Source organism: Glycine max, chromosome 6, assembly GCF_000004515.6.
Source record: "Glycine max cultivar Williams 82 chromosome 6, Glycine_max_v4.0, whole genome shotgun sequence".
NCBI lineage: Eukaryota > Viridiplantae > Streptophyta > Magnoliopsida > Fabales > Fabaceae > Glycine > Glycine max.
The window spans coordinates 46,387,715-46,459,803 of NC_038242.2; the positions used below are offsets into that span (position 1 = coordinate 46,387,715).

A 72,089-nucleotide genomic window follows, 5' to 3' on the forward strand; every position below is an offset into this window, starting at 1 on the left:
GTTGGTTCTTACACAATGGGTTGGTGAGCCTCTTAAAGATACCTCTTGGGAGCCATGGCCGGAGCTCCGTGATACCTACCACCTTGAGGACAAGGTGGTTTTGGGAGGGGAGGGTATTGTTAGCATTGCTCATGAGGGAACCCACAAGGAAGATGACGAACAAGCACAGACGTCGAGACCTAACGCGGGCTAGGGCTAGACCTTCACACTTGCAGGACTACCACGTGGAAGGGCTACCCTATTAGTTCACGTGTAATAACTGTTAGCCCACGTGAAGTAATCCACTTCGTGGAAGTTAGGCGCACATGTTCCTATTTCTGATAAGTAGTTAGGCTCATTCTGTTGAGCAGTTACGATACCAATGATTGGTTATAAGTACCCATCATCTTGTAATAAACGGGATATATGAAAAACCTTGTTCCTCTTAGTTCAGGAGTTTCTCCCTTCCTCGAATAAGGGATAGTCCTTCGCATCACATTCTCGCCCCTCTTATTCCCTGCATCCCTAACAGATAGATAGATAGATAGAGAGAGAGGGGGGGGGGGGAGGAGGGAGGGAGGGAGAGTTTGAACTTATTTTTAAAGAGACTAATGCTATTTGAAGTTATGCATAAAACATGTTTTAAAGAGTGTAATTCTTGTAGAATTGTTCAGCATTATATAATTTTCTTTATTTTGCTAAAAAAAATATTTTTTTTAGTTTTTTGACAAAAATCCCCAAGTTTACAAAATTTTGCGGGTAGTTACATACACGGGTACCCATGGGTTCATGAGATGGACACAAGCAAATATTTTAGCTCATAGAGTTAGGTACTACCTAGCCCGCCCGTGCCGTTGTCATTCCTACCCTAGGCCTCTTCATTAAAAAAAGCAACTTACATAAATCTCCCTTGAGATTTGCTCTATTTACACATGTCTACTCTCCTTTTAAAATCATTACTTTAACACCCCCTACCTGATGAGAATCATGAAACTGGCCAAATACAAGCTAGAGGCCCAAGTGGAGAAGGACGAAGGCCTAAGTGGAGAAGGACAAAGCCCCCGAGTGGAGAAGGATGAAGGCCCAAGTGGAGAAAGATGAAGGCCCAGAGGCAGAGGCACTATCAAGACAATTAATGTTGCTGAAGGCCCAAACTAATTTGAAGGCCCAAGTTAAATATGTTTTTAGTTATAATTTTTATTTATTGTAGTTTTGGCCCAACCTATTTAGAAGGCCCATGTCTATTTTTATCTTTTTGTTCAGATACACTATAAGTATTGGTTTTTATTTTCAATAAAAAAAACTTTTGGCATTTTGATAAAATTTGGTGAGAGTTTCTCTCCGGGTTCCTTGTTGAACCAATTATCAGACTTATCAAGGTAATCCTTGTGGCGTCTAACCAGACTTATCTTCCTTCACTGGAAGTGGCGTCTACCCTGACTTATCTTCCTTCACTGGAAGTGGCGTTTACCCAAACTTATCTTCCTTCATTGGAAGTGGCGTCTACCCTGACTTATCTTCCTTCACCGGAAGTGGCGTCATCTAAACCTTCGTAGCCTGTATCAAACGATCCGCCCCGTAAGGTTCACATATTTACATTAAATTTTAATTCATTTTTAGGAAAATTCGGAATCATTCCTAATGTTTTAAAAATGTTACACATGTACCCCTTGAGGTTGTAAACATGTTCCACACAACCCCCCCCCCCTCTTTTACAAATAATACACGTGTTCTCCTTCTATTATAAAAAAAAATTACACCTAATACCCCTCATTCCTCTCACTCATTGAAATGTAAGAGAAATAGAGTAGAATAGTTAAACATCATAAAAAACGAAGGAAGAAAATACAAATAATAGTGTCTCATCTCATGAACCCCATGAATATTAACCCATGAATATTACACCTAATACCCCATGAATATTAACCCATGAAACACAAACTAGCTTCAGCTTCATCTTATTCAGCAATAATAGTGTCTCATAAAGATTCATTAATGGTATGCCAAAGATAGAAGTTTTAAATGAAGGAAGAAAATACGAATAATTTCAGGATTAAAATTTTAATAAAAATCATGTTTCTATTATGTGATCTAAACAATAAACGAAGTTAACGATAAAAGGGTGTAAGTGTTACAAGACCACATAATCTAAGAGATTTTATGTAGTGTAAAAAAAAGGAAAAACATATGTAAATAGTGTAAATTTCATAGGAGGTTGTTGTAATTTGGTAAAAAAAAAAATAGAGTATGATTTTTTTTGCTGAATTAGTATATTTTTTATAATTGTTTAAAGTAATAGGTTATAACTTTTTTATAATTAGATTACTAATCAAACTAATAAATTATCAGTTAATAATTCACACGGATTAATTAGTTTGACTAGTGATTCAATCATTCAATTCAAATGCCCTTATCGAGTAGTGTGTGACAATGACATTTTCCAGACTATAAAACATAGGAATGATTCGACTCCATAACCATAAGAATCTATTCCTTCCGGTTAGTCTTCAAAGGCTCGGATAAGTATTATTGTCATCCTAACATAGTCATTATCATCCTTATAATTGTGATTATTGCTTTTGCAATTATTTATTTCATATATGTGTTCATTATTATTATATGAGTCGGTCTGACTTACCATCCGTACATATGTTTGTGAATTGTGACACGATCGCAGAACTTACCAGCTATATTGTCATATTCTCAATTTCCAATGTCCAATGTGTATACGGTTAAATTAAAATAAATTTTGTTTGAATTGTTTCTTACTAGAGTGTGAGGATTTTTTTATTTATTTTTAGAAGCGTGTATTGTTTAACTTGCATTATTTTACGTAAAGTTCAACTTACATGTTAAGTTGTAAAAGAAATTGTATAAGCAATTTTATGTTATTTTTATATTGGCATTGGATTTTAAAACACAAAACCCTTTCTTATCATGAAATATACAGACCTTTTTGAATTGTGGCTACAAGTTATTTCAACTTTTCTTTTTCTTGTTCTTTTTTAGGCTGAAGCTCATGTCTTATAGCTTATATACTATTCGCTTTGTGCCTTGGTTTCTTTTCCTCCTCATTACAGTTTGGATTGTAATAAGTTTTTATTATTAAAAGCTGTGATTAATTAAATCCTTATTAGTAGTATATACGTTTTGGACTTTGAAAGTTATTTGACTGAAGTACTCCATCAATCTTGAACCATGAGCTCATATCTTTGAAAGTTATTTTATCTGTAAAGAAAATGAGAGATTGAAAGAATCAAAACAAAATAATTCAAGATATATTTTATTGTATTTTTTGTATTTATTAATTATTTTATTTTATTGTTTATTACATCACATGGTTGTTATTTTATTCTTATATGCAGAACAAATAAAGTAATCACATGATTTTTCATTGCGGTATATTCCCAATCTCAGCTAACCAAATTTAACATAAAGATCATAAATAAAGGAGAAGTTGGAGGAGGCACCGGCATAGCATGAATGCAAAAAATAAAGTGGACCCATATGTTAACTAAGTTCATAACCCTCAATAATTGAACTCGAAAAATAAAAGTGTGGAGGGATTTTTTCTTGTCTTCCATTAGAAAGATATTTTATCAATATATATCCATATTGGTGCCTTGCCCTTTCTCTAAAAGAAAAAAATATATATTTTATCATCGATACAAATTTTACATTTTTTTTGGGCACCTTTCATGGTCATATCATAGCAACCTGGCTTGGCTTTCTCTACCTTCCCCTTCACATGATCCCACATGGCCCCTTAAATAAATGTTCAAAACCTTGCATGAACATTAAAATAGTCACAACTAACGAACACCTTTTTTTTTTTTTTAATTTGTTTCTCGAAGAAGAAAACGCGGGTTCTAGGATGACCCATGACGTATAATTTTTTTTTATCCATACAAAGATAAAAACAAATTTAATCTGTTCTAATAATTACAATATTATTATTATTATTATTATTATTAATCATATTATTATTATACATTTGAGTTTGGAATTTATAATTTTAAAAGTGAATTTCTTACTCTTCATTTTTTCAATTTTAAAGGTGTATTTCACGACTATATCTCTATAATTAACTAAAAAATATTCGTCAATAATCTTAATTTACTTTTTTCTTATATTTAGTTGTATATGTAATTTTTTAAACTATTTATTTTAATTTAAAATAACCTTATATCATAATTCGGATTATCTACTATTATAAATCTAAAGCATAATTTATATATTTAAAAAATATTTATTTATTATAAATTGTAATTATAATATAATTTTAAATTTAAACATAGTCCTAAGGAAGTAATTACATTAAATATGAATAAAATAATATAGTTATATTAAATATTTGGAAAAGAATAACTTTACTTCTTCTATCAACTACTCAATTCGAATAAATATATTTTTCATTAAAAAAATATATTTATGATCTACACTAAAAAGTACACGAAATTAAATATTATTATTAAATAGAAATGGATTTGCATATTTGCACTTGGCAAATTGCAGTTCAGTTTCTGCTTGCGGCCAACCAAGCAGCAATAAACGCAAACTTACAAACTGGTTTATTCTCAAACACTTTCTTTTTCTCTCTCTTCAAGCTCTCTCCCTTCTTCTATACGATACGAAGTTTCCTCTATCTTCTCTTCTCTGAGGGTAGCTTTGATTCATTGAAGGTTTTTCCTTCACCAACTTTCCAGAGGAAGAAAGTGACTTGATTTCTGGGCCTGCTCGTTTTATTACTGAGGTTCTTTTCTTTTTCACACAACCTCTCTCTCTCTATATCTGTGTGTCGGTGTTTTTTTTGTTTGGTAGGTGAAGATGAATGGTACAGTGGGGTTTGTTTGTTAGTTCGGAAAACGTGTAAAAAAAAAATCTTTTTTACGTTATTGTTCTTGTTGAGGGTGTCCTTCATCAAGTTCAAAACTTTCATTGACCCTTTTTCTTGTTTAATAAAGTGACTTTATAAGAAGAAAATAAATAAGCGATTCAACAGACGGTCTTTGCTCTAACTAATCAAAATCTTCCTTTCTCTGGTGAGTGTGTGTTCTTCTTCAAAGTGGTCATGTTTGGTTTGGTTTGGTTTGATTGGGATTTAAGAATTGGGTAGCATGCTGTGCTTTCTAGTCGAAGACTTTCTATTCTTCCATCTTGATCTTGAAGACTTTTTTAGCTATGCAATTTGAATTTTGAAGCACTGTTGACATGTTTTTTTTTTTTATAAAAGAAATTGCATAAGGGTGGGATTTTGTCGTATTTGCCATTTTTGAATGCTTCCTATTGAGCCAAATGGTTTGTTTGACCTCTGTTGAATATTCTTCTTTCAATTTTCAGCTCCATGTAATGCAATTTGCTTAATTTTGTTCCTTCCTTCCTCTCTAATGAGATGGATAAGAGGAATCCGGTTTATGTCAGAATTCATATATATATATATCAATAGATGGTGTGATTCAATGGAAACTTGATTGGAATTATTATGTTTGAAAAGCTTATAACTAAAACTTGTTTCCATCATGTAGAAAGCTAGTGGGATAGCATCCAATCCAATGCTATCATATGACAATTATGATTTATTGGGAAGTACATTGACTTGAACATAAGATATGAAAAACCTCAAAAGCTATATCATGATCGTTTAGACGATGGCTCGTTGATTCGACTTTCAGTCAATGTTCAATCACTGTTGTGTATTCCATAGTCAAATAGAAATTGTGAGCCATGTAGAGTTTATTTTGTGTTCTGTTACGGTATATTTCATATTCGAAGTGCCTTGAGATTATCTCCTTTTGCTAAGTCAACTTCATGTTTCACTTGTAATTTGTAATTAGTAAAGAATTGACAAATGCAAAAATGCCAATTTGTTTTCTTGGTATGTGGTCCTGGATATGAAAATATCAAGTTGAGTTTCAATTTCATTTATTTATTTTGGTGAAGGAGTTTCAACTTGATTTGACTTTGGGGTTTTGCAGAAACCAAATACATGATACTAAAAACTCAAATGGAAGAAAAGCAGTTAGATTTTAATCAGCCTCTTTTATCGGTAAGGCGAATCTCATCAACGGCGGCCTCTGAAAATGACAATAAAAGAAAAGCTGATAAATCAGTGCGGAAACGACCTCCTCTTCCGTTTTACAAATCAGAGTTAAAATCAGGTCCAGTGACTAACCCTGGAACTGTTCCTTTTGTATGGGAGAAGACTCCTGGAAGACCTAAGAATGAAAGCAAACTACAAACAAGGGCTGTCGAACGGCCTTCCGTTGCTCCAAAGCTTCCACCCGGGAGGGTTTTGAAAGTTGAACAGCAATGTTCTGATAAAGTTCCTAAAGGTGCATCAGTTACTCAATCCAGAACAGGAAGCAGTGTTTCAGATTCTCCGCGTACTGCATCTCTAGATAATAAAGTGACAAAACATGAAAGCCCCCAAGAAGTAATTGAGGAAAAGGAAAGTTCTGGTTCAGATGATGAGGATGAGAACTATCTAGATGCTCTTGATACACTTTCTAGAACTGAATCATTCTTCATGAGCTGTAGTGTGAGTGGTTTGAGTGAATGGGATGATCAAGAGGTCCAACTATCAGGAAATTTTTCAACAGATCAACAGGCACGTGATTTCATGATTGGCAGGTTCTTGCCTGCAGCAAAGGCAATGGCTTCTGAAACACCTCAAATTCAGCACAACTCTAGGAAGCCACTTGTTACACAAGAACAACCAAAACAGGCATGGAAGGTAGTTAGTGGAGCGAATTCCCGTCCCCTTAATCCAAAATGGCAAAAGGTTTTGCCGCATTATGCTCAAGATATTGGTAGGGAAGAGAGCGAAGATGAAAGTGATGATAATGATGGATATGAAAACAATGCACCCAAAGTTTGTGGGCTATTTCCTCGGTTCTGCCTTTTGAATCCAGTTCCAGGATTAAGAATGGAGGGTAGGATTCGAAGTTCTACATTTCATGGAGTGCAGAGTAAATCAATTACTTCTCACAGAAGAACTGCAAAAGAGGTATTAATTTGTCCCTACCTAATACATACCTTTATTTTGTTTTTGTTATTATTCCACTTTAGACTTTATTATCATTTTGTTCACCTTTTTCTTTTGCAGCATGGTAGAACTGCTACTAATGGGAAAAAGTCAGTAAACTCCCAGTCTGGTTATACAGAAGAGAGAGATTTTCTGAGTACTGCAGAAAAATCTAAGCATGATATTGATCCACATCGTAGAGCTTGCAGCAAATCATCAGCCTCTGAGAGCACCGAATTTGAATCAAGTTGTGATAGCCCTGTTGTTGAGAAAACTCTATATGTAGATTCTGTACATAAGGTCAAATCTTCAGACACCAATATCAGAGGGGATGATTTTGATACTCTAAGAAAAGACACTGACCTTGATAAAAGCCTTTCTATAGATTCTTCAATTGAGGATAGCAAACCCTTGGGTATTGTGGATGAGAAGGAAGTATCAGAACCTAAAAGTTCAGCTTCTCTTGATTCATCTCTCCCCGTTTGTTCTGATAATTCAAATGACAATATGCAAATGGAAATGAAAAATCATTCCAACAAAATATGCCCAGAAAAGCAAGAGTTGACAAAGCCTGATTACCAAGGAAGTAACTTAGATCGCGATTTGGTTGCAATCTCAAGTCCAGATATGGTTGCATGCAAGAAAATAGAGTCTGAAAGCAAAGATTTTAGCACTAAGGAAAGTTCTAATGGCCTAATTAAGAATCCTGTTTCAATGAGAAACAGGAAATTTGCCAGTGATGTGAAATTTGATTCAAAGTGCCAACAAGCTACCAAAGTGGTTGATCAAGAATGCACTCTTGGATCTAGTGAGGATCCTAGTAATTTGGCTAGCTCAAAGGTGGTGGGTGACACAAAGATCAACTTAGAAAGTCAATTGCGGATGAAGTTGAGCCATGGAAAGACTTCAAATGCAAGCTCTTCAAAGCTTCCTCTTGCCCTTCCTTCACCAAAAGCTCCTTCAGAGTCTTGGCTTAAGCGCACATTACCAACAGTTCCCTCGAAGAGTATATCTTTACGGTCTAATCTTGCTACCTACTTCCATGCACCTGTTAAAACTTCTGAAGTTAATCATGGGCATCTTCAGTTTGCTCAGGTAATTTAGTAAATTGCATCAAATGCCAATCATTTGGTACAGGGCCGTGTACAGACATTTTGGAGTCCAAGACAAAATTAAAGAATTTTTTTTTACAAGAATTTTAAAGAGACTTAATATATTATATAAATAAAGAAAAGTTAATAGGGATTTATTTTTTTGGGATAAATAAAATACTGATATTGGTTAATTTTTAAAAAGAGGATATTGATTGACTAATTTTTAGGAAAGAGAGAGATTTTAAATTATTTTATTTTGATTAGTTAAAATATGGATTTGGGATGAGTTAAAGGAAAGTTATTAGGGATTTACTTTTTTGGGATAAATAAAATACTTTAAATGACATTAATTGTGATATTGGTTAATTTTTAAAAAGATGATATTGATTGACTAATTTTTAGAGAAGAGAGAGATTCTAAATTATTTTATTTTGATCAGTTAAAATTTATTAATAATTAGTAATATAAAAATTTTAGGGACCTAAAAATTTCTTTTTTTGGGGCCTTAAGCTGATGCCTAATTTGTCTTGCATCTTGCAAGGCCGTGATTTGGTATGAACTATAATGTCATAATGTGGTATCTTCATGCTTATATTCCTATAATTTTTTTCAGGAACTACTCCCACCCATTCCAGAAGCATGAATTTTCCGGAGATATCAGGCCATTGGTTATTTGATTTGCTTGGTGAAATGTGCCACGTTTTCTTAGTGTAATTATTTGTTCTTAGGATTCTCATTCTACAGCTTGGTCCCCCTTTTGCTTTTTTATATATATACATGAGACAGTATACTACTCAAAAGTGTAAATCACAGTTGCCCTTTTTGTCTTGTAAATGTAATAAGTTGTTTCAACTAAAATTTATCACTATAAATCACAACAACTTTAAGGTGATTTGTTCATGTAATAATATCAGGGCAAAAGACCTTTTGCTTAAAAAATTGTTGTTTCTGAGATACTGCTAAGAATAAATTTGTAATGATGATAATGGTGGTCCTGCTCTTCAATTGTGGAGTAAACTACTTTTACTATTGATGCGTCATGAAAATCAAATATTATTGACAGTGATCCATGTGATTTGCTGTCAAAGTTATTACTGTGCCAATGATTCTTAAAATTGGATTTGCTTCAGCAATGACTAATCTAACATCAACCTTGTGCACAGTTTTAGAAGTGCTTCATGAGGGAGGACCTGCTCCCTCAAATTTATATGGCAGCAGAATTTTTCTTCGAAAATGTGGCCCAACTAGCTTGGACAGACAAAAGGACAATAAGTATTGCAAATATGATCAAATCCATGTCAACAATTAGGATGACATTTGAATGGCATTAAGATTTGAATGTCAACAATCAGAAAGTTGTTGTTTCGTGCACCTTCAAGTTGCTTTCTGCTTCTCTTTTTTGGTTTCTGGAATGACTATTCTGGAATGTAAATTTATATTCCAAAATTATTACATATGTTGGCTTCTGAAATGGCCAATTCAAAAGGTAAAATATTCCAGAAAGAGTGTAGGAAGCAATATAGAGGTGCTGGAACCAATTAGAATGGCGTTCCTTGGCACACAAAATATAACTAAAATAATGTTGCTGGCATCAACTAGTAAACATTCGCGTGTATTACAAGCGTAATCTAAAGTCCAGACACTAAAAATAAAATAAAAAAGTAGTAAAAAATAAAGTTTAAGTAAAGTTAGCTAAATAATTAAAATTAACTAAGAAAGGAGTTAGAGTAAGTTGGTTTGAATAAAGTTATGTTTGGTTTAAATTCACTTCTGGCATAATTTGTTATAAGATCATGGTATGAGTGAAGCAACAAATGCTTGTTTCAGCCTTTTTTCCAGTGTTATCATGATTTTATGGATTAGAGTCAATTTTTACTTGTTATCCAAACATACTATTTTAATAAGTTTGAGCATTGTGAATTCTTTTATTTACTCAATTGAATATTAATCCATTATTATGATGATTACATATTTGAATAGAATATATGAGGTGATTTGAGAATTGGGTGGCGGTGAGGAACTTGTGGATTCCCTATGATTTGGCCAAGTGAACCATTGATGAAAAAAAATGAATTATTATTAATGATGATGATGATTGTGGAAAATAGAAATGAACTATTGATGAGGTTGTTCTTTTTTTTTTTTTTCTCTCTCTCTCTCTCTGATATACTGTTGATAAGGGTATAATGGAAAGGATCGGAAAAAAAATGAATCTATGCGGATTTTCCGGAGAGATTATGGAACTATAGGATTGTTGTATTGTTCATTTTCACACTTAATAATCTCTATTCCAATGTTCTAAAATATAAATGAAATACACCAGTAAAGTAACAACCACATTTGTTTAATATAAGAATTTCTAACATTCACTCATCCCGATAATAATATTAAATGTGTTTGTTTTCCCGTTCAATATCCTCAAACGGATGTTTAAGGAGAAATATTCCCTAGACTGAAATATAAGAAGAAGAAAAAATGAATTTCACCCATAAATAAAATTAATTAATACCATTTAATTTTAATAAACTTTCTAGAGTACTCTTTACATTAATTACCTAAGAAAAAAATTATTAAAAATAAAAGTCCAATTAAATATAGGATATTTTAGAAATACTACCGTTAAATGAAAAAATAATTAAAGTTTATTTATATTTTACTCCAACATACGTTGAACTTTTTTTTTATTTATACTTTGAAGGGAGTAACAATTTTGTTGCTTTTCATAAAACAGTACTTTGGAACACATGTTCACAAAAAAAAAAAAAATGGTAAAACAAACCTAACGTGAAACTTTGAATCTCTCCTGCATAATTGTACCATATACACGTGTTAATAAGAATTGGCTCAACTTATAAATTGACATCTATAAATAATGGTATGATTTTATATTGATAGATGTATACAGCATTAACTTATTTTTCAAATATTTAATCTACATTTATTATTTTTATTTATCTTTTTCTTCTTATTACATCACCACCTATTATGCTTACACATTTTCTCATTAGGGATCAAGTACTAATATTTTGGATGTCCAAAAATTATTTTTGATACATATATATTTATTACAAGTCTTTACTGAAGCTCGAGATAAATCTTTACTTTTAATGGTGATGTCATCCTCCTTTGTGAAACTTGTTTTTCTTTGGAAAAAAATATATAATATAATACTATCTAAAAAAAAGTTGTTCAACAATAGTACAAAAACGTTTACACGAACACAATGTGAAAGACGTGTTCCTTGATTTTTGACTGATTCTACAATTTTCTCTCATTCCATTATTTCATATACTTGACTTATCTGACCACCTCGTTTGGATTCTTACCAAATTTTTTTGAACCATGTAGCATCACTCGTAAGTAAATTAGCCTACCAAAGAATATGCAAATATGTTAAAAAGAAAATAACCACTATTATTCTTCTTATGGAAGAGTACATCCTTGCTTCTAAAAATTATACAGTGTATGCATATAAGATAGGGATATATATATATCCCCAAAAAAAAAGACATATATATATATATATATATATATATATATATATATATATATATATATATATATATATATATATATATATATATATATATATATAACTCAGTAGTCATTAGCTAGATTTCTTAGGATAAGAAATGGTTCTTTTTTTTCTTCCTTGGAGCAAGTCTAGTTGACAAAATAATATAAATAATGTATTTTCAAAGTTTCTTAAAAATAAAAATATAAAAAAAAATGAGTTGTTTGATATTGTTATCATTGAAACAAAATTGTATACAAGAGTCTTAAATCTAATGTGACATTATAGAAATCACCTAAATTAATTTCTTATGCTTTAAAATATTCAAAGTGGATATTTAAGTTTTTGATCATTAGAGATAGCTAAATAAACTAATTCTCCAAGTGCATGGCAGCTTGATCAAGGATTTGAACCGATCGGAGTCTATTGAGTATTATTGACCTCTATGGTCCACTAAGATCGTACCAACTTGTACCAAATACTATTCATACAAAAGTGTTTGTTTTAGCTTGTGTATGGTTGGCATTTAGTGATTATTTATTTAGATTTTTCTTCTTTTAAGTCCATTATTTTAGTGTTTTTATGGGTAATTCATGAGTTTTTTTTTTTATGTAACATTTCCTTTTATAGTTTTCAAGTTTACCTTGAGATCATTGGGATATATTTTTAAGTTAATAATAGTCAGGAGAGAGGGACATAATTTTTATTTCACATATTTTAATTTTAATTTAAAGTGTAAGCTAATTTTACTTATTTTTCTTACAATATTTTGTGCATGTTATGAGTACCATTAAACTTTTATTAATGTACCTATCTATAAAAATAATTATAAAATTGATAAATAATTTGAGATGCAGTAAAAGTGTATTCCATCATATGAAGTGTTTCATAACATTTTTCATTTAAAAAAATTAGTCAGCAAGAATTTCATATATGGCAATTGATCGTGATTGACTTGTGATTCTTTAATCAATGTATGAGATTTGATGACAAATTTATAACTGAAATTTAGTAAATCTTATTTAAAATATTTTAAATGTTAATAAATTTAAAATAATGGAAAAGTATGTTAGAACATGTTACTAACATTTTTCATAAACGATTGAAATTTAGATAAGCTATATTATATATAAAAAAATATTAATAACATGCTCTTTCTTTATGATTAGATAAAATTTATTAAAAATTATAAAATTATGTATGTCTTATACTTTAAATTCAATGTTATATTTCTAATTTTATAGTTTCTAATATATTTTAATTTATAATAAATAATGTATTGAAAAAGTGTATTTGAGAATTTACTAATTAATACTTTTCTTACACTTTAGGCCAAATCCGATATTAATAGCAATAAAGTTTGGTAGTTAGGTCTTTTAAATACAAATTTGATTATTGATGATAGTGAAATTTAAAAGTCATTTCGATTATTTTTATAGTTAGAATAAAATATTTTCAATCTTCAATTGAGAAATATTTATACAAAAGGTAATAATATTGTAATAATATAACTTCTAATTATATTACTTATGATATACAATTATATTGTGATTGTTAAATAGAGTAACGTTTTATTAATTTAAATTTATACTATTATTATATGATTTTAATTCTTACAACATTTGTTTTTTGACGGGGAGTCATGGATTAACAAATACAACGTGATCTGCCAAATCATGCCATGCTATGTTTGTCATTCCTCGTTTATATGTTATTATTTTTTCTGCAACTTTTATCAATAGTAATTTTTTATTACTATTTCTAATATACGTAATATAATAATAAAAAAACTTAATACTATAATAATATAAAATAAAACTGAATTAGACAATATTAGAAAATATATAGAATAACAATAATAAAGTAGTATATAACAATATAATATATTAAGATTATATGATTTTTGAATAATTTTTTTGTGTGAATTTTTTTATAATTTTTTTTCATTTGAATTACGATTAGATAACAATATATAACAATATATAATTGTATATTCACTTAAAAATGTGTAATTAACCCAAATAATTAACGCGATGGTTTAAGATATCATTATGTTTACATAAAAGAGAATAATTTATATATTTAACAAAAAAACTTATATTCAATTTTTAGTATGTGCAAAATTTTCTTGGGCCAGTGACAATTACTCAACACGAACACGGTTAGTCTCTAAACTAGTGAACTGAGATAAACTTATTATCTTGGACTTAGGACAAAAAAAACTATATAGTTGCATATTATTCATTTAAATATTTAAAACTCTTCCTCATATTAAGTTGAGTTTAATGTCTATGCTGATATTGAAAAATAATTTTATACTGTCATTCAATTCAATTACAAGTTACTATTGAAAGTAATTTTAAGAGTTAATAAACTTAACAGATGAATTGTGATCAGATGATTATGTAAAATTTTTTATGCTTTAAGTGTATAACTTTTTTTTTCTTAATTTACTGTTTCATTTTTTACTCAGAATTTATTGTTTCATTTTGAGTAAATATAAACATTTTTTTAGTTATGTAAAATAATATAAAAAGTAAAAAAAAAGAGAAGAATATAGGGTAATTAAGAAAAGGAGAAGAAGTGAAGAATAGGGAAGAATTGTTGATTTCACGTGGAAGTAAAGACTTACTACAATTTACAAAGACTAGAATAGCAAAGTCTTTTACTAGCTGGTCCCCAAATTCTCTCTCGCTCTCGCTCGCACGTGACCTCTCTCAACTCGTCTCTCTCTCCCAATTCCAAACCCAAGCAAAGGCCCATCGCTTTCTCCTTCCGTCAATCCTAAACCCAAAAAACCATCAAATCCCTCTAATTTCCATCATCGCGCTTCCTTTCTGTCTTTTTCCCCCACACCCCTTATTATTATCATCACTGCCCCCGTGCGTGCCTTGCTATAAAACCCCCCAAACAGATTCATTCACATTTAAATGCTATTGGACGACACGCTGTTTCTGCGCTCAAATGCTCGGATCTCTCGCCGGTACAAAACACCTTCTCTCTCTCTCTCTCTCTCTCTCTCTCTCTTCTTCGTCAACGCGTTCTTCGCTTTTAGTCTTTTCGTCTTGGCGGCAATTTGAATTCCGTTACTGTTTGTTTGTTCATTCGTGATGCTTTCTTTGGTACAATCTAATGTTCGTTTTTCTCTTTCTTCCTTTCTTTCTTTTGCTTGTTGCCGATTTGAATCTTGGAGTGAATGAACTTGAGTCTGCGTGCAATGTAGATGCTATCTTTTTTTCTAGCTCGGTTCTCAATTTTGGAAATTAGATTCGTTGTATGGATTAGCTTTGAAATTGCGATGCGAGGTTTTCCGTTTTCGCCTCTGCTTCTATAGTTGAGACTTGAGAAGACTCTTTTATAGTAGTAGGCGGTTTCTGAATCCTACTGTTGTTTGTTGTCATTGCAGTAATACCGTGATAGATCCTTTTTTTTATTATTTATTGTGCGGATGCGATAATAATTTGAATCTTGTTGTTATTGGCGCCGCTGATTAAGTTATAAAAATGCTTTAATATTAATGAAAGGATTGTAAGATGAGATGATTTAAATTGAAATCTGAACCTCTCTGTTGTTTCTTTATGCGCCTAAAACACGGCAAGTCGGTTGAGGAGAGTATAGTTGAGTTTGGAAAAGAGAAGAGAGTAGTAGTCTTGGAGACTTGAGTAGGGATAGTCGGTTTAGATGGAAATTGGGAAGTTATGGATGAGATTAAATAATAAAAACCAAAATGAAGATGCTTGATTGAAGAGAGAATATTTGGTATACTGATACTGAATAAATGGAATAAATATAAATAGATGTACTTTTGGAGATGTTAGTTTTGTTCCAAGATTTGCCTTTGGATGTGCAACGAAAAAGATATAAGTACTGGTATTGAGTGACGGCTGATACTCATTCAATGTTTATGCCTGAGTGTTTGATACTAAGGTGAAAGGGCCTCTTCTTGCTTTAGTGAACTACCAATTTTGCATCAGAATATGCCTATACCTTGTTATTTGGTTTATGCAGGTTACGTGGCCTCCAGCTTGAAGCAGTTGGAGCTGCAAAAGTATGTGTTTCGATGATTTGTGGTTGTAGAGCTACCTTTAGCTTTGATATGTTTCTTATGGTCTAAGGAGTGTGGCGAAATGGTTTTACATTCTAATTTTATTATTAAAACATGGAAGAGACACGAGAAGATGCCGGGCAACCAGAGCGAAGGCCATCCAACATGTCATGGTGGCCTTCAGATTTTGTTGACAAATTCGAATCTGTTTCTTTGAGCGCTCAAGATGAAACCTTAAATAATAAAGAATCACCTAGACATTCTAACCAGGATGTTATGTCACCTCAGAAGGCGTCACAAATCCTGTGGCGCACTGGAATGCTTTCAGAACCAATACCCAATGGTTTTTATTCAGTCATTCCGGTGAGTATTTGTTTTTGTTTTACTCTGTACTATTTTCTTCTTCCTCTCTTAATAAGTACTTTTTAATAAAAAATGGAAAAGATGACCCCTTTGTAGCAGCATTTTTAGGAAAATCATTGAATATATGTATTATATAAATTGTTGGAAGATCATTTGCAGCTACTTGGGTGTGAGTGGTGTAGTATGTACTGTACTTAAAGTAATTAATGGAACTGAAATAGTAATGTGCATGCCAAGGCTAAAGTTGTCGCCGCTTAATTACTTTGCCTGGTGCAGACTAGAGGCAAGGGATAAGATTGTGTAGTTATCATGTGCGACTGCAAAGTAGTTAGTGTTTATAGCATCATACTTTCATTAGAGGTATAAGTGATTGTTAAAGAGAGGATCATTTAGTTTTGCAGGAAGAGGTAAACTTAGTATACTCTGGAATTTGATGTAGTTATGATACATATTCTATTGAAGTTTCCCTGTTGAAAATAATCATATTTTAGCCCATTTTGTTCAATATATCTCTACATGTATTTTCTTAAGTTCTTATGGTTAATTAGATGTACAAGCAATTTACTCAGCAATATAGTTTTAAATATTTTGTAATGACTAATGACTTTCTGCTCATTTATGGCATTATTGTGTGGTTTTTATGTAGTATCCCTGTTCTTCACATGTAACTAAAATGTGCAGGAGAAAAGACTCAAGAAACTTTTTGATAGTATTCCTACTTTGGATGAGCTTCAAGCTATGGGTGGAGAAGGTTTTAGGGCTGATGTCATTGTTGTGGATGCAGAGAAAGATAGAAGGTTATCTATGTTGAAGCAACTAATTGTGGCATTAGTTAGAGGATTGAATTCAAATCCACCTGCGATGATTAAGAAGATAGCTGGATTAGTATGTACTATTATTGCTTCTTATTTTGTAGCTTGTGTTTACTGTGTACAGATTTTGTAATATATTATTATGGTTCCATTGATCTGATGTGATTTTCTTCCTTCCACAATATATTTTACAATGTAAAATACTTTCCAAACTCGTCCCATTATTAATTTTCAAGAGACTTTTTCATTTTAGTGGACTGACTTATTTATATTTTCTTCTATTTTCTGATTTAGTCATTGTAGTTTTTTTTAAGAGTTATTTCTCTTTAATTATCAATTACAAGTTTGTTGGTGTGTATTAATGTCAATTATCTATTAGCATATTAAAAAGGAGCTCAGCATTTATTTTCACCTCAATTTCTGCACAGGTTTCTGACTTTTATAAGCCCCCAAATGTTGAAAGTCCAGCAAAAGCTGCACTTGAGGAATCATGCAACATGTTTGAGAATCGTGGTGTCCAGATGCTGGGGCAAATCAGGCACGGTTCATGCTGTCCTCGAGCTATCTTATTTAAAGTATTAGCAGATAGTGTAGGTCTTGAAAGTAGGCTTATGATGGTAAGCTCTGATTTCTTTGGTTGTTGCAATTGCAGCTACTCTGCCATACAGTTAACTATTTCTTTGCTAGTTTCAATTTAATATTCTAATGAAAATATTTTTAGCAAAAGAATCAATGATAAATATTCATTTTTGTTTACTATGTATGAAGCACTGATACTTCAATTTGTTTCACGTATCCATATTGGATACATATTCGATACTGATATTCTTTGATACTTCACTGATACACATCCTATATATTTTTAAATAATTGTATTGCCATATCGGATATGTATCGTATCTGATACACGTATTGTATATGTGCATCATAGTTTACTATCATCTCTAATTTGGAAGGATGTCTTGTTTTGCCATTTTCTTTATCAGGGTTTTCCAAATGATGGAGCTGCTGAATGTGTAGACTCTTACAAGCATATGTCAGTGATAGTTGTGTTAAATACTGTGGAACTGCTGGTTGATCTTATGCGTTTTCCTGGCCAATTATTACCACGATCAACCAAGTCAATTCTTATGACACATATTTCTGCAGCAGGAGAGAGTGATTCTGCAGAAAATGATTCCTGTGATTCACCATTAGAACCAAATAGTCCTTTATATGGGGTTTCAGAGAGGTTAGATCCTAAGCGGTTTGGAAAATGGTTACTTTTTGTTTTGACTCAGTTACATTTTTGCCTCCTTTTGCTTCTCTTAAATTTGATTGTACTCTAATTTTAATTGTGTGTTCTCATAGTTTTCTAAATCATGCAATTAAGTCCTTGTTGAAGTGATGCTGTTGATATGGCACTTTGTTTCTTATGTGGCATGTTGCCATCTATCCAAGTCAGCAAAGTCAATTGAACAGTGCCTCATCATCAAATTTTATGCCATGTTGGCAAAATGCCATTGCCTACAGGCTACATAAGCAAAAATGGTGCCATATCAGCATCAAACTGACAGGGTGGCTTTATTTTATCAATTTGAATTTTGAAAACTTCGAGAATAACATTGTTGCAATTGAAATATAGGAGGACCAGCTTTTCCTTTTGCATTTATACTTTTAATCAATAACTCTTACTATTGATTGCCATAATAATCTTTAGGCCATCTGTTATGTTAGTTATAAGTGTTGCCAATTTACCACTATTAATTCTCTTGGCCCCTCTGACAGTGTTGAAAAGGAGGAAAACCTCCAATTCCATAGAAGATTTGAAGTGTCTTCAAATGTATCAGGCCTTCCCCTGCGAAATATGATGTTACGATCAAATACCAGTCTGGACAGGAATTTGAGGTAATACTTCCATTCCATTGCTTATTCTCAAATGACACATATTGGCCTTTTCACATTGTTATTTTTTTTTCTTCTATTAAAGCATTTCTTGTCTAGTTTTTCCCCATCTCACTTTAAAATGCATTTTTTGATTACGATCCTTTTTTTTTTCTTTCTTGTTGATGGTTTTTTCAATTCTCAGTTTTTCTCATAGTGAACCCAACATTGCAACTGCATTTGGTCGGCGTAGTCGGAGAAAGGTCATTGCTGAACAGAGGACTGCTAGTTCAAGGTTATTCATAATTTCCTTGTGTTTTGGATTGATGAGTTTGCATGTTACGTTCAGAACAATTATTGGTTTTGTTCATGATCTTGGTTTGTTATTTTATTGTTAATGAATGGCGCTTCTAAAGTTCTCTTAAATTTAATTTGTATGAAGTCTTTTATTTAACTTGGATGGATGGCATTAAGGGTTTTTTATTGCATCTGACTGTCTCTATCTGGGAAGCCTAGAGTGTTTATGAAAGAATTACTGTTGTTGCCAAGAAAAAAATAATGTTGCAGTATGAGGAATTGTGCAAAGAAATTATTCTGTACCCAGTCTGATAGGATAGATTAGCTGTACTCATTGATGATTACTCTTTCCAAATGTGGGATTTATCTCTGGCAGAATAAAACCCCTAAAATTACTGAAGTCTATGAAATAAGAAAGAACAGTTAAGCTGTAAGGAATAAAAGCCAAGAGAAAATGAAAATAAGTGTGGAACTAATTGCTGAGCCAAAAAGAATTCGCCAAGGACTAACCGCCTGAATTCTTTTTGTGTCTCTCTTCTCCCTTTTCCAAAAGAATGAAGGACTAACCGCCTGAATTCTTTTGTGTCTCCCTTCTCCCTTCTCAAAGAATTCAAAACGACACAGTCAGAGAATTCTTTTGATTCTTCCCATTCCAACTGTACCTAAATGATCTCTGAATTCTACATGCTAAACTATCTTAGAATATTAAATTATGCTGTCTTTTAAGATTCAAATATTTCTGGTTTTGCAGTCCAGAACATCCATCATTGCGAGCTCATGGACGGTCCAAGCTTAGTGGTGACAGGACTGCTTTTAGAGATTTTGCTGATGACCAGTCTACACTAAGGTTTATGCCTCTATGATGCCTTAATACTTGCTCTTACTGTGGTTGGGTGTTGGCTACTTTATTTTTCACTCAAATTTTTTATTCTGGCCCTTATTGACTGAATGAAAACCAATTGCTACATAACTCTTCAATTTCTTTCTATCCAATTTTGGGTTACTGTCACTATTTTACTTATCATTTATATGGAGCAATTTATCAGAACACGCCTTTGACTTTTATGGTTTCTAAGTTAATGGTGTTGCATTTACTTATTGAAACTTTATGGGCTGCTCAAATCTTTAATAATTTCACATTCAGTGTCAGTTCAAGTTCTGATAAAAGCAATGATGTTGGCTAGTTGGATTTCATCTGAAGAGCTGTCAGGTTAAATTGACACAACCTAAAACTAAGTCACCAAGTAAATAATATACTATCCTCACTCTAGTTGGTGCTGTGGAGTGGGTACTTATAGATTATTTCCTTTTCTACTCATAACTTTGATGGTGTGGGCATAGCATATTTTAATTATGGCTATTGTATGTCGTTATGTAACTTTATGAATTTATAAAATAATTTTCTTCATCAAATTTTTTTAAACAGATGAATTTGTTCATTTTTCAGATCCAGCTACAAGTCAGATGGTGCTTCCTCATCAGAAGCTCGTAGGATACGAAGAAGTATCAGCATTACACCAGAGATTGGTGATGATATTGCTAGGTTGGTTGTTACTTGTTGCTCCATTATGCATTTATCCTAAGCATGCTGTCCTTGGTGTAGATAAATGTTAAATTGTTTATTGCATATTTAGTATTGATTACTTTGTGCTAAATAAAAGCCAAAATTTCTAACATTTTGATCATAATCTTTTTTTTTCTGAAGAAAAGATTAACTACTCTGTACTTGCCCTACCATGTACCCTTTACCTGTATTCGTAATTATTCAACTTACTAATTTGATTGATTAATTTGTAGATTGCTGGAGGCTGGACTGTTGTAAATGGTTCCTGCTTTGTGATAAATAACTAATAGCTAATAACTAATTCAAAGAATGCATGATTATATTTGTACTTTGGTCAAGTGAATTAATGATCCTTTATTTAAAATTTTCAGTGCATAATCATCCGCTATTTTAACCTAATAGGTAATGTAGTATGTGTGTCGTTACTAAATAAGTTGTTTTAATACTGTGATAACTCAGGATCTAATCTATGTAGGGCTGTCCGGGCGATGAATGAAACATTAAAGCAAAATCGTCTTCTGAGAGAGCAGGGGGGTGATAGTTCATTGTCTCATTCTCCAATTGATAGAACCAGCAGTGCAGATCTTCAGAAAAATGTATGTCTGCATTGTTTTTGTAACAATAGAGTATGCTATTATTTAAGCCTTCATTCTCTGCTTGTGGCATCTTTCAGCATATTGTGTCACTCAATCTAGAAGAGATCAATATTCTATCATAATTCTTAAGTCTGATATTTTTCTAATGATAAGACAACGTTACAACTACTAAATTTGCTGATAGCTGTAGTATGATTTACTTTTCAATAATTTGTAATAGAATCATAGTTCTATTTTGAGTGTTTTATTCATGACGATTATATTAACATTTAAATTATATATATAAAAATTTGGATTAGCTTCCGTTTTAAGCCGTGTAATTCGCTTCACGTGATTCCTGTGATGTGATATCACAGGTGTCAAATTTCCATCTTGATAATCACCATGAGAGGTCCCCCTTATATTTGCGTGACCCTGTGACGTCTCAAAAGGCAATGTCGTTACCCTCTTCTCCGCATGATTATAGAGGACAAGCTTCTGAGAGAAGCAAGGCGTCAGAATATATATTGAATGATGAACTGGAGTTTACTTGGAATAAAATCCTTGAATCACCAATGTTCAGTAATAGACCTCTGTTACCATATGAAGAATGGAATATTGATTTCACAGAATTGACTGTTGGAACTCGTGTTGGAATTGGTAAGTTTCAGCCTTCACCTTGTAGTTATTGAATTCATATGATATTTGCAGTGCAATTCAGTATCACCTATGATTTAAGCATGACTGAATTTCTGTAATGATTGCAAATCAGTGTCTGGCTGAATCACTTGACTCCAAATATTTCTTGAGGCTTGATTTCTGTATATTTGTTCTTGTTGTGAAAGACCTAGACAGATCTGGGTCAGATCTGTTACAGCCAGCCAGAAATTTTCTTAATTTTTTCGTTCTGGTTTTAAATTTAAGATGGTGCCTTAAAAACCTTCAATAAATTTTACTTTTCCCACTTGAAAATAATTCCTTTTATACCCTCTCTTTACTGGTTTCAACAATTTCAAGGTTAGGGGTTGTTTTGTGTGTGATATCCATGAAAGGAAGAACAAGGAAAAAGAAAAAAAAGGAAGAACTATATGTAATTTTCAGCCAAAGAAATAGTGCCAAGGGAAGGTGGAAAGAAATTGAATAATCAATATATTAGTATAGAAATCTTGCTGAGAATTAGTAATTGAGGAACCCAAAATCAACCATGATAAGGGAAATAACGAACTTTTGGAATTTATAAAGAAATCAGAATTGGAGTCTCAGTATTTGGGAAAAAATAAAATTAGATAACATGCTATTATTATTGAAATTGTGTTTGCTCAGTTTATTAGTAAATTTCTTAATTCATTACTAACTCAATATAATCCCATTGATGATTCAGAAACTATCCATTTAAATTCGTGATTTGAACTGCCCTGAGAAAAACTAGGTTCATATAAATTTATGAAACGTGGTTTCTCTTTTCTTTTCCAGGGTTCTTCGGAGAAGTTTTTCGTGGCATATGGAATGGCACAGATGTTGCAATCAAGGTTTTCCTAGAGCAAGATTTAACTACTGAAAACATGGAAGATTTCTGCAATGAGATATCCATTCTTAGGTATTTTACATTGATTTTCTGTTTGTAAGCAATTTTTTGTTACATCAAACATTTGCTGACTCCCTGTCCCTTTTTTTGTCTTTTTTTCCCCAGTCGGCTTCGACATCCTAATGGTACTCTCTAACATCCTAACTAGTTATTTATATGGGTCTTTTTACTAATTTGATCTTGCACATTTCTTGATATTTTTGACAACTGGAATTATGACCAAATTCTTCTTTGCTTGAAATTTTAAGAATGATATTGTGCATATATAGTCACAGTAGTATCTCATGTAGCATGATTTCTGAGAACATCTGTTATTTATCAAGTGATTACATTTTATGCAGTTATTTTATTTCTTGGTGCCTGCACAAGGCCCCCACGCTTGTCAATGGTGACTGAATACATGGAGATGGGATCTTTGTTTTACTTGATTCATGTGAGCGGTCAAAAGAAGAAGCTTAGCTGGCGGAGAAGACTAAAGATGTTGCAGGATATATGCCGGTAAGTGTGCATGTTTGGTTTAACATCCTGGTTCCGTGTTCCTCTATGTTCACATTATTTTTAACGTATAAAAGTTGCTTTGGGTGACGCACATCCAGCTTGAGTACTGTAGATCCAAACACGCGGATAAACACTTGATTCGGGCTATACATAACTTTCAGAACCTTCTCTTTATTAATGCATATATTACCTATATAAATTATTATCAAGTGTCATATGACCTTTCATTTCAGTCAAAATTTATTCGTTATTAGGATTGCATTTGATCTGTTGACATTCACGATAATACCTTGTTGGTGACTCTAGTGGCCTGATGCACATACATCGTATGAAGATTATTCACCGTGATGTGAAAAGTGCAAATTGCCTTGTGGACAAGCATTGGATAGTGAAAATATGTGATTTTGGACTTTCAAGAATAGTAACAGAATCCCCCACGAGAGATTCCTCGTCAGCTGGAACCCCAGAATGGATGGCTCCTGAACTAATTCGAAATGAACCATTCACTGAAAAGTGTGATATCTTTAGCTTTGGGGTGATAATATGGGAGCTCTGCACCTTGAATAGGCCTTGGGAAGGCGTACCTCCGGAGAGGGTATGTATGTTTGGTAGACAATTTGTTCATCTTCCATTATGTGTTTGTATATCCGATATGCTTTCTTGAAAATTTTGGCTCCTCAAATTGTGATTCTTTATTTATGTTAACACTCTTTTATCTGCTGATTAGGTGGTTTATACCGTTGCTAATGAGGGTGCTCGATTGGATATTCCTGATGGCCCGCTAGGCAGGCTGATTTCAGGTATGCAACTGTCAAAATATTCAAGACTTGATTCGAGGCCTTTTTTAGCTTCTATGATATTTATTATATTCAGATTCCATATAGTATAACTGATTACTTGATTTTTTGTATGCAGAGTGTTGGGCGGAACCACATGAACGGCCAAGTTGTGAGGAGATTCTCTCTCGATTGGTGGACATCGAGTACTCAATGTGTTGATGCCAGTGTTTTTATCTTTTGTACATAGTGAACTTTGGGTAGAGTTGTAACTTTGTGCTTTCGGCTGATGTGTAAACTATGAATTTTTGTTCCTTATCTGAAAACATATATATTTGAAGTCATGCATCGGTGCGTTCCTAACAGTCTCTTGTAGTTCTGGGGCTATGAAAGAAAGTTAATTCATATCCATCACTCACATCTGTGAGATGAAAAAAATAACAACATATTTCTAATCTGTGTAGAGGATGATTTATTCTTGACTAAAACATTGGACACGAGTCTCGTTATTACAGTGTAAACAGAAATAAATAAAAACTAAAAGACAAGTAAAGATGTTAATAATCGACAGAAACTCCAAAACGTAAACTTTTTCTACATCCAAGCAATTTTTCCATTGTCAGGGCTTGTAAGATGTTGTTACATTACATGTCAATCACATATTCGACGCCTATTCAGTGCATCTTCAAAGCGGCTGCACGAACCTACCCTCATCTCTGTACTCATGTCATTTTCAGGAGCTGGATAATAATCTTCTCTCAGCTGTACATCCCTAAGGTTTTGTATCTTAAGAAAAAAGTTCATGAAATGTTCATGTGCTGTTCCGTGAATGAAGAGCTTTCTCAAAGTGTAACATTCTTGTAGCAAGCCAGCAGCTGGAAGTGACACACTCCTCTGGTTCACATCCTCATCTTGTGGTGGCCAGTAATGAAGCTCACTGAGACTCAAACTGCCAATGCCATTCAGAAGAAACCTCTCCCACAGGCTCAAATCCATTTGCCCAGAGGGTGCCGTGAGAGCATAACCTTTAGTATCACCACAGTCCAGCTGCATCTTCAATAGCTGAGGATAACAAGCCAGAATGCTGAGACCAAATTCGCTCTCTGCTGGCTTTGGCTGCCCCCTACAATCTCCTTCAACCTTAATCCGAATCTCTTCCAAGACGGGACAATCTTCCAACCCTGCCACCGGCAATGGAGTCAAGAGATCACCAACTTTTATCCAGAGAGAAAGATACTGCAGCTTGTCCCAGCTCTTGCCATAGAAACCATTGCCATTGCTTTCCAAAAAGGAATCATGAACCCTCATTTGATACTCGCATCTCTGCCTCTTCCTTTTGCTTGTGTTCTCACATTCTCCACCCCCAAAGTAGTAATCCATGAGTTTACCCACATCATCCTGTTCATCCAAACCATTCAAATCAAAACTAAGAAACCCATGTCCCAGGCCATCACTCTCCTTCAACCCATTCCACACACAATCCACATGGAGCCGCTCAATCTGCTCGCGAATTGGCTCCAAAGCCCTGAGAGTCGCAGCTGTGTCAAGGTTTACGCAGCAAGAAACCCTGACATCAATCAGAGTCCTGCCAAGCAAACAAGCCATGGTCCTCAGTCCACGCTCCGTCACAAGCCTGCAACCCTGAAGCTCAAATCTAACCAGTCTCGAACACCCCCTGGCAATCTCAATTAACCCCATGTCATCAAGGTCCGCGCAGTTACCAACAGACAACGATTGAAGCCCGTGGCAAAGGGCAATTCCGTCAAGCCGAGACTCAAAGGCCAAGCAAATCCCTTGAAACTGTCCCAATTTTAGAACCCTCAAATTAGGGCACTTTGAACCCACCACTTCAAAAGCGAAACTACTCTCTCTGACATTTTTACAAACATCTAACACGAGCTCTTCCAAAAGAGGAAGTCCAGAGAACAAAGTCATAAGAGCAGCGCGGCTAATGCTAGCGTCTTCTCCGTCGAAACCCTCGTCCTCCTCTCTGCGACTTGAAAACGACGACGTATCGGCCAAGTGAAGCAACGATAGCTTTGGGCAATTGGAAGCAATAGAAACCAGCGTGTCGTCGCTGACGGACCCTATATATCTCCGATCGAAGTTGCAGACCGCGAGAAAGTGCTCCAGGTTAGGGCACGACGCGGTGATCGATTCGATTTCGTGAGACTTGAATCCTTCTGTTAAGGAGGTTGTTAGGAGGTTGAGGCGGCGGAGAAAGGCGGCGGAGATAGGGTTTGCGGCGAGCACCGTCGGGATGTCCTCCGTCCAGTGGTAGTAGGAGGAGAGGTCGAGGGAGGCGAGCGATCGGCACTTCTTGAAGAGCTCAGCGAAGTCGGCTTCGTTCGCGGAGGTCGGCGGGCGCTGGTGCCACCGGACGAGCTTGACGGCGGAGAGCTCCGGCCATGGGGAGAGGAGGAGGAGGCGGAGAGTGTCCGGGTCACGCGCGTAGACGGCGAGTGAGGTGACGCGCGGGAACGCGGCGCGGAGATGTTGCGCGAGGTGTCGCTGGTGGTCGACGGCGGCGGCGGCGGCGGAGGAGGAGGAGGAGCAGAAGAGCGCGTGGCCCCACGGCGAGAGGAAGGAGAGGTCGAGGTGCGTGACGTGCTTGAAGGAGGTCGGGATGAGGTGGAGGTCACGCGCGTTGCCGCGGAGCGTGAGAGATGTGCGCGTCTTGCGCTCCAACCGGTAGAAGCTCCACGATACCAACGACAACGCGTTCCGCGTGCGGGTGTCGGAAACCGCCGCGAACACGTTCAACAGAATCTCCTCCGGGAGATGGCCCACGATGCTGCCGTCGCCCATTCTCCGGTAAGATATTTCCCAATTCCCACCTCTCTATCTCTTACTATTTTCACCAAAATTATAAAATTAAAAAAAAAAATCTCTATTTTTTTTTATTAAATTTTTGAGCTGAGTGGTATGATACTCTTACTCTAGAGAAAGAGAGGAAAATGGATTGGGTGTATGATGTTAAATTAGGGTAAGGAGAGGGATGGTATTAAATATTAATGGATAGTTTTTGGGAGGGGTTTTTGTTGGGGGCATGCAGACCCACGTGAATACGATATGGAAGGAAAGTTTAGTTTAGAGAGAATGGAAAATTAGGGTGTGTTTGGTTTTTAGTGAAAGATAGCCATGCCAAGGGAATGGGTCTAATGGTGCTTACGAAATCTCTCTGCACGTATGAAGGAAAAGGAAAATTAATACAGACAAACCATACAGGATTGGATGGGTCCATACACATTACATAAACACCCTTCCCTCCTACTTCGCATAATCTATTCAATACTTGTATATTGACTCACTTCAAATTTGTTTTTATTATTATAAGGTTTTAATTAATTTGATACTTCATACTAATATTATTATAGAAAAGTAGTTTAAATATTTTTTAACTCATTGATACATAATATCTCCTCTAAAATTTGATTAATCACTTTTAATCATCACAAAATTCAATATTGAGAATTTATTTATAAAATTTGAGTCTATTTTCACTTGTTAGTTCAGCGACATGCCGACATCAAGCAATAGTTTAATGTTTTAATATATTATTGTGTAGCTTTTACTTTTTATTTAATATTTTTATAATGTTATATATTTCATAAATTTTAATGAATATAAAAAGTATTATAAAAGAAATAGTATTTTGAAGAGTTTTATTTTTTTGGCTTTCCTTTTCTTCTTTAGAATCTTGGGCGGTTTTTTCTATTTGGCTAATGCTTCTATATTTGGCAGGGATTGGGATTTGGAACACACATTAGTGTTGCACGCCTTACTTGGCATCACTAGTTAACGATTTTGTTTACAATTTAATAAAGTTTATAAGTGAAAAATAATAGATAATTTTTGTTAAAGACTATGATAAAAATGTACTACTAACAACGTTGTTTATAATTTTTTTTTTTTAAAAAATTCATTTAGTTTCTATATGTGATCTTTAAACTAATAATTAGACACTGATAATTTAATTCTAGCTGGCCTTTAGAACGTCTGACTTATATTTTGCATTTTCGAACCCATTGTCTATTTTTTATTATTATTATTATTATTATTATTATTATTATTATTACAAAGGTTACCTCTGATGCTAGAACTTACGACATTTAACTTACTACTCAAATTTCCTACAATTAGAAGACCCTTGTGGTTCATTCTTAATTAAACATGACTAAGTTAAACATAATATTGTAAACCTAAAATATATAAATAATTTTTTAATTAAAAATAAAAAATAGTAAAGTAATTTAAAAAAATCTTATTATTGTCATTGAAAAAATAATATCCCAAAAAGTCGAATCCAACGCCACTTAAATATACTTTGAATTAAGAAAAGTATTAATTTATATCAAGTTAAAATTTTCATATTCAATTTTATTGTAAAGATAATCTTTAAAAAATCAAGTAGAATTTACTTTATTTTTAATTAAACTCCACTTTATAAAACGAAATTATTTAAAAGTAAATTTATAAATTCTCGCTTATCCAAATTGTTTAGAAACCTGCACTTAGACCAAAAATTATTTTAAGTTTTACTTATATATATATATATATATATATATATATATATATATATATAAGGTGTTGACAAAAATCCAAACGCATTAGCTGATTTGCACCTTGCACGAGCCTGCTACCGGCAAGAATCAAGATACATTTGATGGATTCAATTGTCCCTGTCTTTACTGTTGGCCTTTTCGTAGAATTTTAAGGGATAAGTATTGCATTCTTTTGAAAAAACTAAAGTATTTTTAGGTACAAATAAAGTACTTTTTTTAAAAATAAAGTATTAATATATTACTCATTTATGTGTTGAACCATTTTTTTTATTTTTATATTAATTTCTTTTGTAAAATTAATGTCTTCAAAACAGGTATATTATAACATTAATTTTTTAAAAGTCATTAAAATATCAACATATTTGCTATCATTAAAACACTAAAACAATAACAAGATAATGGGAAAACCTTTTAAATAACTACTTAAAGCTTAGTTTTTTTTAGATACATAAGTTTTGTTTTTTTTTTAAAATATGATTTGATTTTTTTAACAAATATGTATAGCATAGCTTGGACCTGAACCTGATATAAGTTGGGTCACAAGTGCTTGAGAAATTACCTAATCACGTGGATACGGAAAATGGTGCTTAAAGATGGCTACGTTCACTTCTTTTTCTTTTAAGAAAATAAAATAAAAATAGGCACTCTAGTTTGCACTGGCTAATGCTTGCTTGTTTTCTTCTTTGATAAATATGATTAGGCAACTGCTTGTGTATTTTTTTATTTTTTATGTATTATAACTGAGCTAGTGGATGTTGTATGGAGCGATAGTGACATTGTGTAGATTATAGAGATTGATTAGGCTGGGTTAAAAGCAATGAATGATTTTGGATGTTTTCTCTTCATTTTTTTCCTCTTCAATTTTTGCGTATAATACAACACAATAGAAATTTCAAACATAAAATATAATTTAAATACCCATATAACACAAAAAACGATTTTTGTTTTTCTATTTATAATAAATATTAAATTAATTTATGATATTCTTTGTTTTGTAACTGAGATGCTTAATTTTCTTTTGTATGTTACAAAAAGAGGGCACCAATATCTTAACAAATATCCACAAATTCTCATAAATATCTATTATGAATACCCACTTAACAAAAACTCACCACTTATATAAACGAATAACAAAAGACCACTGGTAGTACTATCCCTACCCGATTCATTGCAATCCCTACTAGTATTAAAAATTAAATTAATTAAGAGGCAGGGTCTATTTTTAAAAGGTCATTTTTCTCAAGTCCTATTCATGAGTCAAGTTTTAAAAACATTAGTTAAGAAATTAATAAATAATAAATATTCGTATGAAATATATTAAAAAATTAATAAACAAAAAATGTTCGTTATAATTTAAAATTAATAGAAATTTAATTTTACATTATTAAATTGCATAAAAAATCATCTATAAAACCGTTATTCAATAAATATAAAAACATATCATATGACATATAATATTTTAAAAATAAAACATTCACACACACACATACAATACAATAAAACATAAAATTAGATCCGTGTTCAGTTAACCACTTAAAAAAGCTACATATATATGGATCAAACCATCTGCATTTCACTAATTTGGTAAATGAAACCCAGTAAGCAAATAAGCCATCTAGGACCCAAACATCATACATTCCAAGTGAGTACATAAAACCAGCAGGTCCAGCACACCATACAAACCCCAAGACAAATGCATCCTGACTTAATTCACTTTGAGCAATATTAATTCATAGCCTATTGAGGACCCCCTACTATGTCCACCAAAAAAAAATTTAAACAAGCTTACAATATTTTCACTAATTCATCCTTTTCAAAGGGACACAGTTGCTTTCTAGTTCTTAATAATGAAGACTTACAGTCAATGATTAAAACTATAATTTATGAAATTAGAAAAAGTGAATATAGTTTCATTTCATGCCATGGTCATTGGAAACTATGAATCTTGGGATTGGTGGTTTGCAGGGGGACCCAACTTCCAAAATTTTACGGACAACTAACTACAGAAACACCTAAAGCAGAATATGGTAGACATGCAAAAACGAAAATGCAAGCCCAGAAATAAATTGAATTAAAGTCTTCATAGTTTCTCAGCTCCTAGAAAATTAAACCAAAATGCCGTTTTTGTTGGCTTCTATACGACTCCATTAAACAATAATAAAAAGAACAAGAAAAAAAGAAATTAACTCGAATGGTTAAAAATATTACAAGGAGCAAGGTAAGTATATATTATACTAACCGTTCATCCAGTTCTTAAGGGGCTGGAAAGGGAATCCAGTTCTTTGATAATCTCCGCTCACCGAAATCGCTTCAATGCCATTGTTGATGATCGACAACACCATGGATTAAAACACCACAGACATGGTGTTTGAGAGAATCATCTGAAAAATAGACACTTATTAAATCAGTAGTACATCACAGTCCAAAGTGTTACCAAGAAAACTCAAACGGTAACAGAAAATAGATAAAGAAAAGCAAGAAGAAAATCATCATCAAGCAAGTAACTAGCTAGAAGGAAGAAACCAGCCTCACTCTTCTCCCCCTTACCTTGACAGAGTGTTCAAACAGCAGCCAAGAGGAAGAGGGAGTGATAGAAATGGTGTATTAATTACGAGTGCCTCTGGTTGGTAGGTTGCTGTTGATACATGACAGCAACTATTTATGTAAAGTTGTGCTTGTTTAATTCGGCCACGTCTCCTTGTGGTTTTAGCAAGTTTGTGTGTTAATAAAATTCATTTAGCTTGTTTCAAGGAAAAGGAAGAATCGTCAATCGGAAGCTTTTTGGAAGCAAAATGGGATTTCCCTGCACTGATACAATTATGGAAAGTGAGAATGTATTTGTCAAAATGGTTTAGGGTTTGGTACTGAGTTCTGCAACAGCCACATAGGTTTCGTTTAGGGTTTGGTACTGAGTTCTGCACATTCCACTTTAATGCAAACCTTCACACCTAGCTTACTAAAAATTAGCATTTGTTGTACCTAGATCAGTGCAAGGCAACATATTATTGTATAATGTGTCTTTTTTTTTATTTTAAATTTATTAATGTACAATTTGTCTTTAGAATAATGTTCATAAATTGCAACAAATTTTTAGAATTACAACTAATTATTTGTCCAAACAATAATAAACACTATAACTTTGCATATAAATTCCATTTTTTGTTTTAATAAGATTCATTGCATATACTGATATGAATTTTCTTTTTAAATTGATTTTTTTTATTGCCCTGCAATGTTATTATAGCTGAACCTGTTGAACCGTAGAAGTTCCTCCTTCCAGCTAGTAATACAGATCAAAGTGGAATCTGCATGTGATATCATATTTTCCAAATATGGAAACTTGAATTAAATGCTTTGCTATGTTCTGTGAGCTCCTTATACTATCTAGTACCTATATGCCTGTTGAGAAAGTCATTTTCACACCAGCATGTACTACTAAAATTACTTGTAGTAGTATTTCCCCCATATTAACTTCAGTTTTACCAATTGAGATCACAATAATATTTTGGTCCCCAGTAACCATTCTCGACTATGCTTCCAGCAAGACAAATGAGAGAAGATTATTTGAAAATATGGTATCGGTGACTGCAGTAATGTTAATTCCTCTTGAGATCACAAGACAATATATTATATATTTTTGTATGTACTTTATTTCTTTAATTTTTCTTCTAAATATTTATTAAAAAAATTGTACAAACTGAAACCTATGATCATATCCTTTCTTAGCATTATTGGTAAAAATTAATGGATTGAAAGGTATTTCGATAGGAGGGGTCAAGTTATTTGTAATTGTAATAATAACATGTTCCAATGGAAAATAAGGGAGGTTTGATAAAAGAAAATGGTAATTCCATTTGAGATTTAACAAATGAGAATATTTTTTGAATTAATTTTCAAATAAGAATAAGTTTTAAGAATTTTTACGACTTTTAAATATGAAATTGTAAAAAAATTCACAATTTTTACCTTTTTTTTTAATATTGAAGTCGTAAAAACTCTAATGACTTCAAAGTTATAATTTAGTTTTTTGTATTCTTAATTATTTATATAAAATGGTAAATTTTTTAACGATTTTAAAGTTGTGCTATTTTTTTTTAATTTTTAAATCCATTTTCAACTCTAAAGTAATTTTAATTTATACTTGTGTATATTATTTTGTTTAATATTTTTTTATATTTTTATTAATAATGTTAAGGATTATTATTTATGTTTGTTAATTGTTACTAACTGCATGCAACATGTCCTTATTTAGAATGTGATAACTTTGTTAACTTTATATACAAATTGAAAAATATTTAAAAATTAATTTGTTAATATATTCAATAAAGTACTTTCTTACCAAAATTTAATAGCTATTTATTTTTAAAAAGAATAGAAAAAATTATAAAAATATTAATTAAAAATAAGCATAATATAAAGAAAGAGAAATAAACATAAAAAATGAAATTAACTAATAATTAACTTAAGATAAATAAAAAAGTACGCAAAAAAATATCATTACAATTAGTAAAATAAATTCTTATATGATATCTAAACTAAGGGAATATGTGGATTTTACCTACCTGATTTCTATTAGTCAAGAAGCAACTGAAAGATTAAGAAAAAAATAGAATAAAATTGAACCATTTTTTTAACGTTGAAAACTTGATAAAAATATAATTTTTATCCTTATAAATACAGAAATTTAGGAGTATGTTTTTGCAAAACTTTCAGCGTAATTTTTTTTATTCTTACAAAATTAAAATATATTATTTTTTCTCCCCAAATAAATCTAAACTATGACCTTTTACCTAAGTTATGTACATAATCGGCGTAAAAAGTCATGTGAGGATGAAATCATCCCAACATTAACATTTTACATAGACAGATTCTAAATATTGCTTATATTTACGAGGAATAAAAACATATTCTAATTGTTAAACTTTTACATTTAATTAAATGTTAATCAGATAAACCACATTAAAGAGAAATGGTCACTGGTGCTCGGTTTGGGCTTTTGGCCCATCATCACTTCAAAGTTTAATCTAAATTCATATTTTAGCTACACTAGTATTAATTATAAATTCAATTAGAGTTATTAGAAGAAAAAAGATGGGGACTGAGGCCCTGTACTGGTTTTGGGCTTTTGGGCCATCATGACTTGAATCTGAATTCTCCCTGCAATCCGCGGGTCAAGTTTGAGTTTCCCTCTACCCGAAAACAAATTAACAATAAGCGCCATAAACAAATTTCTCAGCTTCCATACCCGAAAACAAAAAATTTCTCAAATTTTTTGATTTGTTCCCTCTTTCTAGTTTGAAGCTCCATTGAACAATGAATATATATGAACACACAATCCATCATCACCCCCACCTCTTCCTAAACTACAATACAATACAACCTTTTATTTGACTAAGAGAATGCCCAAGAGGGTGCCTCTTTCTCACATCACAAACCTCTTCAACAATTCTCTTACATCAACTACCTTCACTCTTTCCCACCACCAACAACAATTTCGACTTTCTTCGCCTCTTCCTAGGAGGACATGTACACCTCGTACCTCCAAAACTTTAAGGAGGGGATTCAGATAGATAAGATAGGCTTCAATTTTTTGTGTTTCTTGTGTAGTTCATTTCAATTTCAATTGCAATCATAGAATTTGAGAAAATGCACAAATACATTGGTCATTCAAATTCAGAATTTGAAAATGCTGGCTACTTTTGTTTCATTGCCAATTTCGCTCCCTGTTGATGGCCTTCTAGAGGAAAATTTATTATTAATTGGAAGTAAATGCAAAGAATCGCATTCTGTAGCATGCTGGATCTAAATTTTATATCTCGATGCAATTTGTTGCATCGCATGATTCGCATCTATGTAGGGGTTTTTTTGTTTTATTATACATATAGACACAGTCACACAGACAAAAAAAATAGAATTTTATATTACTGAGCCAAGTAGCCAAGATAGGATCCTATCCTTTTGTAATTTGCTGAGTTGACCTTTTAATGTGGGGCCGTGATTCAATCAAGTAGACCCCAGTGATGAATCATCACTTTTGCTCACTTCTGAAATGAACATGGGGCCCCACCTCTGATATCACTATCTCATTTGCATCTTTCTATGGGGTCCATGTCCAGAGTTGGTATACTCCCCAAAGACAATGTTGTCCTTTAGACCACCATTTCTTTCCAACTGAACCTCTCGAGGATAAAGTGGGAATGTAGGGTTCAAAAATATCTCAAGAGTATAATGTACCTAAGATGAGCATGAAATGCTAAAGCTGAGAGTATCAATACAGGTATGGTACATGAGCGGAGCTTGACCTAATTTTTTTTGGAGTTAACATAAATTTTAATGTATATTTTTAATATGTAATATCATATTAAGTTAAAATATAAATACAAAGTTAAGAAAAAAAAAACATGCATAAACTTTTTTAGCATTAAGATAGAAAAAAACATTATATGCTAAACATTGCATATTTTAGAAGGAAAATGATTATTTTATGAAAATTTTTGGGGAAGCCATGACTCCCCCTTTCCTTGTATAGCCACGAAAATTAGGGAGAAGGAAATGAAAATATTCATACATGCATTGTGATTTTTTTTTTTTTGTGTTTTTTATTTAGTTATCTAATTGCTTGTTAAAATAAATCAGGGTGGCCATTATTTTATTTTATTTTATTTTCCGTCGGAAATCACATAGGCCATTACTTATTTACACCAAGATCTACCCCCACATGAATGAGAAACGTATAGGGTCGTGTAATGTCTGTTAATTAAGTCATCATTTTTATATGATATTACAAGTATTAGATGAGTCTCACATCAAAGTGAGCCCAGAAAAACATAAGTGACTTGTTAAAAGAGAACAAGAAACATTATTTATGTGTGAATATATATCCAGGATTTGTCAACTTATTTCATCAATGAAACAAAAGTTCGTTGAAATAGCCTCTTGCGTCAATTAATCATTTTAATAATTGTGTTATTTTTCTAGTTTCCATTGTGTCATCACCTTGTTTTCACAAAATGGAAATATATACCTATTACCTAAAGTTAGATGATAACAAAACAGGGAAATGTACATGATTACATGTGGGTTTATGCCACCTTAAAAATGATATATAATACCAATTATAACGATAATAATGTGAATAAGATATAGAAAAGATTAGAAGTGTCTTTTGGAATCATAGTCACCAACTTTGTAGTGACTCGCAGTTATGCAATAAACTGCTTCACAGTAAGTTATAACATACCACTTGTATTTTGTATTTTATTTTATTTTATTTTATTTTTCACTCGGCAGAACATGTGTGTATGGTGAGCTATCAATTATGTCATGCATGCTCTCGTAATAAAACGCGTGATGAAAAATATTTGAAGTCATAACCTTTCAATTACTGAAAAACTAACCATGTTCGTTTGTTTTCACCCTCCTTCTTAACTAATTAATTATTTCTTTTATTGAGATCTAATAATAGAATAGACTAGAGACGGCAAAGAAATAGCCGTGGGTGCTCACTCAAACTTTTTTGACAGGAAAAACTTAATGTAACTAAAGGTCAACTTTAAAAATAAAGATACATGCCAGAACTTAAGGTCAGTCCAATCTTATGGTGAGTAAAACTCGCTTTTAGATCTCTTAAAAGTATTTTTTCTAATAATATTTTCTTAAAAATAAAATAGTATTTATTTGATAAATTATATTAAATTATTAAATAATTTATTTTTTCTAAAAACTTTTGTCCAATAATTTTCTCTGTGTATGTTTCACAATACTTTTAACTAATTTCTAGTTTTTTTATTTGTTAAAAAACTTGCTTTATTTTTGTTATGGCCAAATGTATCAACGCCAAAGACCAACCCTTGCAAAATCGCTTCCACTCATTCTAAGTAAGGTGGAAAGTAGGTCATGTTGCTCGACATGTAATTATGACCTTGCATATATCAGATCCAGGCTAGGTTAGATCTTTTTAGAAAATAGGTTAAATTAATACTTTTAATAAAATTTATTTAGTTAAATAGTTCAGGTTTTAGATCATTTAAAAATTCTTTTAGACCTAGTTAATAGATTGACCTATTTAAAAAATGATAAATAATTATTCATTGATATTATTATTATTATATTAAATTTGTTACAATTTATTAAAATTTTATATTTATTTGTCTTTTTAAATGTTAATCAAGTTGATTTAATTGCAAAAAATAAATTGTCATATTTAAATGTTTAATTGCATAAAATATTTTTAAATAAGATAATGAATATGTTATGTCAAACCTTAAAAATATACTTATATCATAAAAATAGTGGGATAAAAAAAGAAATTAAGCCTATCTCGATATATCACATTAATAACCTTTCTGATTATTTTTTTCTGAATCAAGAACCATTATATAACATATATACAACATGACAGGTTTACATACATATTATGTACTTAGTTAATATTTAATAATATAAATATTTTTAAAAATTTATAATTTATAAGAATTAAAATCAATAATAATTTTTGTAAAGAGTAAAAACATATTTTCTCTTAAAATAATTGACCAATAAAAGTAAATATTGGATCATTGGTAGTTTTAAAAACTCAGATCAAACCATATATCCTACAACGGCCCTTCTTAGTTTGAAGTGCCACTGCAACATAATAAGAATGATTGATCGTCACATATACAAATTTATATATTAAGATGTTTAGAGGACGTTGATAACTTCTCCCTTTTCTTAAGTTAAACACGTACGACGAAAACAAAAAAAAAGAAGAATCGAAAGGCTACCCACTTTAATACCTTAGCCCTTTCAATTAACTAAAATTATATTAGAAAAGTTATTGCTAATGACCCTACAGAGTCTCAATTGACTAATTAATTTCCATGCACCACTTACCGCATGCATTATCATAGTCTGGGGATCATTATATAGACCGTTAAGCAACAAAGGTGATGTTTACCTAAGAATGATATTGAAATGTCTCGGTCCAGGAGAGTAAAATTAAGTCTACAGGTCAGAAGTTCAATTTCTCACCCGTTTTTTGGATAAAATAAATATAAGCTTTTGATTAGTGTTTTGAGTTTAAAGATTTTTCAGACCTTGAATTAATTAGGACATCATTTTCTTCTCTTGAATATTCCTATAAAAGGTATATCAATCTGAGTAGTTTGTTATGACAGCTCTTTCATACATTGATATACACGTTTTAAGTCTTACTTGTCCATAACGTATTCAGTTTGTGTATAGTATTTTCTATGAAAGCCTTAAACTGCTATAAAGTCGTGGAATCTGAGCAACAAAGTGCCCAAGAAAACTAAAAACGATAATAAGGCTTCGTTAATTGCTTTTAAATTTAATTTTTAATGAACATTTTTTTTATTGTATGGGTATTTTTAAGTTTAAATAAAATTTAAAGAGACGGAAGATGCTTTTATTAGAATCAAATACAACATATATATATAGGAATGGATATATAAGAAAATCCATCCCTTAAAAAAACACTAATCCATGTTTCTCTTTGAAAGAAGATACTTGCAGTGAACACAACCAAGGATTGGGGGAAGGGCTAAAAGAAAAGAAAAATTGTTATTCGTATACTAAAATCATATAACAACTTATATATGAATAAAAAAAAAATATAACAACTTAAATATTTTTTTCTTCTTTTATTTATTTTATTATAAAATTTTCTCTCTCCTTTTTCTTTCTGTATTTAGAGAAAACTCGAATTCTCATGGGGCGTTTAATCAAATGTATGTTTTGAAGGTAAAAAATGAAGTGAAGCCAAAGTAAGAGAGTATTTAAGTAAAGAAAGTCGCCATTAGAAATAAGTATAGAATGAGAAGCATTCAAATGCTTTCGGACTAACATTCCATGATTCACCCACTTCATACTCATGCTCCGCCATTCTTCCATTTATGTATCATCAACATTCTTTCTCTTTTCCTGAATTTTCTATATATATTCTTTGTTAGTTCCCTTTTCTTGCGCAAATTAAATGCTTTGCTTAGCTTTTTAAGATAAACATAACCCGTACGCCTCATTCCTTCCTTATCCTTTTCATGAATATACGCTCTTAACGCACATTATATGTAAGTATATATATAACCCTCGATCTCCTATTCCAAACACTATTATAAAAAACACCTTCTATATTGATTCTAAGACATTTTTAAAGACGATTTTGAACCGTTTTTATAGCCGGTGTGGTAGAAATATCTGAGAAAAAGAACTTCTGACCTGTGTAATAAAAAAGACATTTTTTAGTAGTGAAGCAACTTAAGTACTCGATCGGTGTAGAAAGAGAAGCTTAATTAGGGTTGATTTGGTGGAGAGAGATTGAGGATATGGGTTTCCCGCAAAGGTTGCTGTTTATATTGGCAGCAGGTACCATATTGAGTGTAACGGGTTTGAAGCATAACTATGGAGAAGCTTTGTCAAAGAGCATATTGTTCTTTGAGGGACACCAACACAGAGAATGACTTGGAGGAAGGATTCTGCGCTTCAAGATGTGTATATAGTCCCTGCTGATACTACTGTCTTACCTTTCCTTCGTAATAAAGTAATTATCAACTTGTCTTCTTCTGCTCCTAGCCTAAATTTTCATGGCTGCCTTGGTTTAAAATTTTGACTAGCTAGATTTACCCAAATTGGGAATTCATGGTCTTGATATTGTACTGGAATGCTTGTGCTTGTTTTTAATGCAGAAAAGACATCAAACTTCACTCTAATATATATCAATAGTTGCTATCACCCTAATACAAGAAGAGTAAAATATAATTCTAGTTTACAATACGTACTCTTGCTTAAATTTTATTTTAGTAATTTTAATCTTTATAAATTATTTAGATATGTCATATGCCACTTAAATAGTTATCAAAGTAAATATATATTATATATGATTTTTATATATTACACATCATTCTTAATTATGTGGTAGAGAAATAATTTTTAAAATTTATAAAGATTAAAGTTAACAATAACTATATAATTTAAGTTAAATCTAATTATATTAGAAAAATAAATAAATATTTAAGTCATATATGAAAACAAATACAAAAAGATTTAAACAAATCCAACTACTTTTTAAAGTGCTCGAAGGGTCTTCACATGTACTTGGCTATTTTTAAGGATAAAATGTATAGCCTAGGGAATTATTATAATTAATAATAAATAATGAGATGCATATTTACTTCATTTTTCTTTATATACAATCAAAATCAAATTATAAAACTTAATGTGCATTTCGAAGTAATGGCTCTTTGCTGTCTCATAAGTCATCATAAGACAAGGGGTTGGGGCTCATTTAAATAGTACTATAGGTTTTTGAAATAAATATGAAGTATGGAAATGCTTTTCTCTTTCAAAGCTCTGTTTTATTTTATATAAATGAATGGATTAGGAACATGATTTCCCAATGAACAAGAAATACTATAGGTTGACTTGGTTGGTGGTTACTACGATGCTGGCGACAACGTGAAATTCAACTTTCCAATGGCATTTTCAACAACCATGCATGCTTGCCTGGAGTGTGATAGAGTTATGAAAATTCATGGGTCCAGACCTTAAACATGCGTTAGACGCTATTCGTTGGGCCAGAGAGTATTTCCTCAAAGCCACAAGCATCCACGGTTTTGTGTTTGCACAAGTGGGTGACCCATATGCTCATCACAATTGCTGGGAGAGACCTGAAGACATGGACACCCCCAGAACAGCCTTTGCCGTTAGCAGAGACTTCCCTGGTTCTGAAGTTTCAGTAGCCTCATCAATTGTATATAGCAAGTATCATTTAGGTTATTCTACAAGACTTCTCCAAAGGGCTATAAAGGTACGTTTATATATATATATATATATATATATATATATATATATATATATATCTTCATTTTCTTCTTACACATACAGTTTGGTTCAATATTTAGTTATCTACTTTTCTTTGGAATTAGGTTTTTGATTTTGCAGATAAGTACAGAGGATCATACAATGACAGCCTCGGAGCGTGGGTATGCCCATTCTATTGTGATTTTAGTGGCTACCAGGTAGGCCTAGCTAGCTAGTGTTTCATATATTCTTAATTTGGCTGAGAATAAAAAATGGTGCAAAGATTGAAGTGGATTCTAGTTTTACAAACATTGTCAAATTTTATATTTAGGACGACGACCCCAGTGATATTAGAAAGGAATTTCTAAAAGTAATTTATCAATGATAGGACGAATTGGTGTGGGGAGCAGCATGGTTGTTCAAGGCTACTAAACGCCCTAACTACGTAGATTACATTGACAAAAACATTCATAATCTGAAAAACTTTGCTGAATTTGGATGGGACTCAAAGGATGTTGGCATCAACGTGCTCGTCTCTAAGGTGTGTATATTTATATATATATATATATATATATATATATATATATATATATATATAACCGTACGTAATTTTCTTCTTTCAACATAAACTATATATTATTCCTTTTTGCAGATATTTTCTTTATTTGTATATATTTACGCCATCATATATATATAACGTTTATGATCTGGCTGATGATTTTTTTTTTCTAATTGTGATCACTGGCAGCTTCTAATTAATAGTAGCTCTAATTCTAAGCCTTTCATCCTCAACAATGCGGACAAGTTTGTCTGTTCAGTGCTACCTGAATCACCTTCAGTATTGGTCTCATACTCTTCAGGTAAATTTATTACCCATAATCCAAAAGTGTATAATCAACATTAAAGTATACATACTTTCGATCTTATGATTAGCAAGTTTGCATTACTGGATTCTGAACCTTTTCCAAACTCTCATATTTTGTTTTGTTGCCTGTTGATGATTTGATCCAAACTTTTTTGAGAAATTAGGTGGGCTTCTATTCAAGCCAGGAGGGAGTAACTTGCAGCATGCAACAACAATCTCATTTCTGTTTCTGGTTTATGCTGGCTATTTGAAACAGACAAATAAAGAGATTAACTGTGGGGGTAAAGTTTTTGCTTCTCCAAAGCGACTCAAACAAATAGAAAGAGGCCAGGTATGCAAATTTTAGATTATCAAATTATTTGGATTAATTTATAATTTTGTGAATATAATCTACGTAAAAGAAATTTTAATCTAGCGGAGAATTCTAAGATATAGAAAAAAAGTTATTAAATGAATCAATCAATGATACTCGTAAGAATAAAAATATTTGGGAATCTGCTGTAATACATATTTTTATGTATGTATGTACGTACATGCAGGTGGATTACATACTAGGAAGCAATCCAGCGAATATGTCATACATGGTAGGATACGGAGCAAAATATCCTGAAAGAATACATCATTGTGAAAGGAGGATCATTTTATTTTGACAACCAAAATGCAAACCCCAACTTGCTTGTGGGAGCTGTTGTGGGGGGACCAGATATGAAGGATTCATACGCAGATTCTCGAGCAGATTTTGTACACTCTGAACCTACAACATACATCAATGCACCCCTTGTGGGTGTTTTGGCATACTTCAATTCACAATTTCACATCCATCCTAGAGTAGAAACTTTCGGACTTTGGTTTTATGTAACATCTGTATATATGACAAAATCTTATTTTATATTTTATAGTAATATATAATTGATATAATCGATAATATATTTCTATTCATTATCTAAAAGAAAAGAGAACCCTCACCTTGACACATGGCACTCTCTTAATAAAAAAATTTCCTCCAAAAAACTTCGATAATTTCGTTGATTAATATTTATATAATAACTTTATATTTTTTACATAAATATATAATAAATGTGTTGTAAACACAGTTGGTTACTAGATATATTTTTATGGAAAAAAAATTTTCTTACTCAATAATCAAGGAAGTATAATTTAATTGATTAAATGGGATGCATGAATTATGGGAAACTCTCACATACTTGTCTTTGATTTCTATATGAATAAAAAAAAATTATTTACTCAATATTATCATAAACTAAATTAGTTTTGTATATTTAAGATAGATACTATAATTATCTTTCAGGAAAGATAATAATGTCTAGACATAGCAAAAAAACTCGTACCCGTGGGTATCTGTTTAAATCCGTCCCGACTTTGACGGGTAATATCCGAGTTAATCGGGTATGAGTTCGGATTCGGATTTTTCCAATAACCAAAAGTCGGGTATGGGTACGGGTATAGGATTACTACATCCGTCCTGACCCCGAACCCAGACCCGCCCTGTCACTTAAATTTTTTTTGCATAATTTAATTAAAAGGTCTAGAATTTTTATTACTAGTTAATTTTATTTTAGAATTTTTACATAATTTAATATTTTTTTCTTAACGATTTTTGTAGACACATGCGCTATAATAAATTTATTGATATATAAGTAATTAAAAATAAATGTTTAACAATCAATTTATTTTTTCTTAAATCAAATTTTCAATATTTTCTTTAAAAAAATTATTTTTCTATTTTTAATCGAGCACGGAACGGGCCGATACCCAATGGATACATGGATGAGATAATATATTTTAACCGCCGCATTGTTATGTCTAATAATATCTGACATCAACATTATAGGTGAATATATAATAAATTTATTAAAATTAATTTACTTAAGATATTTTTATGATGAAATAATTTTAAATTACTTACTCAATAATTAAGGGGGAAACTTAATTCATTTGTTATCTTATGTAATACCGGAGTCAATCTAGAGTTGTAATAGATAAATGAAAGAACATATTATATTATACTTTTATTAATTTTGAAACTTCTATTAGTTTTGAAAGACAACTGATATTATTTCATGTTATTTCATCATTAAAAAGTGTTGTTAGACGGTAAACTTAAATAATAAATTAATTAATTGTCATTAAGTTACTGTTAGTTTAATATTGAATATATGGAGGTCACATGCAAACAAGAGCTTGTATAAGAAAATAATTTCTTTAATAATTAAGTTAGAGAATTTAATTTAATCATATTTTAGTGAAATATTATTATATTTTTGTTAACACTAATAATATAAATATAATTAGTATAAATATAAAAATTATCTTTGCTTAAATGTGAAAGTTGTTCACAAAAATAAGAATCGGATTCTATTGTTACAGGAGACTAAATCATGTGATTAATTATCATAAGTAATAAGGTGATTATTTGAAAAATATTTTCTCTTAAATTATAAATCTTCTTAAAATAAAAAGATATAAAATTATTTTAAATCAAATCTCTCATCTAAAAAGTCCAAATCCAAATCTTCTCAAAATTCCATTCATAAAATAATTAATAACATGGATAGTCTTGGTACGAATTCAGGTAGGATCTTCCCACAATTTAAAAAAATTATTATTTCAAAAACACACGTCCATATATATAATTCATATATATAATTCAAATTTCTTTATTGATTATTGTTATAGTATATTTTATATGTATAATAGATGCTTTTATTCCGCTGCAAGTGTTAGACCTTATTGATTTCCTTGATATTTTTTATTTTTTATGATAAAAATTTGGGGCAATTTGAGATAAGGGAAGCCGTTGGGATAAAAATGGCTTATAAAGATCGATATAATTACATTTACCTCGTGCACTAATATGGGAGACCCCATATTTATCCACTCGACCATCCTCTTGTGAAAAATATTAAATAAAAATACACAAGTTTAGAAAGATATAATTATATCATACAATTAATATTTTCTCCTATTAGAATATGTTTAGATAATTTTTTTTAGAAATACCAACAAAAAGAAAAAGAAAAAAATGAAATACATTTTTCTATAAGTTAAAAATTAATTTATGGATAAGTTAAAATTAACTTTGTGAGAAGTTAATATGAAAAAACTTCTACAAATAAGTGTTTACAGAAAATTTTATCTAAAGATGTCCTTAATAATTACACGGAGGATTTGCTATATATATATATATATATATATATATATATAATACAGAAAAAATAGTATATATAATGTAATTTTTTTACATAGACATATAATTATAAATTTTATGAATGAGAAATTTTTTGTTTTTTTATAACTAAATTTGTTAATTTTTAAAATAATAATTTTAAATATATAATTATATTTTTTTTCTAACCAGCGGTATAAAATTATTTACAAAAATTAAACTATACTATATATACTAGAGACAGAACTTGAAACATTATATATTTTTTAATCCATGGTTCAGTGGATACGTACGTCCTTATTTAATTAATGATATTTTAGTTTTTGTAAAATATTTCCACGTCTTCAAAATGATAATCTAATAATATTTCTATAATAAAAAATTTCTCTTAAACAAAGGCAATCCAATGTAATAAATTGTACACACATATATATATATCCAAAAGTTTAGTTAAATCAGATGTCAAATCCTCATCACTATCATTATAGGTGTTAATATATATATATATATATATCCAAAAGTTTAGTTAAATCAGATGTCAAATCCTCATCACTATCATTATAGGTGTTAATCAAAGGTTGTTACATATATGCTCCCAATTTACCACCAACAAGGTCTTTAGGGGAGAATCAAACTCAAGTTTATGAATTTATTTCTTATTAATTGAATTAATTTTTGTTATTGTTAGATATATATTTTTTCCCTTTATAATAAATACATGAATATTTTAAGAGAAGAAATGTTACACTTATAATACTTATAATGTAAATTTTTTCTACACAATTATATAATTACTTTTCAACGGTAAGTTTATCACTTTTAAAATAATTATCAATATAATTTAAAAGTGATTTATTATTGGATGAAAATTATTTTACATCATGAATACATAAGTATTAAATTCATATTTTTAATATCACAGCTATTCAATTAATTAATACTACTTTATAATTTTTATTTCTTTTGTTTAACATATCGTATATGTTATAGTATCTTTTATTTCTCTTGTTGTTCTTATATTTCTATTTATAACGTGTTAATGGAAATATTGTGATCAGATTTCAGGATATCATAATAGGAACGTATGCTTATTTATAGTGTTCGAGAGGTGAATGAAGGCTCATACTGCACAGTAGCATACACCAGTAATTGGAAAGGTACATAACTACGTAAAATACGAGAGCAAACAACGTATAGCTAATAGCTATGTCGTCAAAAGTGTTATTGTTGGTAACAATGACAATGATGATAGTGATTGTCACAATGACAAGGGCAGCTTCAATTAACTATGCAGAAGCATTAGCAAAGAGCATCTTGTTTTTTGAAGGTCAGAGGTCTGGCAAGTTACCACCTTCTCAACGCATCAAATGGCGGAAAGACTCTGCACTTCATGATGGCTCAGACATTCATGTAATTAAACTCTATGCGTGTTTATATTTTCAATATCTAAAGTTTTTTTTTTTTTAAATTTCATAAAAGATCCTTTAAAAAAATGATATGGTTAAAATAACATATTATTTTGTTTGTTATATGTAAGACTTTTTTCTGTATAATTTGTTAATTTATTTTTATATGATTTTTTTTAAATTTTTTTATTGCATTTCTTTTATAAAATTACAATATGTTATGCTTTCTCATTGCTCAACGCTTCCTTATATTTACTCTCAGTTGAATACTATGTTATCATGATGTAGTGAATTTTTTCATATATTTTTAATATCAACTAAATCATCTAACAAGTTGTAACTGAGTATCAAAACTAAACTATTTCAATTATATATTTAAATTCAAACATAGTATTTTCTTACACTTTTAATATCTTAATTATTTTAATTAATATTTTTTTAATCTACCATTTTTAATATCTTTAATTTTATCTTTTAAAAAAAATCTTAATTTCAATATTTTAAAAAGAAATTATCAATAATTAAAAATATTTATATATCATAATATAAATTATTTATCATAAATATAAAATATAATTTATAAGTACAAATATATTTATTAATTACATATTTTAATTATAATATAATTTATGTATTTAAAAATATTTGTTTATCATAAATTTAATTATACTTATAAAATAAATATTTAGCTCATGCAATGCAAGGGCTAAAATACTAACTATTATATAATTTTTATAGTTGATAAATAATAAAGATATAATAGTTTATGCATTGATAATATAATATACGTTATCCAATAAAAAATTATTTATTATATATGATAAATTTATTAATTTTTATGATAATTAATTATTTTATACTAAATCATATTAATTGTGAGTTATGATTAGATGATATTATAAAATTATTTTACTATTTAGTATGGGCATTAAACTCAATAATAAATATTATAAATTAATGAAATCAAATTATTTTCTCTCCGGTGAGGATTGAAGATGATTAGTACATACTAATTAATTAGATTAAAAATAGTTAGGTGAAAATAGTAAAGTAAGGAGTAGAATAATTTTAAGGATAATTCTTAAATTTTGTGAATTAATTCCAAGAGATTGATTGATCTTTTAGCATTAAAAAACTAACGTATATTGATCGACATTTTCAATTTTTGATACAAATATTAAATTTCTATTCTCATCCCACCTCAAAATAATGTTAAATAGTATGTTTTATTAAATTATTCGAAATTTCAGATGGATATGGTAGGTGGATACTATGACGCTGGCGACAATGTGAAATTCAATTTTCCCATGGCATTCACAATGAGCATGCTAGGTTGGAGTGTCGTAGAATTTGGAGATCTGATGGGTTCAGAGTTGCAAAATGCATTGGAAGCAATCCGGTGGGGAAGTGATTATTTTCTCAAAGCCACAAAACATCCTAATATAGTTGTGGCACAAGTTGGCAATCCCATTGCCGATCACGATTGTTGGGAGAGGCCAGAAGACATGGACACTCCTCGAACCTCGTACTTTGTTTCTCAGAACAGGCCAGGTTCAGAACTCTCTGCTGAGATTGCTGCCGCACTTGCAGCATCTTCCATGGCTTTTAGGAAAACTGATCCTCACTATTCCAACTTGCTTCTCATTAAGGCTATGCAGGTACGTATGCTACAGGCAAAATTATAAATTTGGTGTCCCAATTTATCTTTAATTTTGGATTTGATCCCCTAATAATTTAATTCACGAATTTGGTATTGTAAAATCGTGCAATGTTAATCCCCAAAGTCACAATTGGATGATGTTGAATGTAAGTTTACGTTCTTGTTGGATGATGTCTGTCATATGTCAATGTCCAATTGTGACTTTGTGGATCAACATTGTACGATTTTACAAGATAAGAATATCAAATTCGTGAATTAAATTATTAGGAAACCAAATCTAAAATCGAAGATAAATTGGGGGATCAAAAATATAATTTTATATGTATATTTCAATTTCAAATGTTCTACTGCTAGCTAATAATGTTTATCTCCCTATGTTATGTTTAGGTATTTGACTTTGCAAATAAATATCGTGGATCTTATAATAACAGCGTCGGTGCGGGAGCATGCCCCTTCTACTGTGATATTAGTGGCTACATGGTACTAGAATTTTCAAGCTCATAATTTTTGCAGTGGAAACGAAATTATTATTATTAATGCACAAAATTGATCAGGATGAGTTGATTTGGGGAGCAGCATGGTTGTATAAAGCCAGTAATAAGCCCAATTATCGGGATTTTGTGAAAGCAAACATCCAATCCATGGGCAATCTTGATGAATTTGGATGGGACTGCAAGCATGCTGGCATAAATGTGCTTGTTTCGCAGGTTACTAATCTTTCAACCACACTTTTATTTTTTACATTTTGATTTAAAACAATCATTAATTCTGGTATATCTAAAAATTGGTAACTTAATTAATAGTTTTTTCATATCTCATTTAATCCTTCCAATCTTGGCAGTGGGCGATGGCTGATGCATCCAGTAGAGATCTTTTCATTCCTAATGCAGATAAATTTATATGCTCTTTGTTGCCGAGTTCCCCTACCAAATCTGTCTCGTACTCTAAAGGTGTTTTAGTTTATATGACTTGAGAGTTTTTCTTTAAATATATTCGGGAAATTCTTTTAATTAAAAGTTTAACAATGCTTATAATTTCAATAAGTAATAACATACGTGCTAAGAATAGGAAATTAAATATTGTATTTGGTTAAAATAAATTAAATGCAGCATGTACTCACTTCATATACTTTCTGACTGATTCAATCCAATAAATTTAAAACTGAGTGGTCATGATAATTAGGTGGACTTCTATTCAAACCTGGAGGAAGTAACCTACAACACACAACAGCTCTGTCATTTCTTTTAATTGTTTATGCACGTTACATGCAATCTGCGAAGAAAACAGTAACATGTGGGAATGAAGTTGCCGACCCAGCTAGGCTCATAAATCTTGCAAAAAGTCAGGTATGCATGCAATTGCATTGCAGCTAGGGCAATTGATCATAAATAAATCCTGATTGAAGGGTAAAAGTATAAGCATGTGCATATATTAATTAATTTTTTGAATTATATGGGTCTTGCAAATTTGTAGGTGGATTACATATTGGGAAAGAACCCACTAGGAATGTCATACATGGTAGGGTATGGAGCCAAGTACCCTAAGAAGATACACCACCGAGGTTCAACTTTACCATCTGTGAATATGCACCCACAACATATCCAGTGTCGTGAGGGAGACCAATATTTCAAATCAGAAAAACCCAATCCTAACATTCTAACAGGGGCTGTGGTTGGAGGACCTGCTGAAGATGATTCTTTTCAGGATTCGCGCTATAATGTTGGTCAATCAGAGCCAACAACATACATCAATGCTCCTTTTGTTGGTCTTTTGGCTTACTTCAACAAGCATACTATTAGTTAGTTTTACTCTTAGCCTTACCAATTACTATCAATAATTACTTTTAAATTGTATGCAAAATTATTATTCATTTAATAAATTTTCCATTAGATTGATCAAATTCAATATCCATAAAAATTATTAAACAAACAAATATAACCACTCAAGCAATGGATCATCACTTGCTGGATTGATAGAACAGTAAAATCATGTGCATACAAAAACTATAGCGTCCATATTCACTCATAGAGTACTCCAATCATAACTTATCAAAATATATAAGTTTATTGACTTTTCCTTTTAAAATAATTTAAATAATAATTTGTCATTGAATAACCGTTTAAATTATTTTACAGCATTAAACTCTTTAGGTAATTGTTGTAATCTGAACATTATTATTTAAAATACAATATATATAAATGGTGACCAACCATTCAACCTTATTATAAACGCTCTTCATTTCGTTGGTTGGGTCACCTTTATTTCTGATGTTAGTTTTTTTGTTTTTTTTTCCTAACCATGAGGTTAGCTTTCTCCTTTGATAATGGCTTATTTTCTTTCTTGTCACTTTGGCAGTTGAGGGCATTATCGTTTGTTTTCGTTAAGCATTATTGTTTTTTATTCATTGTTTTCTAGCCTTCTAATTAATTGCCTTTTGAGCTTTCTATTTCAGCTGTTTGTAATCTTGCAATTGCTTCATCTCCTCCGATAATTGAAACAAATTTGCTCACTCCAATAATAAGGATAATGATATTTTAAAAATTAATAAGGATAAAATTAAAAAATAAATAATGAAATTTTTATTAAAAATTCATTAATGATGCAGTAAAAAATATTAAGTGATATATATATATATATATATATATATATATACACACACATTGCGTGAAAGCACTTGTAAAAAAAATACATTGAAAGTAATGCACAAGAGTATATATAAAACATACCTTATAAAATTGAGCGGTGTGGAAGTTGTTAATATTTGATATTTGTCTTTAATTGTTAGGAATAAAATAAATTTAAAATCTCCAAATTAATCATTTGCAAGAAATTATAAAATAGAGAAATAAAAATTAACTAAAAACAAAGCAGTTATAAATTCTGATTTTTTTTATTTACGATAAAAAAGCTATTTATTTTACTTAAAAAGAAAAATTTTATCATCCATAATCATCATACTCAACTCAAACTATTATTTCTGGTAAAGAATATTTGATCTAGAAAAATAGTTATTTGTTTCATTAAATTACAATGTTTAATCATTATCTAAATTGCTACTACTAAGTAGAACGTTTTAATAATAATTAATAATTTGGTAAAAAAAATTAATAATAATGTTAATATATAGCTTTTTATCTTCTTTTTTGCTAAGAATCACCTTATATATAATCTTAAAAAATAATCTAATTCAAACATGACAACGTCCAGAATGTCCGCTCCGTACAGATTGACTGTTTGCTCTCTTTTCAACAGTTTAACATCAACTGATTGTGCTCTTCTCTCGCAGGCATCACTTCTAGGGGTGGAAATAGGTCAGATCAGCCTATAGGGACCTACGACCTGACCTATATAAAGTCTGACCTGAACTGGTCTATTTAATTAAAATGATAGGCTCAGACTTTTTTAAAAGCATATTAAATTAAATAGACCAGGCTTAAGCTTATTAAAAAGCCTTATAAACCTATATATATATATATATATATATATATATATATATATATATATATATATATATATATATATATATATTATTTTTTGGGTACCAATATATAATATTATTTTTTGGATACAATTAATTTTTTTTTGAAACTATCAGAATCAAGGACTTCAATTACAATTTAGGTGTGAGTCATGTGTCCTTTTATATTCCTCATTATTTTGATTGACTTTCCTATTACATTCCTACTCCATAAAATATTAAATATTTATTGTGAAAAAGGCTTTTAAAAAGGCTATCAGGTCAGACCACACTTTTAAAAAGTTCAGGCCGAGTCAAAATAAAAGCCTTTGATAGGCTATAGGCCAGGCTCAGGCCTCAAAGATTCATCGTAGGTTAGGCTCAGGCCTTTCAAAGCCTGACCTGACCTGACCTATTCCCTCCCCTAATCATCTCTTTTTATCCTCCTAATTCTCAATTTCATCCTTGGGAATTAGGATTTCTTTTAGAGTGTGTTTGGATGAAGAAATTTAAAATTCTAAAGAATTTTAAATTCTGAGAATTTCAAATGCTTCAATTTAAATTCCTTCATTTCTAAAATTTTGTGTTTGGATAAAAAATTAGATTTTTTCATTTTTAAAATTTTGTATTTGGATAACGAAATTAAATTTCTTTATTTTCAAAATTTTGTATTTTGATAAGAAAGTTAAATTTCTTCATTTTTAAAGTATATGCTCGTGTAGAGTCTTTTATTTTATTTTCCTTTGGAGGCTAAAGTTCAAAGGTATCTTTCGGGAATAAATTTGTGTGTTACAGCTTTTTTTCAATAGAATTATAATCAGAAAAAAAATTGACGATCGCTAAAAGAATGAGATTTATTTTTATATAATTAAAATTAAATTTATAAAATAAATATTTACATAGACGTTTATCCAAAGACGATGGAAATTCCCAAATTCAAGAGCCTTATATGACTAAAACACAACATAGATTCTCGAATTCAACAAAAAAACCTTCAAATTAACAAAGAATAGAGAGGCAATAGCGAGTGCGTACAGAGTGCAGGCAAAGAAAACAATGAACAAATAGTTGCGGGTGTAGAGTTTCATGTTTTCCTGAACTCTCAATCGCGCCTATGAGGGAGAGGAAGGGAAGGAGTAAGAATTGAAGAAGGCGAAGAAGGAGCGGGACCAGGAGGGTGTGTCGACGGCGAAGTCATCAGCAGCCAGCTTGGCGAAGGCGTTGAGGGTGAAGAGGGAGAGGAAGGTCAAGAGGCGGGAGAAGAGGGTGGAGGCGGCGGAGGAGGGAGCGGGGGAGGGAGCGAGGGAGGTGGCTGCGGCGGAGGAGGAAGTGCGGTGGTCGAGGACTTTGAGGAAGCCGGTGTCGCGGAGCCATGACTCGAAGGCGGGTTCGAGGACGCTCCGTCGAACAAGTGCGGAGGTTTTCTGTGCACAAATGAATTTCAAATTCTTTCCTAAATTGAAAGAATTTAAAATACTAATATTTAAGTTAACTAAAATTCCTTATCAAAATACTCAAATTTCAATTTCTTTTCAAATTTTTATCCAAACATCTTATTTAATTGAAAAGTAATTAAAATTCTTTGAAAAATTGAATTACTTTATTAAATTTCTGCATCCAAGCATACTCTTAGAAAAGAAATAAAAGTGTCTGGAATGAAAATAAATAAAAGAGAGTAAAAAGAAAATGGAAAGTAAAGTTGTTTGTTTAAAGTGAAATAGAGTTAAAAAATACATGAAAGTTTTAAATTAAAAGTGTAGTTGATAATAAAAAAAATTAAGTATTTTTACGATTCTAATTTTTACTCATATATGTTTTTTATTTTACTTTCACAGATTATATGCTGGACTTCTGTTATAAAAAAAAATACACAATCAAATATGTCAACACGTTAGATTTTGCCAACAACATTTTGCTAACTCCAATTCGATTTCCTAACACACCATATTCAATTTTGGTCACACATTCCATTTTGTTATCAATAAAACCAATTATGCATGCAGCCATAATCAAATATGTCAACACATATTTGATTATGCATGCACCAAACATGAGATAAGCGCAATTTTGGAAATCAATCGAAGTCAAGAGGTTCTTGTAGACTTTCACCGCATTTTACCTCATTTTTGGAGTGAAATTGAAATGTGTTAGGTCCATCATTTTTAAACAACTTTCATTGGTGATTTCTCGCCTACAAAACACATGAAAGCCCTACTTTCCACTCATTTGATTGGCACCCTAACTTTTCATCCTATTCTTTCACTCGTTACTAACACAACCTTAGTTTAGTGGAAAAAAAGAGAGAAAAAAACAAAATAAAATTACACGGCCTAGATCTTATGATTGCGTGAGCAGCCTCTGTAAACCATAATTGATCCCTTCAGGCTGAAGGGAACAATGACATTCATTTTTTTAAAACATCTTTTCAACAATTAGTATTTTTTTTTTCTTTTTATCACATCATATTATTTATAATATTCATATTTTTCTATTTTATCACTCTTTATACATGTAAAATAGGATTTGAGTGAAAAAATATACTTTTTCAGAAATTTGGGTATTAAAAATTCTGTTTTCGCTTAATTTTGGTGATAGAAATAACAAAACAAAATAAAAAAAAGTTGAAGTAAATTTTGCTTGGAATGCGACTCTGCTTTAGTGTGGTTCAAGCTTTCAAGAATTGTGACTTGGTCCCTTGGAGCTTAAGAAATAGGTGGTTTAATTGTATAGCTTTCACAAAGAATATGAGATTTGTCACTGAACACATATTTAGAGAGGACAATACTTGTACAAATATTAGTAGAACTCCCTTCCTGCTTTTATTGCTACAATCTTTTAAACTATAGGTTTAAATTGTTTGCTTTCACATGGATTTGGTTCATGCATATTTTTGTTCATGTTTAACCTCTTCCTTTAATAATATATTTCTTTGGCCTGCAGTGTTGCCTGTGAAGTAGCAACTAGGCTGCAACCTATTGAAATCATTGGTGCTACTAACTAGTATTGTCTCTTTTTGACTAATAAAAAAATTGTGTCCACCCATAGTTTGCATTATTGATCGGGAAACAATACGGTTAGATTCGTCTGGCCAAAAATGAGTTAACATGTCCCGTCTCACACTTTATATATGGGGGTTGAAACGGATAATCAATCCCATTTTTGGTTGAATTGGCGGGTTCTATCAAAACTAAAATATTAAAAAATAATAATAAATATATGTTAATTGATTTTGATTAATTTTATCTTTTATGAATATTGAATAATAAATACATATTAAAAAAATATTGAATGTATTATCTTAAATTTTAAATAATAATTTATCTATACAAAAAATAAACTAAGTAAAAATTAATAATATATGTATAAAATATCAAAATAAATATGAAAAGACAAATATGCTTTTTTTCATAATAAGTTAAAAATAGATTAAATTAATTTTTTTAATTCTCTAATTTATTTTTTGGATTTAATTTGGTCCTCTAATTTTTTAAATCAATTTAATCTAGTCTTTACATTTTGTAACAATTTAAAATTATTATTAAATGATTTTAAACCGCTACAATATGTACATTTTAAAAAAAATAATTTTAAAAATTAGAGAATCAAATTAAAAAAAAAGACTAAATGACCAACTTGAATCAGTTTTAAAAATTAAAGAATTAAATAAATAAAAAAATTAAAAGATCAAATTAAATCTAAATAGTAAATTAAAATATTAAAAAATTAATTTAAACTTAAAAATATCTTTACTGAAAACATGTTTTCATTGATTACAAACTTATTTTTGTTGTATAATTAATTTTATATATATATATATATATATATATATATATATATATATATATATATATATATATATATATATATATATATATATATATATATATATATATGTTATTTCCTCTGTCTCATTATTGGAAATGAACTTCCGAAAATATTACCATTGTTGTTGTCAAACAAAAATTGCAAATTGCCAAATTGATTTTGCTCAAATTAATTTGGGTTGCCTGGGCAGCCATTGTAATTTGCGAGACCGTTTATCTTGTGCAAATTACAATGACACAGCGCAATCACGACTAAATGAAAATGAAGGTGATTTCTGGAAAATCAGTCATTGTTGTTTTGCCAAAAATGACGAAATTGTCTACCAAACACATTTTAAGGTAGGTACTAATGATCGTTTAGAATGTACGTTGTAAAAAATAATTTTCAATAAATATGTCACCGCGTCATGATTCAATAAGTATGTTACCGCGTCACATTACGGCCCTAGATAAATTGTCTTAGAATATGCACTATAAAATGCTTAATTCGTACAAATTTTATAGATGTAAGATTCAAAATTTCGACATTAATTAAATAAATGTTTTGATGTAATGTGCCTTTTCTTCTTATAAATCTTATTGTTAGCGTAAATTTGATTATTTTATGTACAACACGGCTGTATACGAATTGAAATATACGAGGTGTTAATAAATAAAAATGTAAACGGAAATTATGATTAAAAATAATTGATAAATAAAAGCTCAAAAAATAGTTTGAAAGCTCGGCTAGGTTAAATTAGATTAATATTAATTTCATTAAAAATATAATAATTAGATTAAGAAAACCATAAAATCTATAAATAAATTTAAATTTAAATGACATTATATTATTGTTAGTTTTTATTCGTTGTTGTTAATATTATTATATATTCAATAAAGTATTTTCTTACTCAAATTTAACGCACTTTAATTGATATATAGTTAATTACTAAAAAACATTAGAAAAAATTATAAAAATATTAACAATAAGCATAATACAAAGAAAGAGAAATAAAAAATGAAATGAAATAATATGATATATAAACTAAGGGATTATATGGATTTTGTCTCCCTGCTTTCTATTAGTCTTTTCTTAAAAAAAAAATAATCAAGAACCTACCATTCAATTAGAAAAGGAGACCAGGGGCCTTACATCATCAGCCAAAATAGACAGCAATTTGTGAGGGGCATCCTCCATCCAATACTTGTCTTTAAGGTTAAAAGCTAAACTAGCAAGAGTATCAGTAGCTCTATTTGCAATCTTATACAAAAACCTAAGAACGTTTGGGTCATATGCCCCCAACAAAGCACTACAACTGAAAAATAGCTTCTATCCTCACCTTTGCTATTCTTCCAAGCACAGATCAGACGTTGACAAACTAATTCATAGACTACAACTGAAAAAGAGAGATGAGTCGTCATGGTCTTAATCGTCCATCTGAAAGCTAAAGCTTTAGCAACATGGGGATCAAAGCAAGAAGGGGAGAAAGAAGTTGATGCAACAAAAACTTCCCCAAAGCAATCTCTATATATAACCCCAAAATAAAAACCTATACCTTTCTTAACAGATAGGTACGTCAAAATTGGCTTTATTGACATCATCTGGCTGTCTCTCCCATCTTTTAGGGTTTGAAAGAGATATATGGTCCCTTCCTGACTACGAGGCAGTCGAAGAGCTTGGGCAAATAGTGTCCACTTTTAGATGGACCATTGATTCCTCAACCTCCCCTCATCTCATCTTCAAGTTCAGCATGACCGACAGAATATTCCTGCATGCTCTCTACACAAAATGAAGGCATTTTGGAACTGTTTTGATGTACCATAATTTCTTCCAGAGATCACCATGGTAATTGCTTTGCTTGCAGAAGCAGCATTCGAAACTTGACTTTGGATAGAAGCATGGTAGCATGATTTAACAGAGAAACACCCATCTGGTGTATGTTTCCAAATCAAACAATTTGGAGATTGGAAAGCTCGTAGAGGAATTTTCTAGATAAAAGCCCCATATGTTGGGAGAGAAGGTTCCCAATCTTTTGAGGGTCCTAACTGCGAGAGTCATGGTTTATGAGGTCAACCCCCTTCAACTGGTTGTTTGGAGAGAAACCTATATATTGGTGGAAGAACCTTACCATGAAAATCCGGAACTTATTTGTCCTCCCAGGCTTTGACTATATTCCCATCACCAATGCACCAAACAACCCCCTCCTCCACCAAGTCCTTGGACGATAGGATGCTGGTCGAAGTTCCTAGTAAACATAGGAGAGCAAGAAGGGAAATACCTTGCTATGAAAATCATAGATGCCAAAGAATTTTCATTACACATGAACGCCATAGTTGCTTTGCAAGAAATGATTTGTTAAAAGTCCTCATTCTACGAAAACTGTTATGAAGCAAACCATACAAGGCACAAACCAGAATCAGGGAACATCAGACAAAGCAGAATCAGCCATTCATTCAAGGAGCAAGAGGCAAATCACCAAACCACATTACCTGAGGGATTTCGTAACTAACCCCGACAAGGGGTGCTAAGCTGGCACGCGTTAATTGGCTAAGAAAATATCCTATTCCCCATGGAAGCATCATTCTGTTAGGATAATTCCATAATTTGTTAATGCTAGTAGTATCCTATAGGACCTGCAAGAAATGACTTGAATCAAAATAGTATTTCATTGTCTATAAATAATACACTCATGTAATGCAAAATCCAAGCTGAAATAAAAGTTCATTTTCCTTATCTTTTCTTTGGAGAAACCCTGGGCCTCAAACTCCAGGAACTTCAACACCCATAACAATTTGGTGCTTTCATTGAGCACTGTTGCCATGGCCGAAGCTACCCACTCTAAAACCAGTCTTGAATGGATGGAAGAAGCTATTGCTAAACTTGCTTCCAACCAGCTCCATGTCACCAGCAAACTTGATGATCTCATCCAGCGCATCACTGTGTTGGAATCCAACCAACATCATTCACCCACACCTTCTTCATCCTCAACCAACCCCCAAACACCATCCATACCCTTTAACCTTTCTCGTATGAAACTTGAGGTGCCCCGTTTTGATGGCTCCGATCCTTCGGGGTGGACCTTCAAAATTAACCAATTCTTCGACTATCATTCCACACCCGAGCCTGAATGCCTAATTGTTGCTTCCTTCGCCATGGAAGGCCCTACTCTGGCTTGGTTCCAATGGCTCACCTGCAGTGGACATATCTCGATCCTCTTGGCTCGCTTTCCTTCATGCTCTTGAGACCCGATTCGCTCTGTCCCAGTATGAGGATCCCATAGGGTCCCTATGCAAATTGACACAACAAGGATTAGTGAGTGCTTACCTCAGCTAATTCGAAATGCTTACTAATCGAATAATTGGCTTACCGGCACCGTTTCTCCTTAGTTGCTTCGTGTCCGGGCTGGCTCCAGAAATCAGGCGCGAGGTTCAAGCTCTTCACCCTTTGACCCTGGTCCAGGCAGCGGGCCTAGCACGCATTCAGGAAGAGAAGTTGGTGGACAAACACCGTGGTGCCTTCGACTGTCCTCATTCGTGCCAACCCCATCCCATCTCCACCCTGTTACCTCCTCCACCCCTGACCTCTCTGCTATTGCCTTCTTCCGCTAAACCACCCCCACTGCACATCCACCGTCTGTCACCGGAAGAAATCATCATGCGCTAGGAAAATGGTCTCTACTTCAATTGTGATGAAAAGTTTTCTCGAGGGCATAAGTGCTCCTCTCGTATTTCTCTTTTCATTGCGGACTCTTATGAAGAAAAGGAGAGTACATGCGCAAACCCTAATATTGACCTCAGTACCCAAGTCCCTGACCCACCCGCGCAGGACCCGACCCAGGCCCAGATTAGTTTTTACACACTCCTGAGCCACCTGGCCCCAGAAACACTTCATCTAGTGGGTCGTGTCTCTCAACAGAGCGTGATCATCCTCATCGATGGAGGAAGCACGCATAATTTCATGCATGAACGCTTGGTTCGTTCCCTTGGTCTCAAGGCACAGCTCACGCATCCTCTCCAAGTCGTGGTAGGGAATGGCAACGAGTTAGCTTGTCACCAACTTTGCTCTGGTGTCATGATTAACATTCAAGGCCCGCCGCCTGTGGTGCGAGCATGGTTCTCGGCGTTCTCAATTGACCTTCACGTTCTTCCCCTCTATTGTGCGGACATGGTTCTCAGCGTTCAGTGGCTAAAATCTCTTGGCCCTATTCTCATCGACTATAATGACTTGACATTGAAATTCATTCATGATGGCAAGATGATAGAATTAAAAGGGAATGTGGCTGGCGCTCTTCAACCTGTAACTCCCACCCAGTTACGACGAATGGTACAAACGGACGGTGCCAGTGCTTTCTTCCACATTTGTATCCTTAACTCTGACAAAACCTCACCCACCTTTGACAATGACCAATACCCATGATAACTGCTAAATAATTGTATTTTGATAGTAGAAAATTAGTCAAATATTGGCCTGAAATTAATTATTTAGCAGTTATTTGTGATTAAAAGTTAGGAAATTAATTAAATTGAATTTTTGGTTGCAGATATAAAAATTGGAGGTGTAACAAGCAAAAAGGGCAGGAAAATTGAAGAAAAGAAGAAAATCTGAAGCAGGTCCAGCCCAACACGCGCGCTAAGCGCGCCTATGAAGGCCCAAAGCCCACTTCAGCAGCTATAAATAGAAAGCCAGTCCAAAGGACAGACACCACCACAGAACCCCTCTCCTAGGGGTTTCATTTACTCCCTTTCTTTCTTTCACCCCCCTTCTCATTGTAAAGCCCTCATGACTATGAGAGGCTAAACCCCCTAGCTAGGGCCTGGCAGGCCTAAAAAGCCATTGATGTATGAAGCATTTCAAGAGTTATCAATAAAAAGAGGAATTCCCTCCAGGTTCTTTTATTTATTTACCGTTCTTTCTTTTTACATCCTGTATCTCGGAACTTACTTTCTGTTAGGGTTTAATCCACTCGAGAGAGGGTAAAGCCTAATTAGGGGTAAGGAATGAATGCTTGAATCTGTTTTAAGGGTTAGGCCACTCGGGAGAGGGTAACGCTTAAGAGAACACTAAAAGGAAGAAATTATCGGGTTATCTTTTAGAGGGGTTTCCTTCCAGGTTCTTTTATCTGCTTTTCTTTCTTGCTTATTCTGCATCTCATACTATGTTTTCTGTTAGTCTTTAGGTCACTCGGGAGAGGGTAAAGCCTAATTAGGGATAAGGAATGAATGCGTGAATCGGTTTTAAGGGTTAGGCCACTCGGGAGAGGGTAACGCTTAATAGAACAATAAAAGAAAGAAATTATTGGGTTAGCATGACTTAATGCCCCAATGCCCATGCTTTAGCAAACATCTAGAATGTAATCCTAATGTATCTTAGTTATTGAGTATTCGCAAAGGGCATTTGGAAGATAGGTAATTAAGGTAGGCTTGCCATCATGAGGCATCAGGGGCAAGTAGATGGATAGATGTGGGGCAGAATTAGTTCACTGGTATTGATAACAGACAAATCCTGAACCCATATATCTAGGCTGATTAGACTTGTTAGGTTTTAGCGATTCTAATATATAGATTTTATTCCCTATTTTTATTGTTGATTTTTCTTAGAAGTAGTTATTCCTTATTTTACTGTTGGGTTTTAGAAGTAAGTATATAGATTTAGTAGATTTAGATTTTATTTATTTGAATTTCGTAGAAGTATCGCAATTTAAATATTTTATCTTCTATTTTGATCTTTCAATCTTTTATCTTTAAATCTTTTATCTTTAAATATCTTATCCTTTCTTTTATCTTCTAATTTTATCTTTACATATCTTATCTCTTCTTTACCTTATCTTCTATCTTTCTTTATCTTTCATTTTAAATTCTTATCTCTTGCTTTTAATTTGGGTTTGCATTAATCTAAGTACAAACAAAGTCCCTGTGGATTCGACACTCGGACTTCCGAGAACTTTACTACTTGTAATGATTTGGTACACTTGCCAACGAGTTAACAACCCAGAAATCACCAATTTCCTCACCCAATTCACAACCCTGTTCCACACACCAACGACCCTTCCACCATCCTGCCCCACCAACCACGTCATACACTTGATACCCAATTCTGAACCCATCAACGTTCGACCCTACCGGCACCCTTATTATCAAATGCAAGAAATCAAAACTTAGGTCTGTCTTGCTCAACAGTGGCATAATTCGTCCAAGCACTAGTCCATTCTCATCCCCTGTATTATTGGTCAAGAAACATGATGGTTTGTGACGTTTTTGCGTTAACTGCAGAGCTTTGAACGCCATTACCGTCAAGGACAGATTCCCAATACCAACTATTGATGAGCTACTCGACGAATTAGGGGGAGCCTGTTGGTTTTCAAAGCTTGATATGCTACAAGGATACCACAAAATTTTGATGAAGCCTGAAGATATCTATAAAATGGCATTTCGCACGCACCACGACCACTATGAGTTTTGCGTGATGTCATTTGGTATGTGCAATGCTCCATCTTCTTTTCAGGCGACTATGAATAACATTTTTGGGCCTTATTTGTGCAGGTTCATTATTGTCTTCTTCGACGATATCCTAATCTACAACAAGACCTTCACTGATAATCTGGAGCACCTCAACACAGCTTTCACGGTGTTACTAGAAAGGCATTTCTTCCTGAAACTCACGAAGTGTTCCTTTGCCCAGCAACAAGTGGAGTATCTAGGCCATATAGTTTCCCAGCGAGGTGTTGAACTTGTGCCCACCAAGGTGGAGGTGATTCAAGTTTGGCCTGTTCCCTGGACAACCAGAGCCCTGCACGGTTTCCTGGGTCTCTCGGGTTTCTATTGTCGCTTCATTAAAGGCTATGCCTCTATTGTAGCACCGTTGACTCACCTCTTGGTCAAAGACCAATTTCAGTGGTCGCTGAAGGCTCAACTTGCTTTTGACAAACTCAAGGAAGCAATTTGCACAACCCTGGTTCTAAGCTTGTCAGACTTATCTCAACCATTCATCGTTGAGATGGACGCCTTCGACGTCGACATGGGAGCTGTCCTGAACCAACCGCATCACCCCATTGCTTTCTTTAGCAAACCATTATATCCCAAACTTTTGCGTTCATCCACATACGTGCGTGAACTGGAGACAATAACGACGGTCGTGAAGAAGTGGCGCCAATATTTATTGGGGCATCATTTCATTATATTGACCGACCACCGAATCTTAAAGGAATTGACGTCACAAGTCATACAGACGTTGAAACAACAACTTTATCTAGCTCACCTTCTCGGTTATGACTATTCCATTCAATACTGCTCTGGCAAGGCCAACTCAGTTGCAGATGCCTTATCAAGGATACATGAAACTCCTGTGGCCTAATTACTAATGTTGACTATTCCAAATTTTCTATTCTTGAAGGATCTAAAAGAGGAGTTACAAAATTATGCTAAGTATCGAGAACTACGACAGAACATCGTGGATGACCCACAAGCTCACCCAACATATACAGTCACTCAAGATTTCATTTTCCAACAAAATCGTATCTGGCTTCCCCAAGGATGTAGCTTTTATTCCTCTATTGTTGAAAGAGTTTCATTCAACTCTGACAGTGGGACACATGGGACTCACCAAGACCCTGAGCCGCATCGGGCAGAACTTCATTTAGCCAGGAATGAAGATGGATGTGCAAAACTTTATGCTATCATGCCTTCAGTGCCAGCAAACGAAGTATGATCATCGGAAAAGCCCGGGACTACTTTGTCCCTTGCCGGTGCCTCTCTGACCATGGGAAGATTTGTCGCTAGATTTCATCGGAGGACTGCCAGCCTCCAGAGATTACACAGTCATCTTGGTAGTGGTTGACCGCTTCTCAAAGGGCATGCATTTAGGTATGCTTCAACCCAATTAGACAGCTTCCACGGTCGCAACCCTCTTCATGGAGATAGTGGGGAAGCTCCATGGCATGCCGCGAAGCTTGGTTTCCGATAGCGATCCTCTCTTCGTGAGTCATTTCAGGCAAGAGTTGTTCAAGCTTTCCGGGACCAAACTAAGGATGAGCTTCGCATATCATCCTCAGTCGGACGAACAAACCGAGGTGATGAACAGAGTTATAGAGCAGTATCTCAGAGCATTCGTGCATCATCATCCTTCCTCATGGGGCAAATTCATCATCTGGGCAGAATGGTTGTACAACACCTATGTTCATGTGGCAACCGGACTCACGCCGTTCGAAATAACTTGTGGCAAGAAACCTCTGAATATCCCAGATTATCTCGCTGGCACTTCCAACATAGATGCCATGGATGACTTCCTGGTCAATCGCGATGCAGTATTCGCCATTGTTAGGAAGAAGTTGCTTAAAGCTCAACAAGCTATGAAGAAGTTTACTGATGGGAACAGACGCGATGTCCACTTCCAAGAGGGAGACTGGGTTTTAGTGAAGCTCCGCCCTCGCCGGCAAGTGTTCGTCACCAGACAGGGAAGGCCCAAATTGTCCAAGAGGTACTACAGCCCATTTCAGATCTCTAAGACGATAGGCCCAGTTGCTTACGAACTCGCACTACCCCCGGAATCGCGGATACACCCTGTTTTTCATTGCTCACTCCTCAAGCCTTTCCACCAGTCAGACCAATTGACGACACAAGCAGTTGACCTTCCACTTCAGTTAGAAGATAATGATCCTATTGTCACGCCTCTTACCATACTCAATACAAAGTGGGTTACTTTAGATACTGGGCCTGAATTGATGGTACTGATTCAGTGGAAAGGCTTGTTGCCCGAAGACACGTCGTGGGAATCATGGGCTCAGTTGAAGGAGATTTACCACCTTGAGGACAAGGTGCTTTCGGATGGCCATAGGGATGTTATGAAGCAAACCATACAAGGCACAAACCAGAATCAGGGAACATCAGACAAAGCAGAATCAACCATTCATTCATGGAGCAAGAGGCAAATCACCAAACCACATTACCTGAGGGATTTCGTAACTAACCCTGACAAGGGATGCTGAGCTTGCACGCATTAATTGGCTAAGGAAATATCCTATTCCCCATGGAAGCATCATTCTGTTAGGATAATTCCATAATCTGTTAGTGCTAGTACTATCCTGTAAGACCTGCAAGAAATGGCTTGAATCAGAATAACATTTCATTGTTTATAAATAATACACTCATGTAATGCAAAATCCAAGTAGAAATAAAAGTTCATTTTCCTTATCTTTTCTTTGGAGGAACCCTGGGCCTCGAACTCCAGGAACTTCTACACCCATAACAAAAACCCAGACCACCAACCTCTTTGGACTCGGATAGCTTCTCCCACCTAATCCAGTGTAACTTCTTGGACTCAAGCTCCCCTTCCCAATAGAACTTAATAGCCATCTGTTTAATTTGATCACAAAGCAACATAGACAGCTTGAAATTGCTCATCACATAGGTAGGAATGGCCTTGATGATGGACTTTATCGAGGTTTCTCTCCTCTCCTTTGAAAGGACTTTTTCCAAACTCGATTCTGAATGTACTGGAACACTTAAGCCTTGGACCTTCCAACTACAGTTGGCAAACCCTGGTATCTTCCACGATCATCAACAAACTTAAAACTTAGTAACATCTCTAGCTACTTTAAACTGGAATTGAGACCTTTGATTTGGAGAGATTAATAGGTTGCCCTGAGGCTCTCTCATAGGACTTGATAATGACACAAATCTGGGTTGCCTCTATTGTGTTGGCCCTGGCAAAAATAATGGAATCTTCTGCAAAATCAAATGTGGCATTTAGAGTGCTCTAGGGAAAAATTTTGACCCCATGGAGCAAGTTATTAGAAACAAATTTTGAAATCATATCAAAGAACACTTCCACACAGAAAATAAAAAGGTATGATGACAAATGGTCTCCTTCTCTCAAATCAATTTGTTACAAAAGGACACTGCCACCTCTATCATTTCTGACCATAGTGACAATCACCTCTATCATTTCTGACCATACTGACAAGGAGAATGTCCCTCCAATAACATGTAATAATAGCACCAACAAGGACAAGAGTAAGACCCTAATTCCACACATCATGGCCAAATCTTTCAAGAACATGAAGTGCACTAAGAGAATGCGCAAGAGGGTGCCTCTTGCTGATATCACCAACCTCTTTAACAATTTTGTTACATCAATTACCTTCACTCTTTCGCACCAACAACAACAATTTGGAGTTTCTTCGGCTCTTCCTAGGAGGGCACCTCGTACCTCCAAAACATTAAGGATGGGATTCAGATAGGCTTCGATTTTTTGTTTATTGTGAAGTTCATTTCAATTGCAATTGCAATCATAGAATTTGAGAAAAGGTGCTAATACAAAATTGGATTCAGATAGGCTTCAATTTTGCACAACACAGAATTGTTATTTCTTATGTAATAATTGAGCACGTATGATATAGTAATAAGATAAAGATAACTCTATATTTTAGTACAAGAATTATTTCATGAACTGTATACGAAATATACGTGGTATTAATAAAATAAAATGAAGTCGGAAATTATGATTAAAATAGTTGAAGTGTATCTTGAAAATAAATAGTTTTTTTTTTTTCATACAAAATTTACGAATCCTCTCTCTAAAACTGCTGGATATTTGTGAGAGTCATTAGCCATCCACCGGAACACGAAATGAATCCTCTTCAACTCTTTCCATTTCAAAATCTTGTTAATAAGATTGGAATATGCAAGATTTAAATTCCCCTATAACCCGTTCAATTTAGAGGAGAAAAGCCCATCAATTGACCCTCCAAGGCCGACGTAGCTTAGGAGCTAACCACCATGGGCTTTCATTCTTATTTTCACCCACTAATTAGTTAAATTCACATCTTATTGTTATTGTATTTTCTTTTACAAGAATACCCTTGTAGAAACACATTTCCGTTGGTACAAATACACAACATAAATGTGTTTCTATTGGGTATTTGGGGCCAGGTGTGTGAGTACAATACACAACCAAAATACTTTTCAGTTCTGTAAGATGTTTCTGTTTTGTAATATTGATTCACATTACAAAAGGAAACACATTTTTGTTTTGCATTGTTTCACCGTACAAAATAGAAACACATTTTTGTTTTGAATTAGGTTTGGTTTAATATTTTTAGCTATACATTGTGAAAAAGGCTAGTATAATTATTTATTTACTCTACCACTACATGTAGAAACTATTCATTTGAGAGAGATATTAAATTATGCCATAGTAACTTAAGCAATTATGTAAAATTTTATCAAAATTGAACAATAATAAGAAGATAATTAAGTGATTTATATTTTAGTATTTTTTGAAAAGTTAATATTACATTAGTTTTAATCATATAAATGCGGTAACAATTAATTTTGAATTAATATAAAATTATATATAATCTAAGTAAAATAAACTTTCAATCTAACGGTTGGTTTTAAAAAAATATTGTCCAATGAAAAGTTATTAAATGATATAATAATTTATCAAACACTACTACAAAATATAGATTTAACATCATTATCTTAACATCTTAAATATATATATATTTAATATTTATATATGAATACATCTTAAAAATTATTTATATTTTTTTTATCTTTTATATGCAATCAAACCAATTCAACAAAAAAAAATCTTTTATCTGTACTTATAAATATATTTCTTAATTACCATTTGTTTTAAATAGTAAAATATGTTAACCTAGGTTTTGATGAAAATCAATGGGTATGAAAACTTATCAATTATATAATAATTATGTATGTAATATTTTTTAATTGAGTCCTTGCATGCTTGTTAGATTCATTCTATACATGCAATGTTTTTTTTTTTTTAAATCCACGTGTATTTTCTTTGAAGATAATCCTATTTGAAACACACTTAATTATGAACATACTAGAATTGGCTATATTATATTTTGTTTGATAGTTGAGATTCTTGATTTTCACATTAAAATGAACCCTTAATCTTAGAAGGATAAAATACGTTTTTAGTCTCCCTAAAATTATTAATGTTTAAATTTAGTTCCTATAAAAATAATATTATTTTGGTCTCTTTATTTCTGAAATGTTTTTTTAAAAAAAAAATGAATAACTTGTAAGTCTTAAAGTGTTCTAGATAGCATTTTATATAAGGGTAAAGATGGTTTAGATAACATTTAAAACAAAAATAAATAAATTTCAAAATTATAGGAACCAGAATAATACAAAAACAAAATTAGAGGGATCAAACTCAAATATTAGTAATTTTAGAGGAACCTAAAACATAATTTGCCCATCTTAAGAAAAACTAAATCCAGTTTTCTTTAATTTATATGTATTTTTTGTGAGCTGGGGTATTTTCCAGCCAAACCTCAGGTATTAATTTTTTAAGATAGTAATATCTATTTAAAGAACTAATTTTTCTAAACCTACTTGAGGGTAGCAGATAATTTTCTCGTTGCAAATTCCTTTTCCTTACTATAATGCCTTCTCTGTTCTCGGCTTCTTAAGTCTCCTTTATATAATCTTTAGTCTCACAAATGTTCGAAGGAATATCTGCAAAAAAAGACAATTTGAGGCTCAAATCAGATCTCATAGCTTAGAGAGATGAGTGTAATTAATAAATAAAAATGAATAGTTGATTTACCTCAATAATCTAATCCTTTTTAATAATACCTTAGTGGACCTTTGGATCCATACACCTTGTTCATGATGATCATTTTGATTAATCTAGGTTTAATTATCATTATTAGGATCATGGTTACATAGATAATCTTTATTATTATATCTTAACTTTTTGTCTTTCGCGGGCACAGTGTTGTTATGTATTCGGTCATTTTGCCATCCGAGTATCCAAAATCTTGTTTCGATAAGTTTTTGGACCAGGATGATACTAGTGTCCTCGTCTCTATGTGTCTGGATATTTGAATATCTTATGCTATTCAGTCATCTGACAATCCAAATATCCAACCTCTTGATGGTATTTGATCATTTGACCATTCGAATATCTGAATATTCCTGTATCCGATATGGTATAATTAGTGTATATATTCTTTTAAAAGAGAACGTTTTTTCTTTAGTTGTTAAAGCCAAAATGGCTATTTTTCCAAAATTGAATCATCCCTGGACAAACATATTATACTCTTATGTCAAACATTAAATTTAAAGTATCTTTGCCTAGAAACAATTAATCTTGGGATAAAAAATAGATACAGTATCACAAATACTATTAAAGATGTCATATGCTCAAAATCAACATTTTATCTTGGGCACTACTAATTTCGTTTCGACAAATAAATTTGAGAGTAATTATATGTACCTTGATAAATGTTAACTTTAATAAATAAAAAATAACATGTCTTTAATTCTGTTAACGTGTCTACACGACATATATATTAGTTAAGAAACATGGCGAAATGCTTTCTTTAGACAAAAGCTTTTTAAATGAGTAATGTTAATCATAAAAGAATAGCTAGAATTTTGACGAGATACATAAGGCTACTTGCTGAAAATTAAAGGAATACAGAGAGCACTTACCGTTACGAGAATTCATGAGTAGGACAATCATTTTAACAAAATTTTCAAAATAGAAAATAGTATTTCTAGTATTTTTCATTTTAAATAGTAATAAGGCATAAATAAGTATTCAATTAACACTATATTATATATTCTACAAACAAAACATTAACTACTGTTATCATTTGCCAGTTGCCATAACCCACAAATATATTTAAGAAATTAAAAAATAAATAGCCTTATGTGTGCTGATGATGATTTTTTTTTTTTTGTGAATATTATGTGTGCTGATGATTTTTTTTTTTTTTTGAATATTATGCGTGCTGATGATGGTTTGTAGTGCGTCTAGCCTACGTGAAAAACAGTACTTGATCAAGGATTCAATCCTCAATTAATCTCAATGCTTTCACAAGTGACATGACTCATCTTTCCCATCAATAGATAAACCTCAATGTTTATGTCAAGTGTTCTGGCCAGCTATAAGACTTGGTCTGGAAAAGAAAGAAGTCTCTCGGATTGACTAAAACTAATATTTACCTTAATATATTTAGCCTAATGAAAGATTTTGCTACAACTAAATCTTGTACCTCTACCTAAATTAAGCTTATTTGTATCTAAAAAATTATATGCACATCCACTCGTCCGTATTACATGAGGAAAACCGAATTAATCTTTGTATCTCTCAATTTATATATAAAGAAGTAGATTAATTAATGAAAATATTACAATTTTCTGAAACCAGGTTTCTTCTATATATATATATATATATATATATATATATATATATATATATACTGAATCATATTTGTAGTTTGTGGCAAGTTCATGAATCCATGTCACCACTATGATCTTGTGTTAATTATTTAACAGATAATAAAAAGGACACATCTTAACTATAATCTCGGAAAAGTATAAATATGAACCCAAATTTATTGAAATACGCAAATTTATTGAACCGATGCATGCAAAAGGGGAGCAACTATATATGTAAATATGCAAATCATGTTTGAATATAAGATACACTGAGGCATAAACCAACGATTGTGTGACGAGCTTTCGGTTCTGCTAAGAGCTTAATTACAAATTCTCAGGTAATTAACAAATAAACAGAAACTTAAAAGTACTGGGGTGCCATCAAATTACCGAATACATAGAAACGAAACCTCCCAAGAACTGTGCCTTAAAAGTAAAGAACTCCTCCAATTTAATTTATATATATATGCCACATTATCCTGTATGGAAATCAAAGAGAGCATTCAATAAGCAGGTGCAGCACTTTGTCCAAATGAAATATTTTGATCAGGCATGTGCATATTCAAAAGTATATATAGAAGAACTAATTAAAGAGTAGTATCCAAGTAATCAGTTAATTTAAATAAATAATTTAAGCTGTCATTTATAACTTACCAAATCTTATGAAAAAAGAACATCAAGACTGAGTATTAGAATTGTGGGTGGGTCTAATCTAATCTTACAAAACTTGCTTGTAGGATGAGATTTGCATCTCATTTATATACTTCATTTTAACCACATCACTGGTTGATGTAGGATCTCAAACACTGAGTGTTCTTTTAATTAAAAGTATCAACCATCTAAATCCAAACAAAAAAACATCATGCATTAATATTTCTTTTTTTTAAAAAAAAAAAAAAACTAGAAGGGAAACATGGTTTCCTCAACAATTACATTTATGAATATTCAAATGCTGCATTGGTTATGATGGTTGTCGTCCGGGTGAAAGGTTTGGAAAGGATATCGACTATTACTCAACATGCTACATATATGGTTCAGCTTAGCTTATCCGATAAAAACTCTACATGTTACAGCTAGCTAATAGTTCAAGTGTTTCAACTAATAATTCAAACACATGACACTATTTTAAAGCAGTGATCTGTTTGATGATGAGGTAGACTATAGAGCTAGCTGGTGTTGTATATATATATAATTCATGAAACCTATGAACATGATATGTGTGTACGTGTAAATATTGTAATTCATACTTTAACCTACCGCTAGAAAAAAAAAAAGAGAGAAGAAAATGGAACAGAGAAAAAGAGAGAAACTTGGTCCCAACTGAAGCAGGTAATTGAGGCCAACATGGAACATTTATCATCTCTGAGTCAGGGAGCACACAACACAAGTGAATGTTAATTACTGTTCACAAAAAATCAGTGACTCACAGCATATAAGCTGCTCCAAGAATAGTTTCATATATACTTTGATCAGAAGACAACATAGAAAACCCTAACTTTGCTACCATCTGCCACTGATCCAGCAGAGATTACACATGATTTCTGCATTATTGTTGTGTTAGAGGAAGCATTAAGCTAAAAAAGTCCTCAATTTTTTTACAAAGCTCAATAAACCAGATAGATATGTATAATTTAATTATATTTAATTAAGCTTAAAAACAATCAACATGTGCGCAGTAAGTTTTGACAAGCTTGAGTAGAATAATCACATGAAACCAAGAGCTTGTACCTTCAATAGCATTTCATGTTCTATTTTAATATACAAAATACAAACGTGTGTCTATTCAAATTGTCATTGAAGACGTTCCACTTGGAATAAAAGCCGACAAAAACATGTGAGGTGACGGGAAGCACAAAGCTTAAGCATTCGCCTAACCAACCAAATATTTGCTCGCAAAATACATCATCAGTAGTACTTAATACATTAGAAAACTAAGTAGCTTTTTGATAAATGGATAAAACTATCAGAATCAGATACTAGACAACACGATCAAATCATGGTACATGGCGAAACAAAAACAGTGGAGAAAAGATAACTAAGTGTATATCAAATCACTTCATGTTAGGAACTAGTACATTAAAGATATAGTAATAAGTGGGACATCTTACATTCTAATGAATTTATATTTAATTCAACCTTAAAAGTTAATTTAAGTAATGAGAATTATTTTTTATTTATATATTTTAACTTGATTTTTATTTTTAGACAATGTAAAACTTAAATTTTTTTTCAATATGACATAGAATAGAGGATGGTGGAGAAATGTTAAAGCTAAGAACAACACATTTAATATTTAATTAGCAATGAATTTCTCCAATATCTATCTGAAAGATTCCATTATATTCAATCATGTCTTAGAATAAAATTGTAAATTAGAAAAAGGCTTGCAAAGAGGATGGATTATAAAAAAAGTTTTATAATTTGATGAGATGTTTTATTTGAAACCTAGAACCTTAAATTATCGTATATGTTAAGAAAAATGTTTATTTGATGCTTAGTACAACTTCACAAAGTATGTATATACGACACATCTCACTTGATCACTGCATGTGTCAAAAATCTGCTTAATTTTAAAATTAAAAAATTAAGAGAAAGTAGTCATAAAAATAATAAAATATTCAATTGATGTACCATATAAAACATTTTGTTGCGGAGCCACCAGGGGATTAAATTAATCATCCCTATATTAATTACTAGTCGTCTCTAATTTTGCAACCTGATGAACACGGCACTGGAAATACTTTTGTTGGTACATAATATACCAACACTTTAATATTTTGTTCAAGAATAAGAAAAATGTATAAAGCATTAGTTTTTTTTTGTCCCAAATCCAACCTTTTAATTCTAGAAAATTAATATGATGACTTAATAACCCATATATATGTTTTAGTTCTTTCTTTCTCTTTTATATCTCATAACATCCAAAATCATATATAGTCCTAATTAGTGACACACATAATTATATAAACTAGATCATCTAGATGAGTATATTCCTCAATGGTTCACTTCACCAAATATATGTAAAAGCATTGTAGTGTTTTTTAGGTTGTGATATACCACACAAGCAACATATATAGTTGATACCTGCACAGCTAGAAGGAACAACATACTGATCACAAAAAACCCACCTCAGTAGTGAAAATTTGAGAAGTCTGA

At 32.2% G+C, this 72,089-nt stretch overlaps 5 protein-coding genes and 2 pseudogenes across 7 annotated transcripts in view; 4 read left to right on the plus strand and 3 right to left on the minus strand.

The window, feature by feature from the left end:
- The first annotated feature begins 4,470 nt into the window (after nucleotides 1-4,470).
- LOC100812760 (uncharacterized) lies at nucleotides 4,471-8,989 on the plus strand. 2 transcript variants are annotated; one of them, XM_006582214.3, is made up of 4 exons: nucleotides 4,471-4,732; nucleotides 5,955-6,985; nucleotides 7,085-8,098; nucleotides 8,711-8,989. In XM_006582214.3, the coding sequence occupies exons 2-4, from the start codon at nucleotides 5,966-5,968 to the stop codon at nucleotides 8,738-8,740; spliced, it is 2,064 nt and encodes a 687-aa protein (XP_006582277.1). In that variant the 5' UTR covers nucleotides 4,471-4,732; nucleotides 5,955-5,965; the 3' UTR covers nucleotides 8,741-8,989. The 2 variants fall into 2 exon arrangements, with proteins under 2 accessions (XP_006582277.1, XP_006582278.1); XM_006582215.4 differs by lacking the exon at nucleotides 4,471-4,732 and adding an exon at nucleotides 4,810-5,021.
- Nucleotides 8,990-14,290: 5,301 nt separating this feature from the next.
- LOC100806527 (serine/threonine-protein kinase EDR1) lies at nucleotides 14,291-24,333 on the plus strand. Of its 2 annotated transcripts, none has more exons than XM_014776779.3 (17): nucleotides 14,291-14,594; nucleotides 15,620-16,019; nucleotides 16,701-16,904; nucleotides 17,260-17,448; nucleotides 17,818-18,062; nucleotides 18,599-18,718; nucleotides 18,912-18,989; nucleotides 19,743-19,838; nucleotides 20,439-20,534; nucleotides 21,031-21,151; nucleotides 21,508-21,790; nucleotides 22,604-22,727; nucleotides 22,821-22,840; nucleotides 23,057-23,213; nucleotides 23,520-23,808; nucleotides 23,941-24,013; nucleotides 24,129-24,333. In XM_014776779.3, exons 2-17 carry the CDS (start codon nucleotides 15,771-15,773, stop codon nucleotides 24,209-24,211), a joined length of 2,427 nt encoding a protein of 808 aa, XP_014632265.1. In that variant the 5' UTR covers nucleotides 14,291-14,594; nucleotides 15,620-15,770; the 3' UTR covers nucleotides 24,212-24,333. The 2 variants fall into 2 exon arrangements, with proteins under 2 accessions (XP_014632265.1, XP_003527345.1); XM_003527297.5 differs by having other exon boundaries at nucleotides 14,292-14,594; nucleotides 18,900-18,989.
- Nucleotides 24,334-24,437: 104 nt separating this feature from the next.
- LOC100813298 (F-box protein MAX2) lies at nucleotides 24,438-27,232 on the minus strand. Its single transcript, XM_014776780.3, has one exon. The coding sequence runs from the start codon at nucleotides 26,795-26,797 to the stop codon at nucleotides 24,641-24,643; it is 2,157 nt and encodes a 718-aa protein (XP_014632266.1). The 5' UTR covers nucleotides 26,798-27,232; the 3' UTR covers nucleotides 24,438-24,640.
- Nucleotides 27,233-38,879: 11,647 nt separating this feature from the next.
- LOC102665259 (endoglucanase 4-like) lies at nucleotides 38,880-45,517 on the plus strand (annotated as a pseudogene).
- A 94-nt stretch (nucleotides 45,518-45,611) lies between these two features.
- Nucleotides 45,612-49,274, plus strand: LOC100814370 (endoglucanase 8). Its single transcript, XM_003526176.4, has 7 exons — nucleotides 45,612-45,815; nucleotides 47,062-47,469; nucleotides 47,859-47,951; nucleotides 48,026-48,178; nucleotides 48,313-48,421; nucleotides 48,654-48,817; nucleotides 48,945-49,274. Exons 1-7 carry the CDS (start codon nucleotides 45,612-45,614, stop codon nucleotides 49,272-49,274), a joined length of 1,461 nt encoding a protein of 486 aa, XP_003526224.2.
- A 2,607-nt stretch (nucleotides 49,275-51,881) lies between these two features.
- Nucleotides 51,882-57,553, minus strand: LOC100814904 (PRA1 family protein H-like; annotated as a pseudogene).
- An 11,559-nt stretch (nucleotides 57,554-69,112) lies between these two features.
- The window catches only part of LOC100815968 (protein LIGHT-DEPENDENT SHORT HYPOCOTYLS 10), a 3,798-nt gene continuing 821 nt past the window's right edge, over nucleotides 69,113-72,089 (minus strand). Inside the window, exon 2 of the mRNA XM_003526177.5 lies at nucleotides 69,113-69,412. The gene's annotated coding sequence lies outside the window, so the exon portion shown is untranslated. The remainder of the gene's footprint in view (nucleotides 69,413-72,089) is intronic.

Excerpts from the sequence above, each read along its gene's own strand:
- LOC100812760 (XM_006582214.3), top strand. The coding sequence starts at position 5,966 with ATGATACTAAAAACTCAAATGGAAGAAAAGCAGTTAGATTTTAATCAG. Across the intron at positions 6,986-7,084 it reads ACAGAAGAACTGCAAAAGAG|CATGGTAGAACTGCTACTAA; the intron begins GTATTAATTTGT and ends TTTCTTTTGCAG. Across the intron at positions 8,099-8,710 it reads GGCATCTTCAGTTTGCTCAG|GAACTACTCCCACCCATTCC; the intron begins GTAATTTAGTAA and ends AATTTTTTTCAG.
- LOC100806527 (XM_003527297.5), top strand. The coding sequence starts at position 15,771 with ATGGAAGAGACACGAGAAGATGCCGGGCAACCAGAGCGAAGGCCATCC. Across the intron at positions 16,905-17,259 it reads TTAAGAAGATAGCTGGATTA|GTTTCTGACTTTTATAAGCC; the intron begins GTATGTACTATT and ends ATTTCTGCACAG. Across the intron at positions 22,841-23,056 it reads TCGGCTTCGACATCCTAATG|TTATTTTATTTCTTGGTGCC; the intron begins GTACTCTCTAAC and ends CATTTTATGCAG.
- LOC100813298 (XM_014776780.3), bottom strand. The coding sequence starts at position 26,797 with ATGGGCGACGGCAGCATCGTGGGCCATCTCCCGGAGGAGATTCTGTTG.
- LOC100814370 (XM_003526176.4), top strand. The coding sequence starts at position 45,612 with ATGTCGTCAAAAGTGTTATTGTTGGTAACAATGACAATGATGATAGTG. Across the intron at positions 47,470-47,858 it reads TTCTCATTAAGGCTATGCAG|GTATTTGACTTTGCAAATAA; the intron begins GTACGTATGCTA and ends TGTTATGTTTAG. Across the intron at positions 48,818-48,944 it reads TAAATCTTGCAAAAAGTCAG|GTGGATTACATATTGGGAAA; the intron begins GTATGCATGCAA and ends GCAAATTTGTAG.